Raw genomic sequence first — 72,089 nt, forward strand, 5'->3', positions numbered from 1 at the left:
CTTGGGAAACAGCCGCAGGCCGTGACCGGCCTGCTGACTCACCGGGCCGGTCGAGCCTACCTCTCACCAGGTACCCCGAGGAGGACTGGCCAAGCCTGCCCCGTGCCAGGTACCCCGAGGAGGACTGGCCAAGCCTGCCCCGTGCCAACTACCCCGAGGAGGAGCCGAGCCTGCCTTCTGCTACCTACCCAGAGGAGCCAATGCTGGTGGAGAGCACCGACGACACTAAGACGGCCCAGGTACCATACAAGGGGGAGTGTGGAAGTAGACCGGGGGTAGCCGACCCCAGTCTGGCTGCTGCCCTGCCAGAGCCGATGTCAGTGTGTTGCGGCCAGGATCCCCACTGACAGCAACGAGTTTCCGTCGCTGCTAAGGCCCCGGGCTGGGACGCAGTGGAGTGGGAGGGCCTGCGTCCCCCCTGCCACCCACTCCTTGGGTGGCAGACTCCCCCTGTTTCCCCTGGCCTAGAGAGGCCGGGTACCTGATTGACTATTTGCTTGCTGCCCCGCCCTGACCTAGGGCCTGGGCTGCCCCAAACTGACCCAGCCCCTGCTACAAGGCTTGGGCCACTGACAGACTAGTTGCTTGCTGCCCCACCCTAACTTAGGGCCTAGGCTGCTATAGACTTTGTCTCAGCCCTTGCTTAAGGGCCTGGGTTTCGGACCTCTTGACTCAGCCCCTGCTTATGGGCCTGAGCCCCTAACTGTGTGCCTGTTGTCCCAGACTGCCGCCAGACCAGAGCGAGGCGGTGGGACACCCCACAGCCCCGCTGAGGGCCGAACCTCGGCCCAAACCTACTACAGATGGGGATCAATATGAAAATTGAAAGATGGATAAGGAACTGGTTAAAGGGGACACTACAACAGGTCATACTTAAAGGTGAACTGTTAGGCTGGAGGGAGGTTACTAGTGGAGTTCCTCAGGGATTGGTTTTGGGACCAATCTTATTTAATCTTTTGATTACTGATCTTGGCACAAAAAGTGGGAATGTGCTAATAATGTTTGTGGATGACATAAAGCTGGGAGGTATTGCCAATACAGAGAACGACTGGGTTATCATACAGGAAGATCTGGATGACCTTGGGAACTGGAGTCATAGTAATAGGATGAAATTTAATAGTGAAAAGTGCAAGGTCATGCATTTAGGGATTAATAGCAAGAATTTTTGTTATAAGCTAGGGATGCATCAATTGGAAGTAACAGAGGAGGAGAAGGACCTCGGAGTATTGGTTGATCACAGGATGACTATGAACGGCCAATGTGATATGGCTGTGAAAAAAGCTAATGCGGTCTTGGGATGCATCTGGAATACTGTGTGCAGTTGTGGTCTCCCATGTTTAAGAAGGATGAATTCAAACTGGAACAGGTACAGAGAAGGGCTACTAGGATGATCCGAGGAATAGAAAACCTGTCTTATGAAAGGAGACTCAAAGAGTTCCTCTTGTTTAGCCTAACCAAAAGAAGGCTGAGGTGAGATATGATTGCTATCTATAAATATACCAGAGGGATAAATACCAGGGTGGGAGAGGAATTATTTAAACTCAGTACCAATGTGGACACAGGAACAAATGGATATAAACTGACCATCAGGAAGTTTAGACTTGAAATTAGATGAAGGTTTCTAACCATCAGAGGAGTGAAGTTCTGGATCAGCCTTCCAAGGGTGAACAGCCTTCCAAGGGGGCAAAAGACATATCTGGCTTCAAGACTAAGCTTGATAAGTTTATGGATGGTATGGTATGATGGGATAGCCTAATTTTGGCAATTAATTGATCTTTGACTATTAGCGGTAAATATGCCCAATGGCCTGTGATGGGATGTTAGATGGGGTGGGATCTGAGTTACTACAGAGAATTCTTTCCTGGGTGTCTGGCTGGTGAGTCTTGCCCACATGCTCAGGGTTTAGCTGATTACCATATTTGGGGTTGGGAAGGAATTTTCCTCCAGGGCAGATTGGCAGAGGCCCTGGGGGGTTTTCGCCTTCCTCTGCAGCATGGGGCATGAATCACTTGCTGGAGGATTCTCTGCACCTTGAAGTCTTTAAATCACGATTTGAGGACTTCAATAGTTCAGACCTAGGTTAGGGGTTTGATACAGAAGTGGGTGGGTGAGATTCTGTGGTCTGCGTTGTGCAGGAGGTCAGACTAGACCAGGGGCGGCTCTAGCTTTTTTGCCGCCCCAAGCACGGCAGGCAGGCTGCCTTCGGCTGCATGCCTGCGGGAGGTCCCCAGTCCCGCGGATTTGGCGGCATGCCTGCGGGAGGTCCCCGGTCAAGTGGGTTCGGCGTACCTGCCGCCGAATTCGCTGCCGAATCCGCGAGACTGGCGGACCTCTCGCAGGCAAGCCGCCGAAGGCTGTCTGACTGCCGCCCTCGCAGGGACCGGCAGGGTGCCCCTCCGGAGCTTGCCGCCCGAGGCACACGCTTGGAGCACTGGTGCCTGGAGTCGCCCCTGGACTAGACGATCATAATGGTCCCTTCTGACCTTAAAATCTATGTCATATGATTCTATGATCTTGCAAATGGATCTGCAGGGGTGGAATTTTGCTACAACATGGAACTTTGTTGAACTCATTGACACTTCACATGGGAGAAAATGTCCAACTACACAATTCCTATGGCAGAATCAGAATCTGAGTGTATAAACTCTGTGTTATGAGGTACCTAGCATTGTAAAAAAAAAAAAGTAACAACAACAACAACAAAACTAGATCCAAAAGAGGAAATGTTTTTGATACTCTGAGGAGCCTAATTTCATTTATTTCACTTCATATACAGTCTGGGTCTCAGATTTTTTCTTGCAATTCTACTGACTTCAATGTTCGCTGCATACAATGTTCGCTGCATAAATACCTTAGCATACAATTTTGCCATCCTGCCATATTTTTTTAAATTAAAACAGTATGGCCCAAATTTTCAAGGGTTTATTGATATTGGGTACCTCCATTTTTGAGACACTGAGACAGAGCCGGCCCACAACATTTTGGCACCTGAGGCGGGGAGCTCAAATGATGCCCCCATGTCCCCTTGCTTGGGCCAAAACTTTGAAAGGTCTCAATTCTGCTTTCTTCCTGTTCTACTCCTCTCATGGTTCTGCTCTGCTACCTACCCCAATAAAGGAGAACTAACAACTTAAAACACCTTGTTCAAAAGGTACAATATGATGGGGGCTAATTTATCTATAACAAATCAGAAAAAAGATCTTGGAGTCATCGTGGATAGTTCTCTGAAGATGTCCACGCAGTGTGCAGAGGCGGATAGAGAATAAGATGGAGAATATATTATTGCTTTTATATAAAAGTAAAAGATATATATAAATATATATATAAATCTTATATAAATCGATGGTATGCCCACATCTTGAATACTGTGTACAGATGTGGTCTCCTCATCTCAAAAAAGATATACTGGAACTAGAAAAGGTTCAGAGAAGGGCAACTAAAATGATTAGGGGTTTGGAACGTGTCCCATATGAGGAGAGATTCAAGAAGTTTGGAAAAGAGGAGGCTAAGGGGGGATATGATAGAGGTATATAAAATCATGAGTGATGTGAAGAAAGTAGATAAGGAAAAGTTATTTACTTATTCCTATAATACAAGAACTAGGGGTCACCAAATGAAATTAATAGGCAGCAGGTTTAAAACAAATAAAAGGAAGTTCTCCTTCACACAGCGCACAGTCAACTTGTGGAACTCCTTACCTGAGGAGGTTGTGAAGGCTAGGACTATAACAGCATTTAAAAGAGAACTGGATAAATTCATGGAGGTTAAGTCCATTAATGGCTATTAGCCAGGATGGGTAAGGAATGGTGTCCATAGACTCTGTTTGTCAGAGGGTGGAGATGGATGGCAGAAGAGAGGTCACTTGATCATTGCCTGTTGGTCCACTCCCTCTGGGGCACCTAGCATTGGCCACTGTCGGTAGACAGGATACTGGGCTAGATGGACCTTTGGTCTGACCCAGTACGGCCGTTCTTATGTTCTTATGTAAAAATTTTAAGTAACACTTAACTTTCAAATGCCTGAACAGCAAATGTAACTTTTCTTGTCTGCATAGTAAACACTGGCATTTTTATCTGTTTGAATAATCGGTGCTTTCTGTGCCTTCTTGGTTGCAAAGATTTGAACTGCTTTCTGAAGGCCCACAGTCTGGGCCAGCTCATGCTCTATTGAGATGGTTGCAAGGCCGACAAGCCTCTCCTGTGTCATTGTGAAGCGTAGATTTGTTTTTATTAACTTCAGCTTGGAGAAGCTGTGTTCTCCACTGGCAACTGATACAGGAAGTGTTAGAAGTATGTGCAGAGCAAAAAAGCATTTGGAAAGAGGGTGGTCCTCTTATTTGTGCACATATATTCCAGAACAGCCTTTGGAGTTGATCCTTCTGAAATGTATCTTGAAAGGGCTTTCAGTTCATCACCTAAATCACTCGCATTAATATCGCACATGTCATCATGTGTCAACACTGTCTCTAGTGCCCTGCATTGCTGGTGTAGGTCTTCTTCAGGTATAGTGAGGAGTTTTGGAACATCATACAACATCTCAAATATACTGCTGTGTTCCTTGAGCTGCATGAAACGTTCTTCAACTGACTGTATTGCACAATCTAGCACCCGGTTAAAGAATTCAACTTTGAATTGTTGTTTAGGATCTCTTATGGGATTATCCCGTGCCTTGTATTCAAAATGTCTTCTTCTTCAGTGACTCTTGTATTCTTGAATGGGTGGGAAAATAGCTTCAGTATGAAGTTCCTCTGCCAACTTCTGTGCACTCTTCAGAACATTTTGAAATCCCTAATCTGACTGGTAAGACTGTAGGTATGACTTTGCTTTGTCCAGTTGTTTCGTTGCTCCAGATATATCAAGGTGTTGACCTTTGAGTCTCTTGCTTACAACATTTATTTCAAACAGTATGTCATGCCACAACACTAAGCCACACAGAAATTTGAAGTTATGTATGTCTCTGGTGATTCCATTTCCCTCTGCCACTGTTCTCCCATGAACAGTTCCTGTCATAGCATTATGATCCATAATGGCAACTATGGCATCATCTATCTTCCCAATTTGGTGTTTGATAGGCTTTATTGCCTCCACTCGACTTTCCCATTGTGTGGCACTCAGTGGTTTCAGTATCAGAGAGGATGTTCCAAGATGTTGCTTCAAATTTTGCCATCGATGAGTTGATGCAGAAAAAAATACATAGATACTTTGAATTACATTAAAAAATTCAGCAGCCTTACTAGAAGCTGATGCTGCATCACTGACCACCAAGTTCAATGAATGAGAACTGCATGGGACAAAAAATGCTCAAGGGTTTAACTCTCGGATCCGTGTCTGCACTCCTCTGTTCTTTCCTTTCATGTTGGCACCATTATCGTAGCCCTAACCTCTCATGTCAGCTATCGCAATTCCCGTATCTTCCAGCTTTTTAAGAAGCACATTTGTCATACCAGCTCCTGTAGTATCATCAATGTCAATACATTCTAGAAAATGCTCTCTGACAGTCAACATTGCAGGGACATTTTCACTAGGTTCTGTTGTTGTTACACAACTCACCATTAAAGTCATTTGTTCCGTATGGCTGATGTCAGGTGTGCAGTCCAGAATAACAGAGTAATATGTTGCTGACTTCAGATCTGCCACAATCTTCTGTTTGACTTTTGTTGCCAGTAACTGTATGATCTCATTTTGAATTGTTTTTCCAAGGTAGTGGTATGTGTACATTTCTTGGGTGGTGACTCTTCTTAGATGCTCCTGGAGCACAGCATCAAACTCAGCCATCAGCTCCACAATTTTAAGGAAGTTTCCATTGTTTGGCACATACAGCTGATCTGAAGTGCCACACAGTGCTAGGTTTTGGGTAGCAAGCATTCTCACAATGGCAATGAGCCTTTTCAGAACCTTTTGCTAGTAAAGAGACTCTGATGCAATCTTCTCTTGATGCTGATCATCTATGGTGGCCTTTAACCTTAGTCTCATCTCAAGCTCTTTCCACCTATGGAATGCTCTCTGGTGATTTGCTGCCTTCTCATGGCATGCCAGATTTCTATCAAGATTTTTCCAACCTTAGTTCCTGTAGAACCCAATGTGGTTGAAACATTAGACTGGAAGAGTTTGCAACAAAAACAGTATGCAGCATTCTGGGTTTTTTTGAGTTCATAAGCCATGGCCTCTCCACTTTGTCACCATTGGGGATTTCACGCCAGTAATGTGTTGGATGGGAACTTTGATTTCACTGTCTTTGGGGAATATGAAGTTTTTCACTTGCTGTGGCCCATGCAGTACAAGGAACTCCCTCAGGCTACTGCTCAAGTGGGTCCACAGTCCTGAATCATCTAGACTTAAGGAACTAAACTCAGCAGCAGCTGTTTCTTGTGCCTCCACCACACTCTTCTCTGATCTACACTTTTCTTCAGGAATGTGCATGGTTACATTCATTTGAGATGGAGATATGGATGCTGCAGTAGCTGTCTGCACTCTGACTAACTGGAAGATCAGGCATCTCCTCACTACTCATCCTCACTGGGGCCGGCAGGCTCACCGTGAACATTTGTGTCTATGTATCTCAGGAGAGCTCCTTCCTGCTTAGATAGAAAAGCTTCCTTTGCTTTCTTTCTTTTTCTGAATGCTGCCCCAGAGGGGCGTTTTCTTCTTTCACTCATGACTGCTGTTCTGTGCCAGCTATAGTGGCTCTCAACACTTAATTGAAGGGGACAAATAAGCAGGCTGGTAGCAGGGCCTGAGTGAGGGAAGATATCAACGTCTTAAGGGCCTAACTGGCTCCTATTACTTCATTTGACTGCCTGTTCTCCTCAGGTGGGTTCATGGAAGCAGAAGGAAATACGAAGCTCCCTGAGAAGCTGGTGTTAATCAGTCCAGGCTCCTGGGGGGTGCTAGAGAGGTACATAAGAGGTTTCCTGTGGCTCATGCTGCTTTCTGGTATTCCCTCTCACCTTTTCTCCTGCCTGCTATGTCTCTTGTGCCCTCCTTCCTCCAGCACAGCACTCCACCATCTTTGTGCATCTAGAGCAGAGAGAATACATATGCACCAGCAGCAGACACAATTTTCTACACTCTGGGTCCTAGTGGCGCCTCCCCACAGTCTGGCACCTGAGGCAGCTGCCTCAGTTCACCTCATGGTAAGGCCAGCCCTGCTCTGAGACACAGTTTTCCATGGTCACGAAGCACCAGCACCTCTAAATGAAGTCAAACAGGAAAGTGAGGATCTAGATTGTCTCATTTGAGCACTCCAAAAATGGACACACCCAAGTCAGGCCAAAATTGTAAAAGTTGTTGCTATGTAGCTCTTGCACTCTATTTATACTGGAGCATACACTAAATATTCATGGTGTGTGTGCCTGCTATTACAAAACATTTGGTGTTGTCCTAGGACTGTATGGTGTGTGAGGGTCAGAAGGTTCAAGCTTTGATGTTGATCCACCAAATGCTGGTCACATGAGAGCTGATATGTCAACATCATAACCCATTGAATGGCAAGGACACCCCCCCACACACACACTCCCCAAACAGGGAAATGAAACCATGCAAAAAAAGATAGTAATTATTCATTCAGAGAATCCTAGCTGGAATTGCCAGCCTTCTGTAGAATCCTCTGTGGACTGTAGGCAGAACTGGCAAACAAAAAGGAAAAGAAAATGCTTTTCTGGCTGCTCACAAAATATAACCTGCATTAAAAAAAAATCAACTATGGAGCATGCCACACAGTAAACAATTAAATGGTTGTCTAACAGCTTCAGGAATAGTATTAGCTACCAACCAATCAAATGCTGTCATCAGGTTGTAAAAATCAAACAAAGGAAGATAAAAATCTCATGCTTCCCCCGTCCACCTAATTAACTTGCTTTTCTATGAGGTTGGGGGGGGGGGGGGAGGGGCGCTCGGGGTGAATTCCAAATAGATAAAAGCTGGGTAAACCACTCCAGTGGTGAGCCTCATGCTAAAGTACTTAACCAGAAACAAATGCTGCGGATGCTTTTGTTTTGGTCTTTTACTGGCACCTATCCTGGACCTCTGATGTGCCTCCTGTAGGTTGCTTCTGCCAGGTGACTATGCATGTGCTCCCAGAACCAACTGCTACTGCAACATTTTTTTAACATCAAATAAACCCTTAATTGCTTAAAACTTAACTTTTTAAAATACACACTAAATCTAAATAATGAAAAAGAGCCAGCAACACAATGAGCCAAAGGGCAGTGGAAGGGATTATTGTTCAAAAGCCTATTAAAAGGCTTGTTGCTTTAATTATTTATTTTTTGTAACAATGCACTTTCAAAGCCTTTAAAGAACAGGCTCCTCCTCCCTTAGTTGCCTGCCAAAATGATACTTAGTGAAGGGGGAGTAGCTGCCCTTTAAAAGATTAGGTAGCTATCAGAGAGAAAGAGTCAAACAGAAAGGCTTTCCCAAAAGTGGTTCCATCCTGAATGGTCCATGAAAAGAAACACAGATATGAGATGAGGATTAAATGGGCAGAAGATGGGTATGTTAAAAGTAGGGAGTACTGGGGAAGAGAGGAGGAATACTTTTAAAATCTTTTAAGCAAAAAGGTTTTGATATGGTCCTGATTACTAGTGATACTAGTATAATAGCCATGCCTTCCATTTAAGCATCTCAAAGCACTTTACAAAAAGTAATCCTCACAACATGCATATGAAGTAGGTAAGAGAAATATATACATACATATGTGTGCATGCACGCACACAGAGGGAACGAGTTAGGAAGTTAGATTCTGAGTTAGAATGGAAAAGCTTTTTAATGTCACACAGCATCATTCTGAAATTGATAGTCTCCCAAGTATTAAAAATAGAAATAACAATATTGTTCTCTCTTCCTTCCTTCTCATCCTATTGGAAAAATAATTTGATTAGCTTATAGGGGTTTGTATATGTGAGTGGGTGTCTATAGGAGTTTTTGAAGAGAAAGCTAAGTTGAATAAATGATTTTTGCATTTGATTCTGAACATGCTGACTCTGGTCATCCTTATCTCTTTTAGGAGGGAGTTCCATAATCGAGATTGAATTCCTGTGAAAATTCTGTCTCCTGCACTCACTAACCTCCTAATATTTGGGAACACTTTCATTGTTCCATTGGAACACTGTTGGAGGTCATAGTCATGGAAGCAAATCTCAGGTAACCAGGGCCAATCCCAGTTAAGGCTTTGAAAGTCAGGGGAAGAGACCTTGAACTGGATTCTGTCTTCATTGGAAAGCCAATGCAGACAGCAGAGCACCAGAGTGATATGTTTCAGAATAGCAGCCGAGTTAGTCTGTATCCGCAAAAAGAAGAACAGGAGTACTTATGGCATCTTAGAGACTAACAAATTTATTAGAGCATAAGCTTTCGTGGACTACAGCCCACTTCTTCGGATGCATATAGAATGGAACATATATTGAGGAGATATATATACACACATACAGAGAGCATAAACAGGTGGGAGTTGCCTTACCAATTCTGAGAGGCCAATTAATTAAGAGAAAAATAACTTTTGAAGTGATAATCAAGATAGCCCAGTACAGACAATTTGATAAGAAGTGTGAGCATACTTACAAGGGGAGATAGATTCAATGTTTGTGCTCTAATAAATTTGTTAGTCTCTAAGGTGCCACAAGTACTCCTGTTCTTCTTTTTCCAGAGTGATATGTTCACAGTGACCTGTAGGAGATGAACTGGTATTCTGTACCAGTTTGAGCCTCTCCAGAACATCTGGCTTTATTCCTAGATATGAGGAGGGCTTTGTGAACCTAAGGAGGGAGTGCAAAGGTAGCTCTAAACCCTACCTCCCCAGTCTTGAGGCCGCTTTTGCCAGTAATCACCAGGGTGTAAAGATGTCCTTGCCACATCCTCTTTGCCAGTAGTAGGGAAGGGGTTGGCTTAAAAGCCACTAAAATGTCTCTAAACCACTTCAGGTTCCTCCTGTATTGTGGGAGATCTTCCAGGGGCCAAATCTGCCAACTTCAGAGCTGCTTTGCACATATGCATTGGATAGGATGGGTGGTCACCTTCTGGCCAGTCACAATTGGAAGTTTTTTGCAGTATAGTTATTTGGGTATTCAAAAGCACCAAGGAGACCTAAAGGCCCACAAGGCTTTGGACCTATTTAATATTTCAAAGTAGATGCCCTTGACAGTAATGAATATTACCAAGGAGGCAAGTTCTTAAAAAAGCTTCCCTCTCTGTAACAATATCCTCTCAATCTTACCTGGGTTCAGCTTTGGCCAGCTTCTCAGGCATCAATTTTGGTTAGGCATGAAGAAAGCTGGGAAATAGTGCCCTTCTAGAGACCTCCCAAAGTATCACTCAGTGTCTAACTTAGTTTATTGAGACACAAGCAAAACAGTCTTCAATACCACATTGGCTGCCAGTATCTGGATCCCTCTTGATCAAGCTTCAGGCCAGGCAGGGCATGCTACAGAGATAGCATTTGTTGCTTTGGTGGGTGACCTCTTCCTCATCATAGACAAGAAAATGACATCCATACTCACCTTGTGGGACTTCTATTTGGGATCTGACACCACTGATCACCAAATATTGTTGTCCTGCCTCTAGGAAGCACTGAAGTGAATGGACATGGCCTAAATGGCTCAGGGTCATCCCTCCCAGATAAAACGGAGACAGTTATTATGGACAACTCTCCCTCGAGACCAGATCCCTTCCCTTGAGTCCCACAATGCTCAGTCTTGTCCCGCATGTTATTCAACATCTGAATGGTAAAACAATGACCGAAGTGTCAGAAGTATGCAGATGATACACAGCTCTATGTAAACAACATCATACCCACCAAGAAGCGGAAAAAAAAGAATACTGTGTCCAATTGAAAATACAGGGGAAATGTAAGCAGGCAAAACATATTCATCCTTGTAATGGGGCCAGGACACCAAGATTAATATCTCTGCTGTGGCAGATATGACAAACACAGGCCTATCTTGAGATTATTGCATTTTACATGGAAAGCATGAAAACTTCAAAGACCATTATATTGAGAAAGGGGCAGACAGTATGAGCCATAGAATATTCATAGCCCTTTGTGCTAATACATTTGATGTGTAATTGTGTGTTCCTGGCTCACTAGGGGGATTTTTCTGCAGAATCTGGGAGCACTAAGAGGTGATTAATGCAAAATCTCCATGCTGGTTATGCAGATACCCAGCCTTTAAGCTTGGCCTCCTATGGAAAAAGGGGCTCTGACTGGTTTTACCTGGTCTCTGGAGGCTGAGACACACACACAAAAATGACTTGGGGTTCAAATGGCCAGCTTGAACTAACACAGTGGTCTTTCTATTTCAACAAATGGACCCAACCTTTGATCCAAGGGGGTGGGGGGGGGGGGGAACCAACTTTGCTGAGGAGTTAGAAGGCTTGAATCTTCCAGGGTCTGGACTGATAGTTTACTTCTGGTATGTTTAATATGTGTCTAGATCTCTTATTCTTTTGTGTTTGCTCTGTATGCTTTGAAAGAGCTGTTTGAGTTTCTGGTACAACACTGTCATTATCCATGGAGGGTAGCGAAAGACCAGGGGGCTGGTCCTTGGTTACACCTTCTGGGGATAACCACATTAAAGAGCAGGGGTTGCAGCCTAAAACATGTGGTCAGAAGGGAGCAGGACATGGGTACCTGCCCAGATAGAGATGATGGCTAGATGTTTAAGACCTGGGAGCACTGCTTGAGCAAACCACAGAGGAGGGGTAAAAATGCAGAAACTGTGACACCTACTATTAAGAAAAGTAACAATTTCATGATCCTACATAATGAAGTCCTTTGTTTCACCACTCATTTTCAGGAGGGCATTTCCAGCAGCACAGTGCATGAGTACCCCCACTGGAGCAGAAGAAGAAGAGTGCCACACATTGTATCACTATCATCACTTTCAGCACCAGCAGTTAGATGTTCCTTGGAAGTTTCCCATTCAAGTACCAACCCGTCCCTATCCCTCCTTAGCTTGTAAGATCTTAACAGATCACAGCAGACTAGATGGTGGTTTGACTGCAATCAGAAAATTTGGAGGTTCACCCACCCCTCATTTCAAAAGTGTCATCTTTCATCTCAGGGTGAATTTTAATTCCTTCAATAGTATCTCAGTGTGCCCAACAATATGAGGATGTGGGCAACATTCTGGAATGCACCTAATTATTGTTTCCCTTTTCTTCATTTAGTATGCATGCAACTCTGCAGGGCATGTCAAATTATGTGCACAGGAAACGTTTTCATGTGACCAAGTTCCTTTTTTAATAAAATCAGGGATCCTAGACTTGTAAGGGTAGTGATGTAGATTACATATACTTATTATGATTCAATTAATACACTACATGGGGACTGAGATTTGAAGGATCTTTGTCATTAGCAAGAGAAAAAAAGGGATAATCCGAGGTAAACATATCTTACCAGGGTAAGCAGAGGGTAATTGAGGCTGAAAAGAGCAATAATTGACTCCTGGGATGTTTAAAAGAATCTTCTGGCTGGTCCACGTATTGCCCTGATGACTGTAATGTCGATTTCGTCTACTAAACAGGAATTCATCCACTCTCACCTGACAAGGCGCTTATCTGCCACCCAGTGGAATTTAGGTGGCATTGCATTATGGCAGCCCCTCCCAATTCTAAATAGAGCTGGCTTCCTATTGACAAATGGTGAAGGTTGGGTTGGAATTTAAAGAGCAGTTGTCTGGAAAAAATAGCAAAAATAGCATAATAGGCCTCATTGTTTATTGTGTCTCAGTGACTCCAGATCAAACATGTTCAATCTGGAAGTTAAAACATGTTTTTTTCCCCTAACTGCCAACTTGGCAAACTCGACCTGGGATCTTAAAGTCAAGCTGGCTCCAATATCACTGGAAATATTTTCTGCAGGACGGCTTAAATCCTCAGCATCACAAGTTGTTGAATCAACTTTCTAAATTCCTCCGAATCCAAATTCTGTGCTGATGTCCTCATTATACTGTATTTTTATTAGGTTGTACTGCACCTATTTTAAATATTTTGGACAATTTTATTATTCACAGCCTGACTTATGGTTTTTGTACAATTGGGGTGAGTAATACTGTAAGTCCATTTGAAAAAAATGGGAGCAGGGCAGGAAAAGACAAAGGAGAAGTACATTTGGGGACTGGGTGCTGGTAAGGTACAGCAAGGGTGTAGGGCATGATACCTGCTTTTACACGTTGTCATGGGTCCTGGAAATCTTGTGAGACAGACTCATCTCCAGTACAGAGTTCAAAAATTGCAAGGACAGAATTGCAAGCAGCAATTCCAAGAAAGAAAGAAAGACTTATACCTCCAAACTGGCCCTTACTAAGCTCTTAACCACTTACTGCAGTGGCTGCAGGTCATTCCTTCCGCAGAGCCTTCCCTTTAGTAACTCTTACGTTATGTCCTGAAGTTTTCCCAGCCTTCCCTGCTCTCAACATGACAGCACCATATGACACCCTGTCTACTCCTTTTTTTAAACATTCTTCTGCAGCTTTTAGAATAGCATTGCAAGTTTGTGCTTGGGCATAAGAACTAGAAAATGAAACTGACCAGAAACAAAAGTGAAAGTGACTAATCTGTCACCCAAACTGAGTGAAATGCAAGAAGTTGACAGTATTACCTGGAATGCTTAATTAGATTTTTTAAACTATCCACAACTAATGCAGAACATAGATCTGCACACATTTAAAAGTATTTTTCCCCAATATCTATATTCTCCTTCTTATAATTAAAAGGGTGTCTTATCATATATCTTAGGAATGGGAGAACAAACAACTGTGCAGAGTGCTTTGAGTACCTGCTAATTGACTGGAACCTAGGGTCCGTCTATACTGAGGTGTGACTGCAGCTTAGGTAGACATACTTGCACTAGCTTTACCCATGCTAGTATGACTAAAAATAGCAGGGTAGATGCTACATTGAGGGCTGTCCAAGCCCACCCCAGAACCTGGATTCTGACTCATGTTGCTAGCCATTGCTACTGCATCTACACTACTATTTTTAGTCATGTTAGTGTGGCTCTGCATACCTAAGCTGCAATCACATCTTGGATTGCAGTGTACACATACCACCAGTGAACAGTCCTGCAAGGTGTCAAGTGCCTCCCAAGTAAAGCTGAGTACCCTAAAGACCTCACAATATAGCACCTTTACTATACCATGGAACCTATCAAGAGCCTTTCCAAACTGCTTTCCTCTACTCCCACCTCTGGATCTTTACTAGCTATGGCCATTTTCACTCCTCTGGCTAGCTTCCTGCGGTGCTTGACCAATCCCAAGTTTCTAACTTCTGAAGATTTTTCACACATCAAGATAAGCCCACCACTATCAGGTCCTCCAGTGACTTCCAGTATTTGTATACCCACTTTGGACCATGTAAATCACTACACAAGGTACGAGAATCAGTGTAGACTCAAGCCCTGTGTACATGCCTGTGTATGGGAGAGAGGGAGTAGTGGAGGCAATGTATGTTGCTTAGTGAACAATAGAACAACCCCAAGCATTCAAAAAATGAGTCAGATGCCAAAAAGTGATCAGAAGTTTTGGGTTTTTTTTTTATTTGCCATCTTTTTTAAGCCTTTAGGGTCCTTCCTTTTTTTTAATTTTAGAAAAGATGAATTTCTCATATAATCATATAACTTCAGGAATTGGGACTGAATGAGAAATTAGCAGACAGAAAGCTCAGAGTTACCCTTGTTAAACTAAAGTACTATATTTAATTTAGAGGGATAGTAGAAAAGTTATGGAGTTCTTATTGTTTAATGTTCATCTAAAAGATGTATAATAATATATGGAGATATACCTATCTCATAGAACTGGAAGGGACCCTGAAAGGTCATTGAGTCCAGTCCCCTGCCTTCACTAGCAGGACCAAGTACTGATTTTGCCCCAGATCCCTAAATGGCCCCCTCGAGGATTGAACTCACAATCCTGGGTTTAGCAGGGCAATGCTCAAACTACTGAGCTATCCCCATTGTACCTACTGAATTGTACATAGGAAAGAACAAGTAAGATAAACATCCTGCAAACTGAACCTTGCTACAAGTTGAGAAGTCCGCATCAAAAGCCAAAAATAGAATCAATATTTTCACTCAAGCACAATACTTCAATAATTCTACCATGAATAAGCAAGTTCTGATATAATCCCTTCATGCCACAAGAGGGAGACACAGTTACATCATTTATTGAAAGGAAGACATGAAAGAAGTAAAATGATTCAAATCTGTTTGTACATGGCAACATCTATTAAGATAGACTTATTATATACTACCAGACTTCTACTAATATATGCTATATCAACTATTCTCGGTAGTTGATATAGTGCCAATACTGGAGCTGAGGGAATTGGTACAGAGGAACTCTTGCTAGTCATATCTGCTTTTGAAAATCATTGCCTCTCCACTGGTGGGTTAGGGGGAATGTAATTAAAATTTGGGGCTTTCATTCATGCTTTGGGGTGTGAACATATGCAAGAAAATCCTAAGCAACTAAGTAATACTTGCAAAATAATCAAAATACAAGTAGCACTCCAAAGTCTTCTCAAGATGCACTGGGATGTATTGTGCTCAAGAGACGATTCTGTGAAAAACGTGAGATGCTAATTCTTAAACAACATATGCATTTCAGTTATAATATGTCTACAACAGCACATCATATCATCTCACAGTTCTTCCATTCTGTTCAGCCTCTGAGTGATCACCCTCCAAATTGCTATATAGGATTATAAAAATCAGAGATGGAAAAGCCTAAGTAGATTATTAAATCCATCTTACTGTAAGCACAAGGTTCACTTATATAAAAGGTGTATCAGATATTGAGCTAGCACTACACTTGATCTTAGCCGTCATAATGAAAAAGAAATCCTAGAATTATAGGAAAATTCAAACTGTTGATGTTGTTTTATGCTAATATAGGCAATATAAATGTTAGAATAGGAAAATACAAGTTAACTCTGGGTCCCTAATTGTCTGGCACAGTGGTTCCACAAAAAGATTAACTACACTTGCATGAGCGTCTGTCACAAAAAAGATCCCTAAACTTTCAAGGCCAGAATCACTTGACATGCATTTGTTTTTAAAGCTGAAATGCCTTGACTCATTTTCTTTCAGCTCTACCTTGCTGTATTGCTCTTCTCAGATGTGCTGCTCTGTGGACTGCCAGGGAAGTGAAATTTACCATAATCTGCTCTCAAGCATTGCGTCATCACTGTCAATAATTCATTACTATACACAAAAGTTTGCTCGGTATCTCACAAAACAGATAGAGACACTTTCCTTGCCTCATAGAGCTTAAAAGCAAATAGCAGCCATGACAAAGGGGGGGGGGAACAAAACAGTAGGAAGGAGAACAGGGGCACTATCAGTAAGATATGTGATAAGTCATCTGGAGTTAGTATGTAGCATGGAGGGAAAAATCAAGAGGTTTCTTTTGCTTTTGAAAAAAATTGAGTATATTTCAGCTCAAACAATTACTAACACAGAACCAAGCAGAGAATGAAATGCACAAAATAGGAAGGAGGAGGATGGTGAAGAGAGAGTCAAACTAGCCTCAGAAGGGGAGAGACAACACAAAAGAGGGGGAAGAAGACACCAATACTGTCAAACATTCACAAATCATGAGTCAGTCCCTTCAAAATCACGAGATTGGCATATAAATCATGAGATTTTGTTAAAATAAATTATTCTTTTTATTTGCTCTTTATTCTTTTTGTTTTTTGTTTTGTTTTGAGCCTTTGGTCTTTTCAAGCTTTTTGAGTCATGAGGGTTAGATTTTTTTAAAATGAAAGCTGAGTGTCTCTCATAATCATATGACTCCAGGATCTAGGGCCGTAAGACAAAACAGCAGATATCATGAGAATCATGATAAAATCTTGAGAGTGGGTACCACTGAGACAGACAAGGTTTATTTTTTGTTAAAAAAAGGTTGTCTTTCTAACTCCACATTGGTATTGTGGATTAATGCATATTAAAAATACTGAAAAGCTGAGTCTTATATAAAGTTCTTGTTTGAAAAGAATAGAAAACAGGACACAATCCCTCCCCTTCCAGCATTTCCCGATGTTTCCACCAAAATGGAAAGCACAAGACAAATAATTATATAATAACTTTCAAATAATGTTATCTACTGCTGTGCTATAGTAAAAGTACTTGACATCCACCTGCTTCTTCAGCACACAGCAGTTGTTACCTCCACGGAAATCAAAACATAAGTAATATTGAGTCAGCAATATTGAGTTCACAGACATACTCACGCAGCAATAAACCTACCGTTTTAACATGTCAGAAAGCTACTCCATTGTCTATAGATACCTTAATATTTAAATTACAGGGATTCCCAAATTTTCTAACGGAGGGCTCCATTTCTATTAAGAAGCTAGAAGAACGGAGCTCCGAGAAATTAAAACTTTCATATGCTGTGTATGACTTGAACAAAAAACAATGTTTAGCCCTGAAACACAAAGCCCGGAAATATCCCACTTGTTCTGAAAAGGCCCTTGATGTAATAAATTACTCTGTCTCTCAAGTGTTTATTACCAATGAAAGAAATTATTCTTCCAAGAAGAACACTTGCAGATTTTCAGATGCTCCCATATCAGAATTTGGAACATGATAACAATGCAGCCCACGCAGGCAGATGCTTGCTGGAAGTTTGGAACTAAACTCTGCTCTACAGCTGGTTGGGAATTTTTTGACAAAACTTTTTTGCATCCAGAAATGCTGATTTGTCAAAACCAAAACTTTTCACAGGAAAGGGTCGATTTTGACAAACATTTTTCAACAGAAACAAGTTTTTAAAATGTTGCAACATTTCATTTCTGGCTCAAAATGGCTTTTCTTTTGAAATTTAAGCTATTTTATATATATAGATATAGATATAGATATAGATATAGATATAGATATAGATATAGATATGTATAGAGAGAGTAAAAATTTAAAATTAAATGTTTCAGTTGACCAGAACCATTTCCTCCCCCAGAATTTAAGTTAGAAAAAGACTCCCATTGACTTCAGTGGGAGTTGGATGGAGCCCAAAACGAATATCTGACAAAAGAATAAAGGAGGGGTGGAACATGAACCAAGTCCCCAGTTCTGTATATGCCCAAACTTTGGAACATGACCTTCATGGTTGTACTCTACCTCTATAATGGACGGAAACACATTCTTGGATCTGAGCACATCCAAGTCTGGGAAGAACACAGATCCAGATCTGGACTTAGCAGCTTGGGCCCAGCTGTAAAATGAAAGTCAACAAAATTATATGATTCTCTACTGCCACCTAAGATAATGTGCCATAGAAAATTAACATGGTAATAACAAGTCTATCTTTACTAAAGAACTATGACTACCTTAATAAAAGGACAAAGAATTCCCCAGCCAGACATTCTGACCAGATATTGGTTAAGAGAAAAGTTTACACTTTCAGAGATAGTTAGATGACATCCTATTTAGTTATTTATGCCATATATAATGGTATCTGAGCACCTGTCATTGTAGTACCTGAGCATCATCTCCCTGGTATCGCTCTCTCCTGATTTCCCCACATCCTTCTCCTTCTCTACTAGAGTCTCAGTGTCTTACATGATAGAGACATTCTGTTGTTACAGTAACAGAATCATAGAAACGTGGAGGTGGAAAGGACCTTGAGAAGTCATCAAGTCCAGCCCCTGGCTGTGGGGCAGGACCAATAAACCTAGACCATCCCTGACAGGTGTTTGTCCAACCCATTCTTAAAAACCTACAATGACGGCAGATTCTAAAGCCTCCCTTGGAGGCCTATTCCAGACTTTAATTACCCTTATAGTTAGAAAGCATACTTCCATATTACACAACACTATAAAGACCTGGATTCTTCATTCTATGCAAGCAAAGGGGCCATAGGAAGATAGCTGAAGCTCCCTGAATCAGCTCTGTCTGGCTCCAGTAAAAATTAGGATTGCATCTGTGCAGCCCGAAATTACAGCACATGCATAAAGTCCCTCTCTCATACCCTCTCCCTCTGCAATGAGGGTGGAGGGGACAGTTGAGCTACCTCTACCAGCTACCCTGGACAAGCAGGATTTTCCACTAGCATCATTGGCTAATACACAGAATTGCAAAGTGATCTTAGAGACTAACACATTTATTTGGGCTTCGTCAGCTCTCGTCCCCTAATGCCCCTACTCTACTTGCGCTACATTGATGACATCTTCTATCATCTGGACCCATGGAAAAGAAGCCCTTGAGGAATTCCACCATGATTTCAACAATTTCCATCCCACCATCAACCTCAGTCTGAACCAATCCACAGAAGAGATCCACTTCCTAGACACTACAGTGCTAAAAAGCGATGGCCACATAAACTCCACCCTATACCGGAAACCTACTGACCGCTATACTTACCTACATGCCTCCAGCTTGCATCCAGACCACATCACACGATCCATTGTTTACAGCCAAGCTCTAAGATACAACCGCATTTGCTCCAATCCCTCAGACAGAGACAAACACCTACATCTTTATCAAGCATTCTTAAAACTACAATACCCACCTGCTGAAGTGAAGAAACAGATTGACAGAGCCAGAAGAATACCCAGAAGTCACCTACTACAGGACAGGCCCAACAAAGAAAGTAACTGAACGCTACTAGCCGTCATCTTCAGCCCCCAACTAAAACCTCTCCAGCGCATCATCAAGGATCTACAACCTATCCTGAAGGATGATCCCTCACTCTCACAGATCTTGGGAGACAGGCCAGTCCTCGCTTACAGACAGCCCCCCAACCTCAAGCACATACTCACCAGCAACCACACGCCACACAACAAAAACACTAACCCAGGAACCTATCCTTGCAACAAAGCCCGTTGCCAACTCTGTCCACATATCTATTCAAGGGACACCATCATAGGACCTAATCACATCAGCCAAACCATTAGGGGCTCATTCACCTGCACATCTACCAATGTGATATATGCCATCATGTGCCAGCAATGCCCCTCTGTCATGTACATTGGCCAAACCGGACAGTCTCTACACAAAAGAATAAATAGACTCAAATCAGACGTCAAGAATTATAACATTCAAAAACCAGTCGGAGAACACTTCAACCTCCCTGGACACTCAATTACAGACCTAAAAGTCGCAATTCTTCAACAATTCTTCAAAAACAGACTCCAATGAGAAACTGCAGAACTGGAATTAATTTGCAAACTGGACGCCATTAAATTAGGCTTGAATAAAGACTAGGAGTGGTTGGGTCATTACACAAATTAAAAAACTATTTCCCCATGCTAATTTTTCCCCTACTGTTACTCACACCCTCTTGTTAACAGTTTGAAATGGGCCATCCTGACTATCACTACAAAAGTTTTTTTTCTCCTGCTGATAATATCCCACCTTAATTGATTAGTCTCGTTAGAGTTGGTATGGCAATCCCCATTTTTTCATGTTTTCTCTCTCTCTCTCTCTCTCTCTATCTATCTTCCTACTGTATTTTCCACTGCATGCATCTGATGAAGTGGGTTTTAGCCCACGAAAGCTTATGCCCAAATAAATGTGTTAGTCTCTAAGGTGCCATAAGTATTCATTGTTCTTTTTGCTGATACACACTAACAGGACTACCATTCTGAAAAGTGACCTTAGTGGACCAGAGAATCCAGCCATTATAAGACAGAAGATACTCATGCCGATGTATCTGCAGCAAACATGAATCCTTGACAAGGCGAGGACTATATTATAAAGCGATAACGAGTGTTGTATGCCATTGTAAAGGTGCTGAGGAACAGGTCAAACCCCTAAGGAGTGCTGAGAAGCCATATTAGGTGGAAGAGACCTGGGCAACATATTTTCACTGAATTAAAAAAAAAATGTTTCCACGGCTAACAATCAGAAAAACATCTTTAGTGTTTCTGTGATTGTTTTTTCCTGAAAACTACAGACATTTTTATCAGCTAAAAACTATTTGTGCATTGAGAGGGTATTGTGGAGGTGTATGAATACTTATTCAACAGTTAGCATGTTAAACACAGCATAGCATTCTTTCAGATAATACTGGAATTTAGTTTATTAAATAATCTATCACAATATCCTCTTCCTCTTTAATTTTCTTAGGTACTCAATAAATTAGTTGGTATGTAAGCAGGGCCGGCTCCAGGCACCAGCCGAGCAAGCTGGTGCTTGAGGCGGCAGATTGAACAGGGCGGCATTCTGCACAGCCGCTTTTTTTGTTGTTGTTGTTCCGCTCCGGCTGCCCTGTAGGGTGCGGCAGCGTGGAGGATGGGAGCGCCCTGCAGCAAGCCCGGCAGGGCAATCCTCGTCCTTCCCTCCACGCTGACCGGAGCAGAGCCCTCCCAGCAGGCGGCGCGGCGGGAGGGGCCGCGTGGCAGCACCCCGCTGTAGCCCTGGCCGCCCCCCTTCTCTCTCTCTCCCACCTGCTCCCTCCCCCCGCTAGCCAGTCCCCCTGCGCCCGCGCTCCGGCCGCGCCGCAGTTTTTTTTTTTTTTTGCTTTGCCGTTCTGGCCCCCCTGTTCTTTTTTGTTTGTATTTTTTGCTTGGGGCAGCCAAAAAGCCAGAGCTGGCCCTGTATGTAAGTGATCTATGTAGGTTTAGAGAAATTTTAAACTGAAGCCAAATCTCGGCTTCAGACTACGAAAGCTGTGGCCCGGAGGGAAATGTTATTTTACATACAACTTACATACGAACTAACATATGAGCATTCTGAGATATTGAGCTCATTTATTCAGTGATATATTAATATCTGTTGTCAACAAATGAGTTGTGTAGTTTAGCAGGAAATGTAGGAATGGGTCAACCTATAAGAGTTACAGTTTTGTGTACTTTTTAAAAACTGTTTTTGAGTTGGGCAAAATTATTCTAATGGGCCAACCTTTTTTTCCCCCTGAGTTGCAGTCCTCACAGTTCCTCATCTTCTGTCATACCACTTCCTGGTCTGACTGAACTGTGCTTGGTGCAGGACCAGAAAGGATGGAGAATGCATGGCCTATTCGTGAGCTCATGAAAAGTTCACTTTTAGATATGGACCTGCGTGTAAGCCTGCTTACTGGAGTCCCCCAATTACTAACTAGCACATGAGACAATCATAAAGGCATCTTGGAAACCAAATGATACACAAGTAAAATTTCTTTGGTTGTGAAGCATGTGACTGATGGAGGCAGAGTTGGGCTCTGTGCCTTCAGGGTCATGGATTTCACTCTGGTCATTAGCTACAGATCTATAAGTGAAATCAGAACATTTTACTGAGCAGGTGACATTTCTTCTTGAGACAACTAAGTCTCACAGTTAGCACCATGTCACTTCAAATTGTTTACATTAATATACAGCCAGCCACCTAAAGCTTCAGAGGATAAAGAATTGGGCCAAAAGCTGCAGCTGAACAGCAACATCAGAGAAATGTGGGCAATCTTCCTAAAGCCTGTCATGCTGGTGTCAAATTTACCTAAAAGCGTTTTACATGAAAATAGTACAATTTTCGGGGAGCTACACCTTCAAAGTGAAAACAGTGTTTCTGGGTGTGTGTATATATAGATTATATGATTACATAACACATAGGGAGACCACTCTCCTCACCATCAAAGAGATACAATTCATTGAATGATATGACTTATGTGAACCTGTGAACCTAATGCATAGCTTCCAGGCTATTCTCGCTTTTATGAATGTGCCTGTCTCTAGCATATCCCATTTTAGGTATCAGAGAATACTTTATAAGCAATATGCACAAGTTGTTCTGAGGCTTGGCAATAATTAAAAACAAGACAAGTTAGGGCTGGAATGTGTCAGCATTGACTTTGAATTTCATTTTTGGTCACGTAAAGCTTGGCTGTAGTCACTGATCTCACTTTTTAAATATGTGTGGGTCAGAATGAGTTCAAGAATAAGCTCAGGCTTTTCATTCCACCAACACCAAAACAATGTCTGTTTTCATTGTACCACCTAATAGTCCCCCATTTCATTTTCTTTTCTACCTGTCTGAAGAAGTAGGTCCCTTTCCACTTGCTGCTGGCATCAGATACATTCTCTTTCAGTTTCCTGCTCCAGAATCTACAGTGGTAAGGAGAGGCAGGGGAAGAGAGGCAGCATTTGCCTGAGGAAAGAGAACATCTAATGCAAAGAGAAGACCCACCTGGGCAGGGACAAGCACCTGCAGTCACCAGAGACTCATCAGTTTGCTTATGACGGAAAGGAATTGGGGCAGCATCCCTGGGGAGATCAGTGGTCAGCTTCACTCCCAAGAGCCATCTCAGAGTTGCTCAACTTTGAGGGCTAGTTTCTTGCTGCCTGCCTCTCTCCTCCCAACCATGCTACTGCCAGGCAGAGAGTAAACAGGGCTGAGGTCTTCTCTGTGTACCAACAAAAGATGCGCCTCCTGATCAGGGAACTGAATATACCACCTCAAAACAAAGGGGTCGGGAGTAAGAACTGGTGACCCATTAGTTCTCCCCACCCTCCAGCAGTACAAGGAGAGCAGAGAGCCAAGCAACTGCCAAGGGGTTACCTAAGGCCAAGATTGATCTTAAACTCAACCTTACCATCACACCTAAGATCAGTGGGCAAAACACACAGAGAAATGCTTGAAATGTTTGTGTGTTTGGATGCTTTTGTTTGAGGCCTGTGCTAATCTGATTGCATTTCAGTACTAGATGAGACTGCAGTTAGCAGTTAACAATGCCTTTTTACCTGTACTTTAGTCATAAGCTTCCTGTTTTGTACGGAAGACCCCATTTTTCTTCTTCCTCTTTCACGGGGTTTGGAGAAATTATTCCAGGTTCTCTTTAAAAGTCTTCCTTTCAAATCTGGTACTAAAAGGCAAAATACAGAATGAAATGTTTATATCATCCATCTCTTGACTAGGCCTCTTGTATGTACAGACAAAATGATGGGAACTTCAAGCTATTCTGTCAGGGCATTATGGGTCCAATCCTGCTCCCATGGAAACCAGCATCAAAATTCCATTTGAATTTAGAGGTATAGAATCAGGAAGGAGATGTGAGTCTCCCCCTATAAAGCTTGTGTCAGACAGGGAGCTAGAAATTCCATTCACCTCTGAGATTTTATCCCTGAATATGCAATCTTGTAATTAGAACAAGGAACCAGGATCAGGAATATTGGGTTCTCGCCTCTCTCTCTCTCTCCCACTGACTCCATGGGGGACTTTAGTCAGTGGTTCCCTTTGTGAACGAGGAGCCATAATTTATCCATCTGTGAAATAGGGATCCAACTTCTTAGCTATACATGTGTGTGTAATTCCCCTATCCTAGATGTATTTCTGGGGATTACTTTATATTCACAAATGCTTTCAGATCCTAACTGCCATATGTGTCTGATCCAGAGCCCTGTGGCATCAATGTGAGACTTTTCACTGACTTGAATGGGCTTTACATCAGGCCCTGACATTGCAAAGTATTATTTGCAGAGCATGACTTTCAAACCCACTGCAATTTTAAAAATGTGTAACCATAACATGAGAAAAGGTCCCAGACAACACAAATGTTTTGTATAGAGCTTGGCAGGAAACCATTTTCCATTCCACAAAAATTAGAAACTTAAAGAAAAGTTTCATGAACCGAAATGCTACCAATAAATAAATAAATCAATTCAGATCAAAATGTTTTGCTTCAATAATTGGAAAGTGTTTCATTTTGATTTTGTCCTGCTTTTTTTTATTTTACACTAGTCAAAACATTAATTGAAACCCATCATTTCCTGTGAAAAATTTTGATTTTGAGGCATCAGAATTTTCCAATGAAAAAATGTGTAGTTTGAAAATTTCCTGGCCAGCTCTTGTTTTGTATCATTTTGTCTACTGGTTGGACAAATACAACAGCTGTTACATCCATACAGGACTGTGTATCACATATGATATATGCCTGTCATGCCACCCTGCACCATTTAGCACCATTAAAAAAAATTACACTTACAGGTGTTCTCTTTATCCAAGATCACTAGACTGGAGTCTCCCTTTCACCATGCTAATCCATGTAGGGGGGCTACAGCCATATGATCATTGTGTTATCAGTAGGAAGGGATTTGACTACTTATTTCTCTTAATCACAAGCTTTACTCAGGAAATAAATTTCAGCTTGCTACGCAAGGGTATCTAAATAGTTGTGACCAATAAAGATCTTCATAATGGAAAATAGCTTTGCTCATATTGTCTCCTTATTTTTAAAAATAAGGTTTTGGACTTTGTGAACATTTTATTTTATTATCCCAGTTACTTTCTCCCATTTCAAATTAAACAGCGGATTTTACCCATAGAGAATCCAAAATGATATAAAACATATCCAGGACTGGAATAGTATGATTCAGTATTTTATAAATTGAATAATTCTGAAAGTCACACACTTCAAATAACACGTCCTACTTACTGATCAAGTCACAGCTCAGGGTATGAAAACCTTTACAAAAACTAGTTAATTCTCTCAACCCTCTGCTGTGGTCTGAAGGCAAGTATTCTGATCTGCATTTTCAGATGGGTAAACTGTGACAAAGATTAGATGAACTGACCTTCAATGGAGCTATTTTGCTTTACACCAACTGAGGATCTGGGCAAATGTTGATAGAAGAGTATAATGTATGCACCTAAAAATATTAGCACACTAGCAAATACCTGCATGACAGTGATATAGTGAAGTTTCCATTTGTGCATGCAGTTCATTTAGTTCTGTGTTTAATATAAATATTTCAGTTACCACAGAGTTATTTCCTGTTCTAAATATATATAGATACTCCTGTGTCTCAGATATTTGGTAGCCATTGCCAAATGATGACTTTTCAGTGGCAACCACTGTGACTCTTTTGTATTCACAAAGGCTATTTTCTGCAGGTGAAAGAGACTTATGTGCCTTTTGCAACTCTTCTTAGAAAAGTTGTCCAAAAATAAAACCAAAATAGAGTGAATACACTATTTTACACTAGTAAAAACATTAATTGAAAGCCTGTCATGGTGGTGAATCTAAAATACTGTGCTTCAAAGAAAGCATGTGTCCTCTATGAAACATGAAGAAAATATTATGACCTATGGCTTGTGCCATACTGGAAATGAATATGCACATTCACTAAAATCTCATAAAATACATATTGCTTCATGTGAATAAAGTTCTTATTGCATTCATTGTTAGTTGTTGGAACAGATGGCGAAAAAGTGGGTCCATTAAAGTAATGTATTATGCTGCCAAATGATTGTTCCCTCTAACAAGGGAGTCTTTAAACCATTTAAGGCTCAACAAAATTACAGGACATTTTCAATATGTCAATTGATTCACTAATGGCTCAACACATCAGGGTTCTTATGTGTGCATAAATACTGAATATATAAAGTTGGGCCTCGATTTACACCGTGGCTACATTCTTGAAAAAACACCATGCAAATAGAAATCATGCAAAAAGATACCAAGGGTCTATGGGAAATAAGGGTTTAGGTTCCAGGCTCACAAGATGACCTCCCTAATTTATCCAATACAGGTTTTATTAAAAAATTTTAATGAAATTTAAACTTGCTACTAACATTTACTGATGTTGAGGATGAACTTGATATGATGATAATGCTGATGTTGTTGAAGTCAGAACTCTGAAGGTTCATCTTGGGTGCCCAGGGAGTGTGGAGCAGTGGCGTAGCCAGGACAGAAACTTGAGTGGGCCCCGACTTCATGTAGGTGGACAATGACAGGAGTGGGGGAGGTGAGGCAGGAGGGATGGGGCAGGAGGGTTCAGGGCCGTCTCCCCTCACTGCCTCCAGCTGGCCTTGCAGGGGGTGATGGACACTCTGGCCAGGGGTCCCTCCGGCCCCAGGCGCACAACCGGGGAATAAGGTTGGGGCGCGAGGACTTGCCCCACTTTGCCTGCCCGGCACTCCTGCCGGGGAGCAGGGTTGGAGGCTCGCTCTGCTCTGCCTGCCTGGTGCTCCAGCGGGAGTGGGGTCGGGGCTTAGGGGCTTGCGCTGCTCCGCCCGCCCAGCACTCCTACCAGGGAGTGGGGTCGGGGGCTCGTCCTGCTCCACCTGGCGCTCCAGCTGGGGAGCGGGGTCGAGGGCTCCTGCCACTCCACCCAGCATTCCAGCCGGAGAGCGGGTAAGCCCCTGTGCCCTGACCATGCTCCTTGGGTTTACACATGGGGCCAGGGGAGAAGGGAGGCCTGGCCAGAGTGTCCATCACCCCTCGCAAGGCCGGCTGGAGGGGGTGAGGGAAGGCAGCCCCAATCCCTCCTGCCCCATCTCTTCTGTCTCCCCTCTCCTGCCCCCATCATTGCCTACTCACCTGAATTCAGGACCCACCCAAGTGTCCCATTCTAATTATGCCACTGATCTGCGCATCTTGGTGACCATGCTGCACCATGTAAAATACACCATACTGTGTACAAAAATAAAGGGTCACAATTAATTGACCATGCATAACTGAAACCATGCAAAAAAAATACTGTGTAAATCGAGGCCCGACTGTACTTCCATTAGTTAAAATGATATGGCCTGATGAGGGGCTGTGAAGTGAGGGAAGGCAACAGGTGACCTGCTTAGAGTGTTCCTCAATCTCTTTCTCCTAGGAGAATCAAAGCAGACCTGCTGGGCAAGAGGCTGGACATATGAAAGCCTCATCAGGAAGTAGCACCTTTGAGTGTGCTTTCTAGTTTTCTTTTGCTCTGGTTCTTTGTGGCAGCTTTAGCAAAGAGGCGAGTCTTGATGTGTGACCTGAAGAAGGCAAGAGCTGTATGCTTCCGCATCTCCTTTGGAAGAGTCCCAGAGCCTTACCCTGAGTGTTGAAAAGTCTCTCTCTCAATTCCAATTTCTTTTCATCAGTTCTTAATACTCTCCCTAAAGAGGTCAGAGAAAATCCAGTGCTTACGCTCTTCCAGATATGCTGAACGACTTTGCCTCTTTGCCTAAAACAGCTCCAAATAACCAGAGTGCAGGAGATGAGGCATGAGGGTGGGGATGGGCAACACGCACAAGGGCAAAAACCAAGATTAAACCAAGAAGTAAGACAGAACATTGATTGCCACTTTTGGTCTGTTAATACAGACTAGACACATACTAGACACAGTGATGTTTTAGAAAACATCCTTTAGAGGCATAATTATGTGAGTGTGCATATACAGTACACACACATATTAATATCATAGATACTGGGAATAACCATGTGATGAATTACATGCATGTGTAGGAGAGGACTCCCAAGAGCCCCTTGTTAATATTCTGTATTAAAATACAGGGAAAGCAGCATTTTTAAGATTGTAAAATGAATTAAGGGAGCAAATCAGATTATTTGTCCCTCCAGCCACCTAGTTTATGGCCACATTCAGGTAGTTAGAGATGCAAGTACAAAGATTTGCACTCATACTGGTGATGCAAAAGTGCAATTTTTGTGGGTAGAAAAAGGGAGGCCGACCCTTTTTAAACCTAACCCATCAAACACAATTTACTTTTTACAACTCCAATATGACTTGCAGAGCCATATCACTACTGCAGCTGTCACAAACCTTGGAACTGCATGTGCTTTGACTCAGTGTAATTTTGAGCTAACAGAATCTGACAGTGATTATACTTTGAGAAATAATTCCCAGTGAGCAAATTTGTTAGTGACAGTTATAGAGCCAGAGTTTGATGAAAGGGGGTAGGGCTCGATGCAAAAACAAAGGCCAAGGCATGGAATATGAACCTTTTTAAATCACTTAGCTGACCCCAATTACATCTTAAGACAAATGACAACCTTTAGTATAACACCTGGTGCCAAATATGGCCACTTCAAATTTCACCCACCCAGCAGCCTGCAATCATTTCAAAAAAGTCATTAATTTCCAGCCTTTTATTTGCTATACTGGGTTTTTCTGAAGTTGAGAGACTGGAAAGAGGCTTTGCTTTTTGAGCAAATTTTTAATTAAGGCATTTCTCCCAACTAGTACTGTGAAAAAAATGTAAACAAACACAATCTATCAACACACATCCATTGTTCATATTGTTTATATCAAAAACAAAACCTGTGGGATTGTCCCTTGGATGTATGCCTACACACCTACACACTTTTTAAACTTGTCCATAAAAGTAATTAGGGGGGATATTTCTGTAGGTAAAAAGTTCTTTTGGTGGAAGGACAAAGAAAAAGTTTCTGTGAAAGTGACAGAATACTTAACCAGGAGTAGCTCAATTGACTTTAATGGGACAATTTGCATGTAAGGTAGCACATGAATAAGTCTTTACAGGATCAGGCCATAAGTGTGACCATAAATAAGCATTATTCCATCACAGGGTTTTTGCCATTTTTTTTTTCAGACCAAATCTTGTGTAGAGTCAAAAATTACATTTTGCTAAGGTCCCAATTTTGCAAACACTTACGCACATGAGCAGTACTGTACCATTGAAGTCAATAGGACTACACAGATGCATAAAATTAAGCATGTGTATCAGTCTTTGTATGAAAAGGCCCTTAATTTGTAGTTTTTTGTAAAACTCTGTGACAAGTTTGTCAGGTAAGAACTGAGAGTTTTGCAAACTTCTTTCCCGACAAGCCAAGTGATATAGAGTTTACTATATGCTAGACACATATTAGCTAGTCCCAAACTAACAAAAATCACATTTCACAAAAGTCCTCATAGCCATGTCTGTATCTAGAAAGCTACTTTGAAAGATATCAGTGTTCCATGCAAAAATGGTAGGGATCATAAGTAAAAATTGTGTGCTATGTAGGGGCGCCCATCATGCAACCTTTGCTCATATGAGTAATCCAATGATGACATCAAAGGAACTATTCATACAAGGATAGGCCCATAGGCCCTAATTCAGCAAAGCATTTATGCACATTCTTAGGGATTAAGCACACATTTAAGTGCTTTGCTGAATAAGGGTGTACTGTTGAGTGGGGCCTTGCAGAACAGGGATTACTCATGCAACTAAAAGTTGTGGTATCAGACACAGTAGTATCCAGACATCATGTGATAACAGCTGACAGTGTAATGTTCAGAGGAAAATAACCCTTTATTTCTGACTAGGACTTTGGACTAACTGAAGTAGCAATCACTCCAAAGAATACAATCCAGGTTCTGAGACGACACAGAGCTTATTAAGAATTGTACTTAGTGGTATGTAGACATCCAGCTAGTGTGGGTTTGTTCAATCAATCTTCCAATTCTGTATACACCTCTACCTCGATATAACGCTGTCCTCGGGAGCCAAAAAATCTTACTGCATTATAGGTGAACCCGTGTTATATCGAACTTGCTTTAATTCACCGGAGTGCGCAGCCCCGCCCCCCCGGAGCACTGCTTTACCGCGTTATATCCAAATTCATGTTATATCAGGTCATGTTATATCGGGGTAGAGGTGGTCAGATATAATGCGACCCGATATAACATGAATTTGAATATAAGGTGGATTATGAAAGCTGTGGCTTTCATAGGATGTCATATCTACACTTAAATAGGATGTCATATCTATACTGAATTCTAGGCCAGAATTCAGTGTACATATTGGGTTCTGTGCGATAAATCAACTGAAATATCTTTAACTCCTGTCCTGTTAAACCTTGCAGGATTTGAGTAATTTCCCTCTGTCAGGTATAAAGACACAATATGTTCCTGTGTGATTAAAAGAAGTAAATCAGTTGATTTACTTATATTACATTTTATGTATGCAGTATCTTTGATCCAAAAATTACTGGGATTTCACAGAATACTTAAAAAACCATCAGTCAACATTATGTAACAGTCTGCAAAACACAGCCCCCTTTGTTTATAATTGTATTTATTATTGCATGCCACTAATTGTCAAAGCTAATGTCCTTTTCCCCCTGAAATGTCAATTCCTTGCTGGGACCTTTTTATGCCAAGACTCAGGGCAAATGTTTACAGCAACTGAAAATAAGAATTTATTATGGAATCTCAAATAGATGCTGAACCTTACAGGTGCTTCTAAAATGACTATTGTACTAGCATTATTTAGCTAATCAATAAGTGCAATTTCATTTTCTAACCTATTCTGCTGTGCATCTCAGCCTACATATGTGCCAGATATTCTTCTTTATGGGGGACTCTTTTCCAAGATACATTAATTGTATATTTGATTCATCTTGATGAGTTATTTAACATTTTATTGATTTCTGATATGAATGTCTCTAATTGATTCTTGATGCAATTAGTGGATTATGCCTCTTATGCTGCAAAGATATGTGGTTTGTGGATTGCATAAGTGAGCATCCCTCAGCTTGTGCTTTTAAAAACCATATTATATATAATATATATAATTTCAAATGTAAGTTTGCAATCATACTTGTGAACAAAATGTAGAGCCTGGTCCTGTAAACACTTAGGCCCAGATTCTCAGATTACAATAAGGCCCCTTAACATCTTTCTGGTAGTGTAAGGGGACTTCATAGTGGTTCCAAATTACCGTACATTTACACTCGCTTTTAAGATCCATACACTGACAGAGTGGTGTTAAGGGGCTTTTGTGTGACTGAGAGTGTGAGCTTTACTGTACTACAGAGTATAGTTCTTCCTAGAGTGGGTAGGATGGACTTAAATATTTTCAGGATCAAGCCCTTAGCTAGTACTACAAGAAAACACATAAAATATGTAACCAACCTATAACAAAATGCATAAATGTTTTTTGCCAAGTTTTTATTTGATGTTATGAATTTGCAGTGATCCCTTATCAATTTCATGCTGTACCATTTGGAGATGAAAAGCTGAAGGCTTTTCTTTGCCATAAAAAGGACTGGCTATTAAACTTTCAAATGTTATCATAAAGTAAAGATGACAATGTCCTATTTTTGCAGTGGAAATGAACTCAAAATTGCTATTGACAATTCTCCTTCCCCACTCCCTCCTACTACCAGTTTTCTTTTCTTTATTGAGAGTCACTTTTGGCTGCAAGGCTAGCAGCAGGAAGTATCATCTCTGGAGGCGTCTTTTTTAAAAGCTGTCGGCTTAAACCACAGTACTTGGGATTCTGATTCAATTGCTTACAGTCAGGTTCTTTTTTCTATCATGAGGCTGCAGCCTTAAAGAACCCCTCTGCCTGCCTAACGCATCCAGATCAAAACCTGGTATATTTTTGAACGCAGGCTCCATGGGTAGCCCATTAACAAACTGAATCACTGCACTGTAGCCTATGTATTTTTCATAAGGCGCTATAAATTAATTATAATTATGCTACTATGGTCTTTAAAAATGTGCATCAGTCCCCAGGAAAAAAATGCATTTGCTAATAAGGAAAAGTGTTTAATCGTCTTCTAATTACCCTCAAAAGCAGAGTGCCTCACAGATACCAGAGACTCTGTTATTACAGAAAATTAGGAAATGCAAACACAAACAAATGCGCAAAGATGGCAAAATTCTATTTGCTCTTCAAGAATGATTACCATAAATCATTTCCTTACTGAAAGGTATCCCTCATTTTAGGCAAATCCACAGTAAGGTCCCTATCTGCAAACACTTATGCACGTAAGTAGTTCCATTTACTCATCAGGACACAGCCACCAGCTGAGGCTCTGCTCAAACGGGCTGTACTTGTACAGAAAACTACTTATAGGTGTCCATAGGCTCAAGGCCTTAGATTTCAAGTACAAACCCATTTTCTAGAGCTTCTACTGTTTCTTTTCTTTGGGCGTTGGCAGAACTGCAGAAACTGGTAGGAGGAAATGTAATGAGCAGAGAGATGAATAGTAAAGAAAATAATGGGCTTTCTTTTTCTTTGGTTCTTCTTAGAAGGATAGTAGAATGCTTGCTTCTAGCAATGGGGAAGTATTATAGTGAGTGCATACAGCACCAGCTAAACTTAAGGTTGGGTTTCAACTTCAATTCAAATCCACATTTTTCAGCCAATCATAACTTTTCAAAGACATTTCTGGAGGACTATAATTTAGGAGCCTTCCTGATTCTGAATGTTTGGTTGTATTTGTTACCTAACAAATTTATTGGTAATTAAAATGCCCGTAGTATTTTGCCTTGCAGTTGAGAGTACCTTAAGACTTGGTCCAGAAATGTTTGCTTTCTACCCTGAAGTTACTGTGGTTGATAGCAGCCTTTATTCGTCATTCTTTCTCTCTTGACCACTGCTTTTCTGAATTGCAGTTCCTTGCAACTAGCCTTGACTGGGGCTTAACAAATATTCATTGCAAGAAGATTTAATAAAATCTCCTCATTTGAGTTCACAAGACTTCTACAATAAAAAATAAAAATAAAAAGAACTTTCACTATCTTCCGTAATTGAGTGCTTGTAATAATATTTATTTTAGATATAGGGCTTGATTTTTCAGAATCAAATACCAGAAAAAGAGACTCAGCAGTTGGTATTTTTGTCCTTGCTTGTTCATAGAGAGCCCACAAAATGCAGCCTTCTTCTTCTGAGAGAACTCACCAGGGCTTCTGCTGACTCACCTGACTTCACCAGAAGAAATTCTATGTAATGAAATTTAAACAAGCAAGCGTGAAACTAAGAAAAACACTATGATAAACTACCTGTAAATTTTCATGGATGAACAGTTTGTGCCAAAAGAAAAAAGTCATAATGTTGCTGATTATTCAGGAACCACAAATTCTAAAGAAGGCAAATTTGGACTAATCTTAATTCTGAGTTTCAGCTCACAGCTCTAACTTAAAGGTATAACATATGTATGACCCTTTTTATACAAGATTAAGTACCATGGTAACAAATGATTGGCCAATGATTTACCTAAATGATATATGGTGAGTTAATGGTTTCATTTGCCCTGCAAAATAACAAAAAAACAGTCATGTACTAGGGATGAAGAACTGTAAACAAAGAAACATTATATTATAGTTTTTCCACAGCGTATCCACAACAAACACATTTCGAGCGAGGGGTGGGAAAAACTAAAAATTCCATATTGAATTAGCCAACACATAAACATGTTGATTTTTCTTTTGTTGAATGGTTACTGTAATGGATTATTTTTCAATAAAATCTTAGTGCACAATAACCTCTCTAGTGTCGATTTTGTACTGCTGAAGGATTACAGCGCACACTTCACTATGCATGTCAGAATTCATGAGTTTAATGAAAGTTATAATGTGAACAAAGGGTATCCATTAAACAAGAAGAATTTGGCCCCGGCAAGTGATATTTGTATCAATGTGCTTAATTAGACCAGTACTTTTTAAACAATTTGTAAAGCCAGGATTAAAGGCCTGAATTTCAAGGATTTAGCAGAAGCCACAATCACTGTTTCAAGCAAATCATCTGCAAGGAACTGTACGCTGAAAATAATGTGGCATACAGAAAAAAATAATGGAAATCGTGGCTATCCTTGAAGTAGCCATGTAATTATATAGTTTGGCATGCACTGCAAACCCTCTGCCTTTGGTCCCTTCTCCCACAAGTAGGAAACCTTAGGATCTGTTGGTCTCAGTGAACTATCTCCATTATTTTGTTCACAATCAGACTTAAAGAAAAATTAACCCTAGGTTTAGGATGATGCCTTTTCACGCAGAAGTATTTTTCTTTTACTAAAAATATCCATGACTAAATTGTAGCCTTAGTCGTATGTCATGACGTGTGTGTGTGTTGTCTCCCTGTTCATGTGATGTTTCCTGGTTCCTGCTGTCTGAACTCTGTTCCTGTTCAAGGGGGGTCGGGGTGGGGGTCCATAGTGTTGGGTATGTGCTGTTGCTACAGATCTCCTGTTTGGACTGTTATGTTTTGTACAGACTGTTGCTGATCTAACGGTTCAGGGTTATTACATGTATTGATTGACAATCTACCTGGCATGTCTTGCTTTGTTTTTTTTTTTTTTGTAGTTTTAGATCGCTGTTCTGCAGTGCATAACATCATGTCACCACAAAGTGTTCTGGTCCACACACTTCAGCGAATAAGTTGCCACTTACAGAGATTTGGCTAAGATAAAGGCCATAGCTTTTTTTCCAGCTATTGCATCATAAAGGAGAAAACAGGAATGGGAGTGAGGTCAAAGGTTGAAAATCAGGGAACCAGAGGGGAACACCGCGCAGAGAGCCTCCAACAGCATCCACTGCTCCTCAAAGGTGTCTAAGGAGTCCAGAGGACCTTTGTTTTTAGACGTGATTAAATAAAGGATTGGAAATAGGCCCAGAGTCAAAAGCATCCGCCTGTCCAGCTTCCTCCTTCAGAAGTGATGGATGGCCATCTTGACCAGTGCCAGGAGGAGATTGATAAGGAAGTCCTGTGATTTTTGTGGGGCCCTGGATGGGGTATGCATAAATCAGGATGTGTGTGGAGAAGTACAGTGAGAGGTTCTGGAAGGGGTAGAAGAGGAGCTGCAAACTTACACCCCCTATGTAAATATGCACCAGGATCTTCCTCTCACTGCAAAAGGGACAGGTGTTGGGGGAGTTTGTGAACCATGCCATGTACATGCCCATGCTCACAGCTCCAAGAAGGATCTGCCAACTAATGTCCCCAGTGGGCCGTAGAACCAGAATGGAGTACAGACTGGCGCACCAAGGTTCCTTCCTCAGGTGGCAGCAGGTCCTGCCACTTGGTGTCGGGGCAGGAGACAAGGATGAGGAAACCGATGGTGTGAATCATGAGCACATACAGATGTTCTCTGGGCACGGTTCAGAGGCAGACCAGCTGAATGTCTTGCAGCTGGGTCAGGTGGTATTCAGGGGGAGGCTCATGAGGCAGGGGCTTGATGACAGAGGTGCTGGAACAATTTTTATAGTAGTGGTGCTAAGAGCCATTGAACTAAACTGTAAACCCTGTATATAATGGAAACCACTTCAAGCCAGTGCTGCCACACCCCCAGCACCCTTAGTTCCAGCACCTATGCTTGATGACAAGAGTCTGGGGTGCACCCTCCTGCACAAGGTTCCTATGTGTGTGTGTGTGGGGGGGGGGGTGGAATTCGCATTGAGGCTCTTCCCCATGCCTACCAGGAGCCCAGGGTGTCTTTCCCCTGCTGGTCTAATCTAGTGCCCCGGGGATGCTTGGGCTTCTTTAGAACACAGATAACACTGCCTATTTGGAATTCGGTTACATATTTTGAAAAAAAATAAATTATCTTTTTCCATAGATAAATAATCCTCTGATGCAGGCAACAGCCACCCTCCTTATTTTTATGTACACAAAGGGGATTTTTGTCCCCCAAAAGATGTAAAACAATAACCAGCAATACACAGATATGACTACTTCCAAATCTTATGTTACATGTAACTTTGTCAATCTAAAAGGATGAAACTTCAGTACTAAAAACACTGATGAGATGAAAGTTTAGCCATACAAAAAATCACATTACCAAAGGAAAAAAGATAGAAAAAGCAAAGATTTAAGAGAAGAACATGAAGTATACTTTGCAATCAAAACTTTTGGTGCTTTAGCACAGCCAGGATGCTAATTAAGACTAGGCTACTGAGGCAATGAAGATTAATATTTTTAAAAGCCATCTTCTGTTTCGAAAGCCAGGCACACCCATTTCACAATTCAGTGGTTTTACTCCATCTACTGTACGTGGATGCCATAAGAGCTTGTACAGTAGGTGCTGACAGTTCAGACTTGAATAAAGGTATTAGATGATGCTGCTGACCTCACAGATTTTGTATATAATTTGCTAAACAAATATCAAGGTATAACAACATTTCTCAGCTATATCAAGACTTGACTTTGATAAAAAGCACCATAGATGTAGGCAGCAATGCTAACTTGTTTCAAAAAATTAAATCTTAATGTATTTCGTTAGCATCCAAAAAATGCATTCTGTATTATGCAATGCATTCAAATGCAACACAGCTTTTTGATTTATATACCACATAACTTGAAATCTTTTGACTCTGCTTCCTTAGAGATTGCCACCACAGAATGTGACCTATCACGACAGGAATAATTCCAAGATGGCAGCTGGGATTTTAAAAAATAAGGCCCACATTCTCAAAGATATTTGGGTGCCTAATTCCCATTGAAATCAATGGGAGTTAGGCACCAAAAAAAAACTCTGAGGATCTGGGCCTAAGGTCCTGATGCTGCATTCAAGAACCTTTATTCCTGCACAGAAGTGTAGTAATTGATTGCAATGGGACACTGGTTGGGGAAGTAAAGGTTCTCATAGATTGATGTTTTTGCAGGGTTGAGGCCTAATGGAGCAGGCAAATCCCTGTGTAAACTCCATGGGATATTAATGCCTTTAAGGTGATGAAAATAAAAGCTGGTTGAACTGAGTTTTAGATACATATGATTCCATACCTAATAGACCATACAAGAGGGGATAAATGCAGAGAAATACATAGAAATCTTTGAGGTGGAGCAACCAGGGTAATAACAATTCATATAATATTTGGTTTTTCTCATTAAGTCTACTGTACGAGAAGTGATTTTTTCAAAGCGCTTGTTAAGGGGTGACTTGATGACAGTCTATAAGTACCGACATGAGGAACAAATACTTAATAATGGGCTCTTCAGTCTAGCAGAGAAAGGTATAACACGATCCAATGGCTGGAAGTTGAAGCTAGCCACATTCAGTTTGGAAATAAAGTGCAACATTTTAACAGTGAGGATAATTAACCATTGGAAAAAATTACCAAGATTTGTGGTGGATTCTTCAGCACAGGCAATTTTTAAATCAAGACTGGATGGTGTTTTTAAAAAAATCTACTCTATGAGTTATTTTGGGGAAGTTCTATTCAGGCTGGATGGTCACAATGGTCCCTTCTGGGCTTGGAATCTATGAAACATGTTTCATTTGACCTTAAATGGAAAAAAATCTATGAATCTATTTTTCAAGTGAAGGCAGATGGCAAACTAGAAAATAAACAGAAAAGATCAGTTATTAGGTACTACAGTGATGGACATTATAGAAAACCTTTAGATAGAAAGGCTTCTAATGGAGGGAAAGCAGAGAGCAAGTGTCAGTGTCTCCATTCAGGATATCTGTAGAGATACTAATTTGTAGCTGAACTTAACTTTTCAAGAACCTATACCAGAGGTGGGCAAACTACGGCCCATGGGCTACATCCGGCCCGCGGGACCGTCCTGCCCGACCCTTGAGCTCCTGGCCGGGAAGGCTAGCCCCTGGCTCCTCCCCCATTGTTCCCCCTTCCTCACGAACATGGTAGAGCTCTGGGAAGCAGGGTTGCGCGCTCCTGCCAAGCAGTACCGCAGCATGTCTGACTCCGGCCGGGTGGCGCGGCTGCCAGAAATGTTGCTCTGAGTGGCATGGTAAGGGAGCCGGGGCTGGGGGGGTTGGATAAGGGGCAGGGGATCCTGGGGGGCAGTCAGAGGATGGGGAGCAGGGGGGGTTGGATAGGCGTGGAGTCCTGGGGGGCCTGTCAAGGGACGGGGGTGTGGATAGGGTTCAGAGCAGTCAGGGTACTGGGAGCAGGGGGGTTGGATAGGGGGTGGGGTCCTGGGGACAGTTAGGGGTGGGAGGTTCCAGGAGGGGGCAGTTAGGGGACAAGGAGCAGAGGGGGTTGGATGGGTTGGGGGTTCTAAGCGGGGCAGTCGGGGGCAGGAAGATGGAGGGGTAGGATTGGGGGGCAGGCTGTTTGGGGATGCATTGTTCTGTGGGGGAGATTTTCATGGGGACAAAGGGGAAGCACTTAAAATTCCATTGAAAGGCAATGGAAGTTCAGGATTGTACTGCCCTTTGTGCCTATGAATCTCCCCCTGCAATCTACTTTGCTCTACTTTGACTCCATGTGGCCCTGTTTTGGTGAGTAGATTGAAATACCTGCCCTCCACATATTTCCATGGAAACACTGAACAACAGAGCATAAATATGATGAGCATAGACTGTACAAGACACACACTTAAAAGTACTGTAACTAAACCAGATTTTTAAATAGTTAGAAGTTTTATAACCCAAGAAACTGCCGAGTGGTGAGGGGATAAAAGTACACAGAGGGCTAATAGGATACAGAATATTTAATCTCTAGGTTGGAATTCTGATCAGGCAAGCATTAACTAGAAATGGGTTCTTCCTAGACATAAAGGGGCAGGTTTCTTTGGCAAAATGTCGGCCAGATTTTTGTCCTGCAAACCCCATATCAGAGGTTCCAGGTCCCATTGTATTTGAGCTTGAAGGCCCAGATTCTCTGGTCTGGCCAAAATGTGCTCACCACAAGATTGAGGGAAAATAGCTTAAAGCTACTTTTGTGTCCCCCTTGAATCCTGGGATAGGCCTGTCCCCTGCAGGGCCGCCCAGAGGATTCAGGGGGGCTGGGGTTTTCGGGGGCAGTAGGCCCCTGCTGCTGAATTGCCGCCGAAGACCCAGAACGGAAGAAGCTCCGGGGGCCCAGGCCCCCGCGAGAGTTTTCTGGGGCCCCCGGAGAGAGTGAAGGACCCTGCTCCAAGGGCGCCGAAAAACTGCGGGGCCCGGGGCCTGGGACAAATTGCCCCACTTGCCCCCTCCCCTGCCCCCGGGCGGCCCTGGTCCCCTGCTCTAACTTAAGAGAAAACTAATCTTACTCTAGGGATTGCCAGGGCTTTGGAAATCCAACCACAACCATATCCCCTCTCCCATGGTCACTAAGTATCATAAAATTATAGGAGACCTAGAATCTCTCCCATCTGAGCAAAATTCTAATGCAATACAATTTTGCACCAGCTGACTATATCAAATAAAGTGTCACATCTAACTCCATCCATGCTTTTATATTGTGATAATACAATTGACTATCCTAAATAGTCTCATTCCTATACTTATTGTCATCTGTATGAAATGATCCTTGAGAACGTTCTTGAAGTCTGATTAGTTTATGAGGATAGGATCTAGGAGAACACTCACAATAAATCCTCCAATCCTAAAGGATCATACACTGGAAGCTACATTTGCCCACAGTTTCTTTAGTCTATCATAAAAACACATTTCTGTTTCAAAAATATTCACAAACAAAATCAATATCCCAAGAGGGAAAGAACCCTTTTTTATTTTGTCAAGCCAGCTCAAAAACAAGGACAGCTTGGAAACAAAGATACAGTTCATCTTACTGGCAACTTCTTGTGGACGGTTGAGTATCATAGAAAAGCAACTTTGTGAAGCGAGTGTGATTCATTTAGCTTTTGGAAATCCTTTTTTTAATTTTTTTTTTAACATTTTCATTTCGGTAACTGGTTGTACATTCACTGTCTGAGCTGTTGCTCTAACTCCAAGCGAAAGGTTTTGCCAACACATGCACCTGCTCATCTGAGGGCAAACCAACTTCAAACTGCAACATTTTCTGAAGCAAAAACTAGTCGTACAGCTATCTCCCCAGTCATGCACAGGAGGCACATTACACTTTAAACACCATGGGTCATGAGCTCTCTATGCTCAAGTTATACTTGTATATAAGCTAAGAAAAAGAGCCCATACATTCATTCTGAAATGCATAACCTCTTCTCTGAAGATGTGCAATACCTACCCTCAGAATAAACTTTTAGTTATAGGTAAAGGGTGAAAGTCTGAAAACTGCTGCAAAAACAAATAAGGGAGTCAGGTGTGAGTAAGAAAAGAATTCGATAACCTCCACACAAGATCATTGGAATCCACTGACCCATTTTCATGTACGCCTTCTCTTCCTTTGACAGTGGTCTGACCTTTTCCTTTTAAAATACTGCAAAAAAACCAATTTGCTCCTGATGCTCTTTAAAGATGTTTTATTTTAAAAAAAAAAAGTCTTACTTGTTTGAAGTTTGAAAACCAGCTCCCAGGGTGTGGTGTTACTTTGCAGAAAGGAAGTTTATTCTGACAAACTTTTGAAGAAGTCTGATCTAAAAACTTCCCCCCCCACACACACACGTTTCCACAAACTTTGAAACCATATGATTAAGTTCATCCCCTGCGGCAGCTTCTCCTTTTTGTCTTGTGTGCTATTATTCAAAACTCTTTCACTCGAATGTACACAGATTTATTTATTGCATGCAGGTTACTTTGCATTTACTTCTTCTTTATGTAAGACTTATTTCAAAGTATGAACAATACTTTCTGTCATTTGCTTTCTGTCATTTACCTTCCTTTGGAATTAGAGCAATGTGCTTTCTCATCCTGGGGCCCAATACTGCAAACACTTATACACACAAATCCCTGGGGACTACATACATGAGACTTCCCACATGCATAGTTCCCATATAGGTGTTTGTAGAATCAGGTCCTGTGAGAGTAGAAGTGGTTTCAGGAATGTTGGTTTTATTACTTAATTTAAAGTTAAAAATGCATGTATTTCTATCTTACCCACAATATTCCTGAATTAATGTACTATCATTTTAAGGACCACTTTTGGCACTATTTCCTTTACACTATTTTAAATGTGGATTTTAAAGCACAAAAGTACATACAATCATATACAGCTAAATGGCAAACTATGATTCTGCAGTAATTATTTACAATGGCTCCTAAGACCTGTTAGTATTGCCTTACCTTTAATTTTTAAGATGCTTTAGAATTTCATCTATAATAAAATTAATAAATAATAATAATGGCAATAAATTGTCCACCTGCCATACAAATACTAGCTTTCTTTTTCTGGATAAATTATTAATCTTCCCCCCAAAATAAAATAAAAATAATCAATTTTTGTAACTTCAGAATTTGCAACATTGTTTTGACCTCACCTTACCTTATCACCTATCAAGTCTTTTGGCAATAACCACTTCAAAATTTGGGTGTTTGTCTGTTTGTGTGAGTGAGAGAGAACAATTCTTCCTGTGTCTGAACCAGTCTGTCAGTTCCTTGGCGCATGAAGCATGTTATCTTATACCTGTCTGGCACACATCATACTGTCAGTATTCAGTAAATTGTAACGCCTAGTCTATAATCTTATGTAATTGGAAAAAAAAATGTTTGCACATTCTTAGCTCACATATCACTGCATATGATTCTCCACATGAGTCTTTGAAGTTATAAGACTTCTATAGATATCAAACCACTGCCTATCCTGGCTTAGTTAATATAATATTTCATAATTTCTTCTGAGATTGCTGCCAAAGACACTGATTAGCCACAAACATTTTTAATTATTCCTCAGCTAGGGCATGATCTACAGACCACTGACGTCACCAGAAGTCTTTTCACTCACTTCAATGGACTTTCCATCAGTCCTCTAAAGAGGATATTACATATCTAAAAAACTTTCCCCTCTGCTATTTTTAAAAGAGAATGTTTTGAAATTTGGCCTAAACAAAGGTCACATAAAACTTCCCTGCCTTTTCATAGACAGTGCTTATCAAGAAGACACTCAGCTAAACTATTAATATGGCTTCCAAAGAATGCAAAAGGCCTAAGAAGAATTTAAGTAGTAATTTTGTATCCTTGAAACTGACAGACATGAGGATCAGAGACCTGATGTCTACTGCATTTCAAATGTTACAAAACGTACTCCTGTCCCTGCCAGTTTGTTTCCACCGCTGGAAAATTAGTCACACTGGACTCAGTAATCAAGCTGACTATCATCCCTGAATATGTTGTGTGTGCAGGTGATGTAAAGACAGCAGTAGTAATTGAAAAATGACCGATAAGGAATTTGGGACAAGTCTGGTGAAACTAATAGGTGATTTAAAAGCTTACTAGGTATAATATATAAAGCTTTTTCTATGGCTTCCTTTCAAATAGAAAAGAGATGGAAAATATTCTTCAAATTCTAAAACCAGACTTGCAGATCAATTCACAATAGGAAATTCTAGTCCCAGCTGTAATTTGGAAACTATTCTTTTATGCCATATCATGTAAACAATGAGTGAAAAATCCTCTCATAGTTCCCCCTGTATTGAGGGACAGCTGCAGGCAAGTGGCTACCAGTAACAAGAAGCCCCCAAAACAAAATATTTATTTGCTCATCTTAAACACAAGGTAACAGATGCTATCATGAGAGGGCCAGAGTTAGTGTCTTTTCATAGAATTCCTGAAAATGCCATAAGACTATCCCACAAGCACAGCTCAGAAAAGAATATCATGAAATTCCTCAATCACTGTGTCAGCTGAAAGAAGTTTGATCTGTCTAAGAATCACAAAAATGGTAAACAAGTCCTTTAATCTAATGTCGTCTATTTTCCTCCCAGACATAAAAGTCCTTATTTAAATATCTACAGCAATAGAGGCTCAGTAATAACCATGAAGGCCAAACTAGTTTGAAGAACATTTATTCAGTGCAGCTGTGTTGCCAAATACACACACCCATTGGCAAACCTCGGGCATGGGGAAATTAAGGAAGCTTCCCAGCCTTAGGCATCCAAACTCCTTTAAAAACTAAAGGGGAAACTCTGCCCTGTGATGAGTGGGTGTGTTTTGGAGGCAGGGGATAAGAGGACACAGGGAGCACTTTGCATAATGAGTTTAGTGAAATCTTCATCATTCTGAAATTTGGAAAGCAGCCTTGACTCCAAATGAAACAATAAGAATAGAGTAGGAAATTTACCCTACAATAGCCAAAGCATCTACCTGCCACAAAGAATATTTGCATGAAGAGTTTTGCATTGGTGATGATTACAAACCCACTGTTGGCTTCCACAAAGCTTGTTCACCTTTTTGGCTGCCTGGTTAATGTCACAGGATTAATATTATGACCAAGGGATCACTAACTTCATAGTCAGTGGAAATAACTAAAATACCCTGTGAGTAATGCCACCGGGAATGACTGACTTTGGCAGGATCTTACATGAGGAAGTCATCGGTGAAAAGGAACTAACATGATCATGTCTCTGCTGACCAATAAACAAATTTTGTTCAGACTTAAAGTCTGTGTCCCCACTAAAGAAGGTCAATGGCGCTGCATACTGTGTGTAAATCAGCACATAATTTGTTGCCAGACCAAACCCTTTGCAGTGATAAACAGAATCAAGATTAAAGAGGCCTTTGTTGTGTAATGAACACAACAGCTGAGAACCAGTGCATTAAAAATGATTAATTTAGGCAACAGTGAACAAAGGAGGATAAATTTAAACAAAAAGCCACAAAAACCTTAGCTTGTAATCGTTAACAGGTGCTCAGAAGCTACTGTGATGGTGTCCACAGAGGTGAATAGATAGAAGGAAAGGAACTGAAACTATGGAAAATGTACAAAAGAGGAAGACCAACGAGTGGTATAGAAAAGTAAAGAAAAGAAATGATTGCATAAGAGAGAAAAATAATAAAGAGAAAACACTGAGGATACATCTTAGTCTAAGGAAAGAAATGGAAAATGGGACGATAACCAAATGCAAGACAAAATAATTAAAGAAATTTATTACTTAAACATTTTTTCTGGCACTATAAAAATGTAATGAATGGATGGGTAGGAGAGCAGTGTAAATATGGTCCTAGAGCTAGGCATGATAAATGGCAACATGCACTACACTATAGTTGTGCACATTTCTGCATGTGCAAAGCTTATGTACATGGTGCATCCAGATTAGAGATTTTTGATGACCACTATAAAAACCTATACATTCAACCTCATTTTCCCAGTGAATACCTACCATTAGATATTTTAGAAAGACCTTTGTTTTCAAATGGTCAGACAAATGAAAAGTTTCTTTTAGTCTTCCATTCTCCCATGATATATACACATAACTCTCATTGGGTGGACTCAGAGATTTCTGTGAAAATGACTGCCAGCTTTTGAAATGTCTAAGCTGTTTTGGGAGTAGGAGAGAAAAGGAAATCATAGAATCATAGAAATGTCGGACTGGAAGGGACCTCAGTAGGTCTTCTAGTCCATTCCCCTGCACTGAGGCAGAACTAAGTGTTATCTAGAACATCACTGACAGGTGTTTATCTAACTGCTCTTAAATACCACCTGTAATGGGGATTTCACAAACTCCCTAGTAATTTGTTCCAGTGCTTAACCACCCTGACAAGTTAAAAAGTTTTCCCTAATGTCTAACCTAAATATTCCTTGCTGTATTTAAGCCCATTACTTCTTGTCCTGTCCTCAGCGTATAAGGAGAACAGTGTATGGCCTGTCCTCAGTGTATAAAGGAGAACAATGTATAACAACCTTTTATGTACTTGAAGACTGTCATCATGTCCCCCTCAGTCTTCTCTTTTCCAGACTAAACAAACCCAGCTTTTTCAATCCTTCATCATAGGTCATGTTTTCTAAGACCTTCAATCATTTTTGTTGCTCTCCTCTGGATTTTCTACATTTTTTCTTCCTATTTCTCAGAGTGTAGTGCCCAAAACTGGACACAGTACTCCAGTTGAGGAGTGCTTATCAGTGATGAATAAAGTGGAATAATTACTTCTTGTGTCTTGTTTACAACACTCCTGCTAATACATCCCAGAATGATTGCTTTTTTTGGAACAGTGTTACACTGTTGACTCATATTTAGTTTGTGATCCACTATAAGCCCCTGATCTTTTTCTGCAGTACTCCTTCCTAGGCAGTCATTTCCCATTTTGTATTTGTGCAATTAATTATTCTTCCCTAAGTGTAGTATTTTGCATTTGTCCTTATTGAATTTCATCCTATTTATTTCAGACCATTTTTCCAGTTTCTGAAGATCATTTTGAATTTTAATCCTGATCTTCAAAGCAACCCTTCCCAGCTTGGTATCATCCACTAACTTTATAAGTGTACTCTCTATGCCATTATTTAAATCATTTATGAAGATATTGAATAGAACTGGACTCAGAACAGACCCCTGCGTGACCCCACTCGATATGCCCTTCCACCATAACTATGAGCCATTGATAACTATCGGTACTTTCTGAATAGAGTTTTCCAACCAGTTGTGCACCCACCTTAGAATAGATTCATCTAGGCTATTTCCCTACTTTGTTTATGAGAAGGTCATGTGAGACCGTATCAAAAGCTTTACTAAGGTTGAGATATATCACATCTATTGCTTCCCCCCCCACCATCTACAAGGCTTGTTACCCTATCAGAGAAGGATATTACATTGGTTTGACCTAATTTGTTCTTGACAAATCCATGTTGATTGTTACTTACCACCTTATTATCTTTGATTATTATCTATAATTGATTGTTCACTCCACTATCTTTCCAGGTACTGAAGGCAAACTGACTGGTCTATACTTCTCTGTGTTGTCCTTTTACCCTTTTTATAGATAGGTACTATATTTGCCCTTTTTAAGTCCTGGGATCTCTCCTATCCTTCATTAATTCTCCAAGATAATTGCTAATTGCTCATAGATCTCTTTGGCCAGTTCCTTAAGTATTCTAGGATGTAGTTTGTCAAGCCCTGGCAACATGAAGACATCTAATTTGCCTACATAATTCTTAAATTCTTCTCTCTCTATTTAAGCCTTAGAAACTGCCACGTTTACACTGATGTTCATTATGTTAGTCACCCAGTCACTGCTAACCTTTTTGGTGAAAACTGAGACAAAAAAGTCATTGAACACTTAAGCTATTGTTGAGTTTTCTGTTATTGTCTTTCCCCCCAAATTGAGTAATGAGCTACCTAGGCCTTGGTCTTCCCCTTGATTCTGCTGTATTTGTAACATGTTTTCTTGTTACCTTTTACTTTCCTAGCTAGTTTAATCTCATTTTATGGCTTGGCCTTTCTAATTTTGTACCTACATGCTTGCGCTGGTTTTTTTTTTTTTTAATGGATCTATTCATCCTTCATAATTTGGCCTAGCTTCCACTTTCTTTGTATGACTCTTATTTGAGTTTCAAGTTGTTGAGGATCTGGTTATGCCAGTTTGGTCTCTTACCCTACTTCCTAGCTTTGCTATGCATTGGGATAGTTTGCTTTTGTGTCCTGAATAATGTCTCTCTAAAAACTGCCAACTCTCCTAAGCTTTTTTTTCCATTAAACTTGCTTTCTACGGGATCTTATCTATGAGTTTGCTAAAGTCTGTCCTCTTGAAGTCTATTGTATTCATTCTACTGTTTTCTCACTTCCATTCCTTGGAATCATGATCTCTATCATTTCACGATTACTTTCACCCAAGCTGCATTCCACCTTCAAACTCTCAATTCAATGTTTTAATCATCTCCTCTAGGCCTTCTCCATTCAGACCCCATTTCAGCAAAAAAACATGGAAAGGCTGTTCTTTATACAGTAGTACTGCTATCATGAGATCTGGAGGTTTAATTCTGCTCTCAAAAGTGTGTATATAACATTGGCACCATGCATCTGAAAAAGTCGGGGTTTTATCCACAAAAGCTTATGCCCAAATAAATCTATTAGTCTTTAAGGTACCACTGGACTCCTCATTGTTTTTGTAGATACAGTTAGTGACAACAAATTATATATATATATATTTCATAACAAGGTTTTCAGCCTGAACTGGTAGCTGGCTTTTCTCTTTAATAGACAGAACAAAGCTCCTAAATCAGAACATTTCTGAACATTGGGGTGTGGGAAGTCAAAATGCAGACTTAAATGTAGGTGTGTATTTTGCTGCTTGGCCCCAACTCTAGTTAGCAGCTGTTGCTAGCAAGAGATAAAATGGTATCCCTGCTCAGTAAAGTGTGTTTTTAACAGTTTTATAAAATCAAACTCTGGACCAATGTGTTGTAGAATTGTTTATTAACATGGCTCTTTTCTGTCAATACTGACCAGGGAAAATAGTATAGCACCTACTAGCAAGGGGTCCTAAAATTCCACTGGAGGCTTTCACACTGTATTTCTGCATATATATGAGTTAAAAACACCCAAATAAAAAGGGGCACTGGTCTATTTAAAAAAGTCTCTTTATTCTATACACCAATAAGGTAAATTCCAGGAGAAGTGGCACCAGCATCTTTTTTCTTCTCAACAGAAAGATGTTCACAGTCTGTTTCATACTGATGTCATACCCACACACTTATATCCTCACTAAACCTACAGATAATGTGATAAAACAACAAAGAGAAATGCCAGGTTGTTGGTTTTTTTTCATTAGAGCTTGTAAACAGCAGCTGTGTATGCAAAACTAGCGAGCCCCCACGGTTTGCATACAGGAACAAACAAAAGTTTTTTTCAAGAACAGGTACTTTGTATACAAGGGGCTGTGTGAAATGATATCTCGAAGAAAAAAATTCAGAACTTTTAAAATAAAGCTTACACTCTCCAAAGAGTATAAATGTGTTTATGCTATGTTATTAACTCCTTGATCCCTCCAGGCACAACACTTTTGGTGCGAAGTGCTAATACATTATGCGCTCTGAAGTGGTTATCAGTAAGGCTATCATTATGTCACAGAGGTCACAGAAGTCACGGAATCTGTGCCTTCCATTGAGCTCTGTGACATTTTCTGTCCTGGGGCTGGAGCTCCCAGCCAGCCCTGCCCCCACAGATCCCAGCCCCTGCCCTGGTGGGGGGACCCTGCAGCTGCCCGGCCGCCACAGGGGGTGGGAGATTTCCCGCCGCTGCGGCATACAGTGGGGACTCCCAGCAGCTGCCCAGCCGCAGTGGGAGGCCGGGGGACCCTGCAGCTGCCCAGCCCCACTGGCAGGGGGACCTCAGGGCTCCCATGCAGTGCAGCAGTGGGGGACCCGGGAGCCCCAGCAGCAGTGGGTGCTGAACCCCACCTACCCCTTTTGTCAGGGATATTTTTAGTGAAAGTCAGGGACAAGTCACAGGCTGCCGTGAATTTTTGTTTATTGCCCATGACCTGTCCGTCTTTTACTAAAAATATCTGTGACAAAAACTTAGCCTTAGTTATCAGATCAGGTGTGAGTTTAAAAAACATAAGTATCAGATATCAGAGGGGTAGCCGTGGTAGTCTGAATCTGTAAAAAGCAACAGATGGTCCTGTGGCACCTTTAAGACTAACAGATGTATTGGAGCATAAGCTTTCATGGGTGAATGCCCACTTCATCGACAGCAAGAGCTAAAATGTGACCCAAATCCTGACATCTTTTCTGATCCCATTTCTTTTTTGTGTTTTATTTTCTTTTAAAAAATGAAGAAAGTGAATGCTTCCTCCCACCTCACATCCACCATTGATGTGATGTAACATTACAGTAATATACAGGGTTTAAGCACAAAAAGTGCCAGGGAATACAAACATTACCTTATTTTCATTAACTCAGCCATGCCCCCAAACACATACAGCCACCCATACACAGAATTTTAAGAGCTGGGTCTGAACACTGGATATGTACTTTCGAGCTCTAGACTACCTTTACTGAGAAGCTACTTGATATCAGGGTGTTGTCACATACTGAAACAGTCTCTTTTTAAAGCTGATAGTACACTGATTTCAAAGCCTAGAGGAGAATGAGTGAGCAGAGCATGATTGAGATCTTCTGGCAATTCCTGGAAAACACTGATGAACATATTATTTATAGACTTATATAGGCTGTTTATATATAACAGTTGCTTGATTTCTTTTCTCCTTTTTCTTATTACTGATAGAATCCATTCTGAATGTGGCGATCATGTGGTTCATTTATTGAGTATGCCCCTCTTGATGTCATCTTGATGTCATCTGTCACATTTCAATTACCTACTATGAAGATTATGATGATGTTACAGAGAGATGAATGTGACTTCAAAGGAGGAATAATTAACAAGAGCACATGATTAAAAAAAAACAAAAACGAAAAACACTTCCTAGCTTGCATCACTAAAACTGACCTTAGACTAAAACTGAAAGAAATTTACAAATTTAACTACCTTTTCATTGTTTATTTACTTACCAAGGACTATGGTGGATTCTCCATCTTAAGTCAATTGGATGTTTTTCTAAAAGATCTGCTCTAGGAATTACTTTGGGGGAATTCCTCTGGCCTGTGTTACATAGGAGGTCAGACTAGATGATCATAGTGGTCTCTTCTGGCCTTGCAATCTATGAATCTATTCACTCAATTGTGCAATGGCCACTTGGGTGAACTTAGCGTTGCCAGCCCTCCAGGATTGTTTTGGAGTCTCCAGGAATTAAAAATTAACCTTTAATTAAAGACTCATGTCATGTGGATGAAACCTCCAGAAATACATCCAACCCAAATTGGCAACCTTAGAACACGTACATGCATGTATAATCCCACTGATGTCCCTGGTATTATCTCCATGAGTAAATCCTCAAAGTAAGTAAGGATTGCACAATGTAGCTCCTTTTGTATTTCCCTCAATTTGGGCAACAAATGGAGATTTTTCTCAGTTTAGATTAGTCAGTGTCACTTTTTATCCCAGTCAGCCACTAGCCAATTTCATTTCATGTGCTCAGGTTCTAATATCAGACTTTGAGGTGCAAATAACACAGAGGAATATTTATGCTTTAAACAAAACAATCATCCCCCCTTTCCCTTTGAATTCAATTACTGATGTGTTTTTCAGTATTTATCAACCCCTGCTAAACTAAACTAAAAAAATCAAACTCCCCAAAGTCATGAGATTGAACCAAAAACCATGAGATTAATAAACAAAAATTAGAATGAGTTTACTCTGTCTTCTGGTTTTTAAACTTTCCTTGCCCACTGCCAATGCATGTGTCAGAATTATGATGCCACCAAATTTTGCAAATATCTAGTACTCAAGACCATTTTGATCCCTGCTGCAGGAGTCCTGTTAGAGGATACAATCAAGATCAGTGCCCCATTGAGCTAGTCACAGCACAACACAAAGCAAGAGACAGTCCCTGTCCTTAAGAGCATACAACCTAGTGCAGAGCATGGTGGTGAGTTTGTAATGTCAGAGCTGGAAAAGAAACTCACCATGGTCATGTCACATAGGGGCTGTCAAACATCCATTAGATGGAAACAAATTGGAGAAACAAAGGTAAAATGCCCTATAGCAACGTCCTGATGCACCCAGTCCGCCATACAGAGGACGTTAGACTTACTGCTTATACTACACCTTTGAGAATGAAACTTGCTTTCTGGAAATAAAAATTTGTTAAATCAAGGTCTGACCTTTCTGTAGTTTACACAGTCTCGGTCTTCCAGTCTCTAGATACAGAGGCCCAATCGCCTCACACATTGCTCTCGATCTCAAACACATACAGTCTGCAATGCCTAGTTCTTACAGTTCTGTACCATTAACCAAATACAAATAATAAAAAAAGCAACAGTACAACAAATATTAGAACAAGATCCAACTTCACTTCTAAATACAATGTTTTGCAATATAAAAGTCATCCCAACAATTACTCCAGTGACCTCACAATATATTTTATGCATAAACTTACTTTTTTTTTTAGCCTGTCATCAGCAGAATTTGGACCCAACCCTTCAGACGCACAGCACTAACTTTTTCAACTTCGGTTTTAGGATTAAGTGCTATAGGAAAGCATACTGTTATTATCTATATGGACTAGCCCATACAGGCAGACAACACACACACATTACCAGTTGTGGGGTTACACAATCATTTGTGGGGCAGCAGTGGAATTTGGTTTCTATTCCTGGCTCTAAGAGCAGATTGTGGTCTATGGGTTATAGATAGCCTAACTGTAGCAACACCCATGTTTGGGTCATTTGTGGCGACTGATCCAAGGATTTCTGGATATAAAAACACTAGTCTTTCCCACTTGTGCTAAAGGACCAGATCTCACAGCACAGATATAGTAGCAGAGGCACAAACCTCTATGGCAGGGGTAGGCAACCTGTGGCACACGTGCCAAAGGTGGCACACGAGCTGATTTTCAGTGGCACTCACACTGCCCGGGTCTTGGCCACCGGTCTGGGGGAATCTGCATTTTAATTTAATTTTAAATGAAGCTTCTTAAACATTTTAAAAACCTTATTTACTTTACATACAACCGTAGTTTAGTTATATATTATAGACTTAAAGAAAGAGACCTTCTAAAAACATTAAAATGTATTACTGGCACGTGAAACCTTAAATTAGAGTGAATAAATGAAGACTCGGCACACCACTTCTGAAAGGTTGCTGACCCCTGTTCTATGGGTATGTCTATGGTGCAATCACAGGATGAGATTACAGCTGGAGAAGACGCACCCCAAGCTAGCTTTATTTTATCTAGCTCAAGTACTGGAGCAGTGAGGCTGCAGCAGCATGGGATTATTACTTGCAGAGCCAGTCCGGGCTGAAGCTCACGCTGCTGTGGCTTTGCTACTCCAGTACCGGAAGTAGTTAGAATAAAGCTAGCTTGGGTGTGTCTACTCGAGCAGTAATCATCCCCCATGATTGCAGTATAGACATTCCCTACATGTGATCTGGCTGCTAAGGGATGACACGGAACCTCATTGTGTTCATCTGGGTTACACAAGAAGCTAATTTGATAGGCTCTTGCCTCAAGGCTGTGTAGAAAAGTGGTTCTTTTATAGTTCTAATCCTGTAAATGAAAAAATGAAGGAGTGCAGGCTCAGGTGGTTTGGTCATGTAAAGTGTAGTCCTGACAACTACGTGAGTAAGAGAGTCCAACACATCAATTCTAGAGGGAAAAAGACAGATGGGCCAACCCAAGGAGAAGTGGTGGGAGGTCACAAAGGAAGAAATGTTAGCATGTGGTGTGACAGAGAATCTGACGTTGGACAGAGAACTTGGGAGGGGGAGGACTCAGAGGTGACTCTATTTAACGGGATTCAAAGGAGGAGGAAGAGGGAAGGAATTCTGCCCTCCCTCCCCCTAGCTCTGACATTCCTTTTCAAAGTGGCTATTCCCAACCATGGGAGTTCTGCTGTCCAGGAAACCACTGAACATTAGGAAAAACACCCTAATTGTCAAGTTGGTAAAGCACTGGAATAAGTTGCCTGTGGAGGTTGTGTAATCTCCATCATTGGAGATTTTTAAGAGCAGCTTAGACAAACACCTGTCATGGATGGTCTAGATCAGCGGTTCTCAACCTGCTGCAGTGGGTGGCATGCAGCCCAATTAGCACACAACTGCGGCCCAGCTGAGTGCTAAAAAAAAATTCAAAATTTGCCACTCTGGGTTGGCAGGGGGTGGGGCTGGCTGAGTGGGAGACCACGTCTAGCAGCCTGCTGGAGCGCTCCTGCCAGCAGGGGGCTGGTGAGTGCCACAGGGGGGCAGGGTGTGGGAGAGTGGATCTCTGGGCAGGTTTGGTGGAGGGCTCTGGGAAGTGAGGGGAGGGGGGTACTGGGAACTAGGGGTCAGGTTTTAGGTGGGGCTCTGCTCCTGGTTTGGCACTGGGGGTCCTGGCTGCCTGCCCGGCACGGCAGAGTCCGGGTCCCAGCTGCTGGCCCGCAGGGTCCGGCTGCTGGCTGCCCGGGCCTGGGCGGCAGGGTCCCAGGGTCCCGGTTGCCTGGCCCCGGAGTCTGTGGTTGTCAACCTGCAGCCTGCCGACCACAATGATAAATAGGTTGTGAGTCACTGGTCTAGATAACACTTAGTCCTGTCATGAGTGCAAGGGATTGGACTAGAAGAGATCTTGAGGTCCCTTCCAGTCCTACGATTCTATGATTTACTTACTCAAAGACAATAATTTATTGCCTCCCATGAGACAGATTCCGCTCTCTCTGCCCCATCTCTGTGGGGATTGAGATTTGGGGTCCCCTGAACAACTACACAGTATCTTGAGAGAATGTTCCTTTTTAAACCTTCCAGGAAGGTTTTTTTTAATCCCCTGTGTTCGTGGGCATTTCCTGTCCTATTATCCCTGAACAACTAGAGCAGGGTGAATATTTGATATTTCAGCTGTCCCAGCACACGCCTCCTCCAGCCCCTCAATAATCAGAAACAATAATCAGTTCTGTTCCAAAAAATTTCTGAATTTGTCAGCAAATCAGATTCAGACCAGCCAACTGTATGTGCATGTGTCCCTTTATAACTTTTAGTCCAGTGGTTAGACTGGCACTTACCTGGAATGTTGGAGACCCAGGTTTGAATAGTCACTCTGGAGCAGGGACATGAGCTCAAATCTCCCCTCTCCCAGCTGAGCATCCTAACCAACAGGCTATAATCGTGGATCAGTCTCAATCTCTCCTGCTGAAGCTGTTTCACTTGTATAAATGCTTAAAATGTTCAGTTAAAGGGACAAATTTAGATGTGGCATTTCAGCAACTTTCCCTAGGTCTGAATTTGTGCAACAGATTTGTGTGTAACCGATCTTTTTGATATGAGGGCTAAAATGGAACAGAACAATACAATTATGACAAGTATACAAAAATTACCATAAGATGATATTTAGGTCGTATAGTGTTCAGCCAATATACTGCATTTTAGCTTCATTCATTACAGCATAAATCACTGCATTTACTGAATGACATCCTGTGGTTTTAAAACACTTATGGGACTACCATATCATTAGAGCAGTAATGCCTGACAAATTAAATATGTATTAAACAAACCCTTAGGAGAAGAAAAAAGGGATGTATCCAACGTTAAAAAAAAACAAACACACATATTTAGCAACTGACTGTATGTAAAAGTGTTCCTTAAGGCTTGTCTATACAATTAGTTTGCGGGACCCCCGCACTAACCGGTTGTTGGACTAACTGTGTGTGTGGACCCCACTGAAGCACATTAACAAGTCATTAATGCACTTTGACCTATTCCTCATTGAGATGGGACTAGATCAAAGCTCATTAACAAGCTGTTAATGCATATCAGCAGGGTCCAGATGAACAGCTAGTCCGCAGCAGGCTAATGTATGGTAGAGTCACACTCCAGCGTGTTGCAAACTCAGTGTTTGTGTAGACAAGTTCTTAGCTGAATTTCAGAACAGCCACACATTATTAACCAGAAACTTTCGTTCAAGTAATAATGTACAGTTTGTATAACTAATAAGAAATAATTGGTCACAAGATAGTGACATTACAGTTTCTCTTGCGGGATGCAGTGTTGCCTAGTGGATAGTGCACTGGACTGTGTCTCAGTTTTCCCATCTCTAAAATGGCAATAATGTTACGCAACTCCTTTGTAAAGCATTTTGTGATCTACTGATAAAAAGTGCCATGTAAGAGTGAGGGGATAATTATTATTCAGAGGTTACTGGTAACACTATTTACTGTAATTAGCAACCTGTTGTTGTTAACACAAGGAACTCATATAAAAAGAAGACTTCTATTTACAGAATGGAACTTTCTACTATAAAGGATCTTTTGAGTCTTATTTACTGAGCAAAACCAAGAATTTAACACAGTTATTATAACACGAATGGGTTAATTGTTGTTTTTGCAGTCTTAGGCTGTATATAATGTAGTGATTTTTAGACAGCCAAACTTCAACACTATTGGAAGTTGAAAGTTATGGCCTAGCTTCTAAAATCTAAGGGTGAAATCCTGAGCCCATTGAAGTGAATGGCGAAACTTGCATTTGATTTCAGTGAGAACAGTATTTCACACTAGGTACCTTAACTTAGGCTTTAACCCATATGAGATTAGGAACCAGAATTAGGCAGCCAGTTGGGAAATTTTGGCTGAGCTATATCGCATTTCAAATGTAATCTCCTCAGAATAGGTAACTAATCAGGTGTCAGATTTTACCTTTTGCCACCACAAATCATCACTGATTTCATAAAGGTAATGTTAGAGGGAAACAAATATGCCGTTTGTGTACATTAGCAATAATTAAATTACAAGGATTCATTCCATAAACAGAATTCCATTAATTTCCATATATTTAATTTATTTATACTGAATTTACCTTTATCTCAGCCAAGTACCTCCACATACGGCCTCATATTTTGCTATTTTCTCTGTTCTTGTGACACCTTAATTAGAAGTTGTCTGCCTGAAACCTTTCAAATATCACAGTATTCAACTTCCTCCTAAACCTCACTAGAAAAGTTTGTGGCTACACAGCTGTTCATGAGATGGAAAGAACCCAGCTTTGTTTTCAAATCCCAAGCTAAAACAACAAAAAGCCCACCTTTTTGTTTACAAGCTGAGGATAGTTGATAGAGAAATCACAGAGACAAAATAAATATGGACCCTACAGAGGGCAGAACCTTGCTTTAAAATTGGCCCAAACAAAATATTAGGAAGTGTATTTTCAGCAACAATTTGCATATGCACTGAAATAGATTGGATGACATAGTTAGTTTCTAATTACTATAATTATACTACATGCCAGAAAACTATATTAAAAGAGCACTCAGGCTGCAAAGTCAAGCACTTATATCTTAGGAGATACCAGAATTTAGATTGCCTGTGCAACTTTAATTTGGCCTCCTTGTGTGTATGCATTATGGTGCTGTCTTTAATTTCATGATTACATACTAATTTTTCTACAGGACCCCTGCCTTTTTCTGTGCACAGGATAGACAGTGCTCACTGGGTAGCTGTTCATTAAATCTTTTTATCATCATTATTCAAGTGCGGACCAATGCCTTATTTACTGCACGCCATCCAAATACTGCACTGAATACAAAGTAATTAATTTCCTCATGGGTTTTTCTATGCTTCATAATTATTAATAAATTTATCTTCTCAACACCTCTGTGAGGAGTGTGGTGGTATAATCCCCATTTTATAAACTGGGAATAGAGGCACAGGGAGATTAAAGCCAAAACTGTCAAAATTTTCCACTAATTCTGCACTCCCAACCTGAAACTCCTAAGTTTTGATTTTTCAGAGGAACGACCATTTACATAGCACTTTAAATGGGGTCCCGTGGAAGAAATACAAGTGATCATGTAATTAAAAACTATATTGTAATATATATGTACAAAGGACAGAATTTCCTAATGTTTGAATGTTTGACTCTGCAACCTTAATTTTTTTTTTAACATTGAGTTGTTTTTTCTTTGTTTGTTTGTTTATGTAATTCAGTAAGTTTTTTAAGAAAGAAAATTGAAATAACAGAAATCCCATCATGTCGAACCATAGTCACCAGAGTTAGATCCACAGCACAGACTTCTATCACCTGCGTTTTCTGAGTAACTTGAGATATTTGCTAATAGTTGAGACATGTTGAGACCCATGAAGTCTGAGTTCAAGCTGAAGTTCTGGAGGGGAGCGTGTTTTAGTGGTTATAAAATCCTTCTGGCTCTGTCCTTCCAGCCTGTCCCCTTTCCCCATCTGCTCGTATTCATCCCTTTCCCCCCCCCCATTTCTGTATCTGCCTTCCCCAGTCCTATTCCCAAATCTTGTCTGTCTCCTCCCCTCTGCTCCTATCAGCACCCCTTGGCAGTTCCTGTCTTTGCCCCTTCCTTCATCCTGCCCCAGCTCTTTACCAATTTGCAATTGTGGCAAGTAGCTTCCTCCTTTGCCCCTTACTGCCTGGGTGCCAGCAGTAGGAGCGTTGAGACCCCAGGAGTAGGGTGACCAGACAGCAAATGTGAAAAATTGGGATGGGGTGGGGGGTAATAGGAGCCTATATAAGAAAAAGACCCAAAAATCGGGACTGTCCCTATAAAATCGGGACATCTGGTCACCCTACCCAGGAGAGAGAATCTCCCTTTGCTTTCAGTTCCTGTGTCCAGTGCCACAGTGGCCCTCAAGAGTCAGTAGGAAAAACTGCAAGGAATGTCCTGCTCAGCCCCTGACACCCTGGGCTGGAGCATGCTCAGTTCCTCTGTGAGAATGGAGTATGTGCCATCTGACTGACGCATAAGAGTTGTGGGAATGAGAGCATACTCAGTACAGATGGAATCTTCAGAAAATTAAGCTTCCAGCCTCTAACAAACCTGTACTGAGCATGTGCAAACTGAGATGATTCAGAAACCTATAGTTTTGCCATATTAGGATAGATTTTCACAGGAATAGCGAAAGGCTATCCCTGACATCAGAGCAATGCTCCAGCCAGATTTTGAGTCCCTGCTACAAAACACAGGGGTATCAGAGCTTCTCAACAAATAGATGTAAGATTTTCTTTAACAGGGACAAACAACTTTTTTTCCCCTAACCTTGTTCTGGGACATGGCCGAAGTGTTTTTGCTGAAGCTTTCTAGAAAAATTCTGCCTGAGGCAGAAATCCAGTGTAGAAAATGTCACCCCAAGCTATTGAAGTCCTGCAAAGTTATAAGTGAGACTAAGATTATGTCATGGAGGTCACGGAAGTAACAAAATCAAGTGACCTCTGTGACATTTTCCATGTCAGGCCCAGGGCAGCAGGGCTGCAGCTGTCAGCCAGCAGGAGCCCTGGAGCTCTGAACCACTGTGGACAGCAGGGGCCCCGGCAGCTCCTAGCTGCCATGGGGAGACCTGGAGCTCTGAGCCACCAAGGGGGGGGACCCAGAGCTCCAAACCATTACCCTGCAGCTCCATGGCATTCTGGGCAGTGGGGGAACTCTGCAGTTCTGAGCTGCCGGCCCCAAAGCATCAGGGGACTCCTAGAGCTCTTAGCTGCTGTGGGGGGCCCCAGAGCTCTGAGCTACCAGCCCTAGAGCTCCAAGCTGCTGGCCTGGGAGCTCCAAGCCCCCAGCGGGGGACCCAGAGCTCCAAGCCGCTGAAGGCAGCAGAGCCTCCCATAACTCTCAGTCAACGCAGGCTGTGTGGAGACCCGAAGCTCTGAGCCGCCGGTCCTGGAGCTCTGAGCTATCATGGGCGGCCCCCACAGATCCGAGACGCCGTGGGCAGCAACGGGACCCTACAGCTCCCTGCGCTGCTGGATCCCTCCACCACCCACCAATCCCTTCCCCCCTCCCCAACCCAATGCAGCAGGGCTGGGGCTCAGCCCCATTTTGTCACAGTTATTTTTAGTAAATGTCAGGGTCAGGCCATGGGCAATAAACAAAAATTCACGGAAGCCCGTGACCTGTCTCTGACTGTGACAAAATCTTAACCTTAGTTATAAGCAACTGAAAAGAGAATCTTATATTGAAAAGTGTCAGACAACCTTAACTGTAGGCACATCACTGCCAGTCGCGCCTGCAAGGAGATGATTCTATGTTAACGGTTACATATTTTCCTAGGATCTTTGTTGTTTGTAATATGAACAAATTTCAATGTTTTATTTTAGGATTTCCAAATTATTGCTGCTGTTTAGATCAGTGAACTACCTCAAGGAATAATTTCTGACATATTTATATTATACTTGGCATATGTAATTAATAGCCAGTTACACTAGTTATTATTTTTAGTCATGAACTATTAATACTGATGTTATGATTAGACACTGCAAATCAATAAAGGCTTCATGTTTACATTCCAATGTCCTATAGCAGTGGCTCTCAAACTTTTGTCCTGGTGACCCTTTTCACACAGCAAGCCTCTTAATGTAGCCCCCTTTATAAATTAAAAACACTTCTTTTATATTTAACACTATTATAAATGCTGGAGGAGAAGCAGGGTTTGTGGTGGAGGCTGACAGCTCGTGACCCCCCCCCATGTAATAACCTCCTGACCCCCAGTTTGAGAAGCCCTGTCCTATAGAGTTCAGGCTATACTGAGTTTGTGTTGGAAGTATGGTGGCTAGTGCATGGAACTTGCCAGAGGCAGCAAACCTCAATTCGCTCCCCAACACTAACTTCCTGTATGGTTTTTGGTAAGTCATTCACCTCTTTGCCCCCCCAGTGACCTCATTTGTAAAATGAGGATAATAATGCTTACCCAAATTTTAGGAGATATATGTAAGAAAATAGCTACATAACTGCTAAGTATCACTATTACATCTGCCTACTGGACCACATTTTTCTATTTAACTGTGCACAGCTATACACAGGGTAATGGTACATAATAGGGATAGTCCGAGTACATTCCTGACTGAGTTACTCAATAGGATAATTTGATGCAATGTGGACTGTAGCTACCTAGAGTTAGGTTTACTGCACACATTTCTATTTCTCTAATTAGTTTGCTTTTGTTCAGAGAAAGAACTTGTATAACTTCCTTGTTTAGGCAAATTTCTCTTTCTATCCACCATTGCCTGCCCAATCCACTGCTGTGAGATAACAAATGGTTTAGTAAGTTATGTATTAATTTATTTATCTAATGCTAGGTGTACCCAGCACATACGTTCAGACTGGCTGACTATACCAGACATACCCTTTGTTGCTTTTAATTTGAATAGACTGACACTGCTGAACTGACTGATTGATTGATTCATGTTGTGGTGTTTTATTTTACTTTTCTTTCTTGTAGCTAATTTTATTTTCTCTCTCCAGCTCCCAGTCAGAGTCCCAATTTTTTTTTCCTAAAAAGGGTGGTCCTAGCGACATTAACTGGGAAACACAGTAGCCTTCCTCTCAGATATTTGCCTGCTATCTACTTTCCTATGTGCAAAGGCACTGTCCCCATCTCACAACTAAGAAAAGCCAGGAATGAATACCTTATTAGTAGGCTGCTGGGAATAGGCTGCTAGATGCATGGCTGGAAACTTAAAGGGGGTGGGGGATGGGCAAATGTGTAGTAGGTGGGGAAGGGGGTTCTTTCAAATAACTGCAATCCCTAGATCCTAAGTGCATTTTGAAAATTAATCTCCAGGCTCACTGGACTTTCTGAGACTTCCCTTCTTCTTTCTCATGGACAATGGGTTATCACATCACCTTGTTTAAATTGAAGTGAGACTCATGATTGGCCTCGTATGCTCTTTTCCAGTGATAAATCCAGGACTATGAATAGGGTTGTTTGATTAATTAAACAAGCCAGAGCCACACAGGCAGTGCGTTAGCAGTGATATCAGCAAGTAACATATAAACTTCAACTCAGGATGCTTACTGTATATATAAAGCAGCCTACTTTTCACATGGTCAATTATCTGTTTCAACAAAAAGACCCATGTGATTCAAGCTAGGTGATCACACCCAATGTACTCCCTGTGGAGGATTTGTGACAGTTATAAAGGATAATGCAGAAGGTCATTATGTCATACACAATTCTAGCACATCTGTCCTGGATTTCTCCCCATCTCTGTGAATATCCATCTGAACTGACAAAAGCAAGATCCTGTTTACACTGAGTAAAACACTTCTAAGTTCAATTATGTTTGTTTTTCCCTCCACAAATAAAGCAATTTTGAGGCAACCCACTAGAGGGAGTTCTTACCATAGTTATAAACAATATTAAGGGAAAACGCCACATTTAGTGATTTTACACACTGAACTTCGGAGATGTGAGCACAAATCAAACGAACACTGAATTACCAATACAGAAAATACAGAATCAGTTTCAACAATACATCTGAAGCCAGATTTTTTTCAGGCCTTTGGAAGAAAGTGCAGGGGGGTGCAAGAAATCTCTCCCCCACAGTCCCCTGCATTCTCTTGAGAACAGGGACTGTCCCTTGCTATTATTTCTTGGGGCACAAGCTGGCCTGCTAATGAAAAGAGATTTCACTGCATCTCCTGCTGTGGTGCAACAGGAGCAACTCCTCTGACACACTGTGGAGTTCTGTGAATCATAAATCCTGCTTGTCTACACTGGAAACTCTTTGGCAACTGGAGAACTAGTGAAACTAGCTCATCATAAGAGTCAAGAAAGTGAAAGTTGAGCAACACACACACTGAGACTCTGAAGGGGTCATCTACAACAGCTAAAGAAAACAAACACCCCCCCCCCCCAAAAAAATGGCATTCCTGCTATTTCTAAGGTAAAAAAATAAAACAAGCAGAAATTTTTTGTTTTGTTTTACTAAAGTAGAAGAAAATGCTCAGGCCTTCTTCATACAGTGTAAATGATAAAAAGGCTACAAGCCCATTTTTAAAAAAAGCATGTGGGTTACTTTTATGGTTCAAGGATAATCTAGGGCTGGGCACTGGGTTTATTCTAAACAGTGCTGATCTCTAAAGCTGTATACACAAGATTTATGTCATCTTGAATGGTAGAAATACCCTGAGACCTGATGTCCAAAATCTCTAATGTGAAATATATACACAACCCTTACTCACCATTCACAATTTTTTTGTTCTTAAAGTAAAGTTACCCCACTTAGGCCTTCTTTATACATCAGGAAGAAGAAAAAAGTACACAATCTATTTTTTTTTCTCTACAGGCCATTTTAAACACTGAATCCTATCAAGAACTTAATCCAGACACCTCCCCTTTTCCCCATCTCTATATAAAATGCCTTTGATAGGGTAATAGTAGCTTGTTTGATTATATTTTCTCTCTCTCTCATTTACTTTAAATCACCTGTTCCCTGTGATATTCCAACCTCTCATGTAGGATTCCTGGAAGAGACTTTTCTTCTACATCTGGTTCTACATGCCTGTTTTTGCTTGTAGATCTGGTTCTACATGGCTATTCCTGTGACTTTTAGCTTGTGATTGTAGAAATCTTGTGAGGACATCTCTTTTCACTGCCACTATTCAAGATGGCAAAAATCTCATAAGAACAGCTGAGATTTTTGATACTGTTGAGTCCAAACCAGAAGTATTGTTCTGAATCAGCCTCAAACCTGACTCCCAAACACTACCCTGAACTGAATCCACAGTTGCATGCCACATCTTTGTCCCATTTCTATCAAAATCAAAGACTAATCAGAACAATTCCTCACCTGTGTTACTTCTGTTTCAGGCCGGGGTAAGGGCTTATGGAATTTCTATGGATTTTGAAATTTCATGTTGTGTATATGGTGGTTTGTGTATTGTACTTCTGGACTATGATGATATTAGCCCAGGAGGAAAAAAAACCCTTCTGCAGAAGAAATTCCAAAATAGGTTTGGAGACTACTACCAGGATCCATGATGTTTACTGAAATATTGTCCTTATTACTTTTTTCAATTATTAGTGGGATCAGCAATGGATTTGGAGGCATCTGGAGTAAGGATTTCATTTTTTAATTTAGAGAATGGTAAACAAGGGGATGATAAACAGCTATCCAGGAGAACAGGGTAAAAATGTTTTCGCCATTCTTGGCGCTAGTTCTAGTGCTGCCGATATACAGAATAGGGGCTGAGAGGAGAGGGGGAATCAGACAACAATCAGCAAGCAACAGACGGAATAAACAGCAGCAGGACATTTTAAGCATTTTAGAAGATGATTTACAAAAGTCAAGTGGCCTGTAGAGTACTGCTAGGGGAGAGAAGATGGCGGAGGGAACCAGTAGTCTTACTTTGAAATTGTTAAGCAGGTGGCTAATGCTATTCAATGAACATGACATGAAAATTACTGAACTAGAGGGAAGTCTTCTGTGTGTCTGGGAGGAATTATTGCCAAAGCAGCCTCTGTGGCACATTCTCTTCACCCTCGCGTGTTCCAGCAACAATTTTAATCCATTTATTAAAGTGGAGCTTCCCAAATTATGCCAGTTACAACCGGCCATGCCGGAGGTGCAGATTTCATGTTCATATACAGGATGCTGCTTAATTACAGATATTTAAACTGGTTAAAGATAGATACAATAAAGGAATAAAAAGATATCTCTACAGCTGTGTAAATACTGTTGATATTTGTCACTTTATATGCCCATGAGTTGCATGCCCTTGAGCACAAACTGCTTGCAAACAAGCTGTCGAGCTTAACTCCTGTTAGATATGCTATCAAAATCCTTTTAATAACTGTACATATTGTTTTTTTCTCTAAAGAAGTCTTTATCGAAGGAAAATAAATTCTTGTATTTCCATATGAAAATCTTCATTGATCCTCTCAAACACTGTTCTCATCAAAAAAGTTGAAGAATATACAGAATATACAAATGGGAAAACGTGACAGGAATGTATATGAATTAAATGACAACTTAAGTTCTTTAAATATGAAATACACTGCATTACCCCCATTTAAGTAGCATTCACTTAATGGGACCTTGTCAAGCAGATTTCAATAGTTTTTAAATAGAGCCTAAGCTACAGAGTTTCCTAAAGTTTCAGGTGTTTTCACTTCTGCTCCTCTCCCCCTTTTTTATTTGTGTTCTTAGTTATTTCTAAAAAAAAAAAAATGAAGACATTTGAAATCTCATTACTTTTTAGAAATGGACCACTATCTGAACCCCATGTCTGATTCCTCCCCAACCATTACCATCTACCCTGAACGTGGACAGTCTGAATAAAAGTGGATGTGCCATGATGAATAACATGGAACGTACAGCTCTGAGAGTTATAAATCTCTCCATACCAATACCAGAGTTAAAGTTCTGTTGGCTGCTTCAGAATAGCTGGTGGAGATTAATTCTTCCATTTCATAATTCAGAGCTTGGCAAACAATACAAATGATTGTGTGTAGTGAATGATGAATTAGTATAAAATATTCCAGGACTTTTAAAGATGGATCTAAGCTTCAGTATGGTGACCTCTACATTTCTCCCAATTCTTCAAGTAATGTTAAATATGCTGTACTTTGCCAATATGAAAAACAAATGTTGAACCATGCAGAGCTTTTAAAAAAAAGATTTTGAACCCCAAATCCCATCAACTGTCAAAGTGTCTAAATCCAACCTGAAGCTGAAAAATCAGATGGGTGTTGCAATGCTGAATGCAGCAATGCCTAAAGAACTTTAAAAATCTAGACGCTTGAGACAATCTTACTTGTATAGGAGCATCAAGACACTTGAGTCAGAAGTCTTCAAGGACAAGGTAAAACATATTTCATACCTAAAAGAAAGCTTCACCTTCAAACTCTTTGTTTATAAGTGAAAGAAGTGTAATTTTAACAATTTCTGCTTATATCTGGAATGAAGTTAATATTATTGGTCTATTTCACTCAAAGTGAGTAAGCTCTGTTTTGTGAAAGAGTAAAATATTCAAAAGTTCTTAAGTGACTTGGACACCTAAGTCCCAGGTGACTTAGGAGTTTGAAGAAGCAAAGGGTGCCCTGAAAAAATGTCATTACAATATATGGTCTTTCACTGGGTACAGTCCTTCTGCTCAGGTTCTGTCTCTCTGTCTCTTCTATCATCCAGGCTCCCTGATTCAGGCCTACCTTCCTTCCAGGGAGGCTGTGACAGGCAGCAGTCTAGCTTAGCTTCTGGTCTCCAGCCAGGCTTCTCTCACCCACTGAGAGCTGGAGATGAACTCCCCGTTCCCAGTCAGCCACCAACTGATCTGGGCTCTCCCCTTTTTGTTCCACCCTCCAGGCCTGACACCTACTGCTGGTGTAGCAAGGAAGGACTGATTGAACCTACAGGCTCTAGTTAATCCTTTCTTGGCCAGTGTGAGGTCCAAGCACCCCATCACCCAAGTATGATAAACAGTTTGATTTTAGGAAAAGAGATAACAGAAGCTAAAATGAACAAATATGAATTAGTGGCAAACTGGTAATACAATAAAATATTAGCTGGATTTGCTTAGGATAGGATTTGCTTAGGATAGGAATTGCATACAAAATTATAAAAACAACAAGGAGTCTGGTGGCACCTTAAAGACTAACAGATTTATTTGGGCATAAGCTTTCGTGAGTAAAAACCTCACTTCTTCGGATGCATAGAGTTCATTCCTATGCATCCGAAGAAGTGAGGTTTTTACTCACGAAAGCTTATGCCCAAATAAATCTGTTAGTCTTTAAGGTGTCACCAGACTCCTTGTTGTTTTTGTAGATACAGACTAACACGGCTACCCCCTGATACTTGATACAAAATTATGAGTGCCCCTCTCCAAAACATAATATCTAAGATCGCTGTTGGAATAGTAATATCACAAAAGGATATAAACAAAATTGTAATAATTCATATCAAATTTGTTCAACCTGGTGCCATCTGTGCAACAAGGAATCAATCAATAAAAAAAGGTTTTGCAGTGGAATGTCTCATTGTTATAATTATTTAAAAGTGTTGTTTAAAAATATAAATATCTATTTTTAAGTTCTACATCCTTGTGAAATGTGCTGTATTACAATCAAGAAGGTTTTTTTTCCCCTGAAAGAATTCTTATTGCTAAGCGATGAGACACACAGTTCTGAGCCGTGGACTGTGATATGTTACAGCTATGGCTGAGAATTCCCATCAGTTAACCAGGTCAATCAGCTTCTGCTATTTTAGAATTCTTTTGGCTGACCGAATAAGCACACAGGATGTCAAAGATGTTCTTTCTTGCTTAGTGTCAAGTACATGACTATGTCAGGCATTTGGAATTTTTCAAGACACAAAAACAAATCCTTGGGAATTGGAATATCCTAGTGAAATGTGCTGCATTAAAGTCAGTGTTCTCAGAATTCTTAAGTGGTAAGATGAAAATTCAGAGCCATGTACTGTTCTGCGTTATCACCATGACTTGGAATTCTCTTCAGCCAATAAAGTCACTCCTATCAAGTCTCCTATCTATTTTGGAATTATTTTGGCTGACTGAATAAGTGCACTTGCTGTCAAAGATATTCTCTTTTGCTTAGTGTCTAGTGCAGAAAATATGAGCAGCCTGGAATTCTTGCAAATGTAAAAATAAATTCTTAAGAAATATGGGAAAGGTGGAGGAGTCTAGGTATACTGGCTATATAATGCACTTAATATAGGGATGCTTCATATTTCATCTGCCTTCCCTTATTAGCCATGTCTTTAACATGATCTTCAAATCTTCAACACAGAGTAGGTACTCCCTTTGGTATGAAAGTTAAGAAGGGAAACAACTTGACTCACCAGCTTTGTAAGTAGAACAGGAGTACTTGTGGCACCTTAGAGACTAACAAAAGGTGCCACAAGTACTCCTGTTCTTTTTACGGATACAGACTAACAAGGCTGCTACTCTGAAACCAGCTTTGTAAGTGTGACAAGTTCTTTTAGTAAAATTGCCAGAGAAGGGTGACCTTACCCACTGTAATAACTGGAGAGGAATCATATTACTCTCGGTTCCTTGGAAAATCATGTGGAACCTCATCCTGCAAAACCTCTAGAAACAAATAGATCCCCAATTAAGGAACAAGCTGTTTTTAGACAATTTTGATCACGTGCAGGCCATACTATGGTTCTCAGAAACATTAGAGAAAGTGTGGAGTGACAAGGACCTCTTGTGATAAATTTTATAACTTTCCAGAAGGCTTTTGAGAGCCTACACAGTCTTTGGACAATCATGGCATATAATAGGATACCAGCAAATATAATTCAAATAATCAAGAATCTATATGATAATGCAGTCAGAATGTGCAGTCAGAGATGGTGACATCAGCCAGTGGTTTGCAGTGACAACTGCAGTGAGGAAAGAATGTATTATGTCCCCACTATCATTTGCACTGATCATTGACTATGTCATGAGGAAAATAACCACAACTGAGGAATTTTATGGACAAATGATAAACCACAATTGGATGACCTTATTGTTGCTTATGACACTGCCACACTTTGTCAAACATATGATGACATATTTAGGACACTCTTTATAGATGCCACCAACATAACTTCCATATCAAGTGACAACGTAGGCACCACTTGGAAGGAGAAAAAAAGAGTGATTTAGAGAAACATTATTCAGAACAATAGAGAGAGAAACCAGATTCATCAACATGACAGTCAGAAGTCTTAACAACTCAGCACATGACAAAAATAAATGGGAGAAACTGGTGGACACCTTATACATGTGATGCTGCAGGAGGATTAAAAAAAGAAAGAATATGTGAAGCCATAATCTTGCAGGAATCAAGTGACAGACAAGTAGCATAATCTAGAATTTTTCTTCTGATGATCACTTTCGTATTAATGGAATGGAAGTACAGAGTTTGGGAAATGCCTCCCATCCTTACAGCACCTAGGTAAGGGACCCTCAGCAATAGGCAGGAAGTAGAGTCTGCAGATGTGCTAATTTCTGGCAGCCAACCAGAAAAACTAGACTTGTAGAAGCAGGTTAGAGAAGGGAGCAGAAATCCCAAGCCCCTGGTCCAAACATGGATTTAGGGAAGTTGTCTATGAATACTGCTCCTTTTCAGTGATAAGTCTGAACAATGAAAGACTCTCTCCTGCTTAGAGCAGTTTACTTTGCCATATAGTGCTCACAGCCTGTCAATCAACCGCATTCAACAGGTGACACCTATATATTCCTTTTCTCATTAGTTCACTCTGTGCAATGCTTTTTACCTCTACAAAGGTGACAGCTGTGTATGGTGTAGTCAGCGTTAAAAGAAGCAAGCTTTGTTCATGTGCTGGTTTATATGAGATACCAATAATATTATTTAGCAACTAGAACAGGTTGTCATTTTTATGCAGTACTGTCACTTGTCCACGAGATGTCACACTGCTACAAAAATGACAACTCTATGGCTGTGGAAAAAGGACAACAGAAACAGCAAAATATTTTTTACAACTTTAATTTAGGGTAAAAAGGATGAATTTCAATATCAGAAATCAGACTGATTTCTTTTTCTGCTCTATTTCAACTTTTTCTTAGTTAAGTCCTGAATTATCAGTTTAATTTCATTTTAAGTTGTTAGCAGAACATATACATAATTTGATCACTCAGGTAAAACTGTGGTCAGGATCTTCACTGGTGTAAGTCATCAGAGCTCAATGGAAGTTGATGGAACTACATCAGTTTACCCAGTTGGAGACTTTAAATCTCTAAGTGTTCTATGTTTTTACACCACTGGTAACATGAGGTTCTCATAAATACACCTCAAACAAGGAAGCATGACTGAAATTCTAAAATATCCCATCATGTGTGAATGTAATAAAGTATAATCAGGGGAAGCCAGCAACATAACTGAATCAAATTGCATCACATGCAAAGGGTTCATAGAGTTTTCCCTGTAATCTATTTTGGTTTGTTGCATTTATTTTATTGTATATGCAAGCAGGGGGAGGGGGGGTTAGATAGGTGCATTTTAAAAATAAAGAAACAAAACTGGTAGATTTATTTGGATGAGAAAACATAAATATTGCATCCAGATTCTCAGGAATTTCCATTTCAGTGGAAACTACTCTAATCAACACAAATGGCTGCAGTTTTATTTAGGAGTGACTAAATAGATTAAAACCAATAATCAGGGCCGGCTCCAGGCACCAGCTGAGCAAGCAGGTGCTTGGGGCAGCCAAGGGGAAGGGGCGGCACGTCGGGCTCTTCGGCAGCAATTCGGCAGAGGATCCCTGTCCCTCTCAGAGGGAAGGACCTGCTGCTGAATTGCCGCCGAAGAAGAAAGAAGAGCGGTGGAGCTGCCGCCGATCGCACCTTTTTTTTTCCCCCCCCTACCTCTTGGGGCGGCAAAAACCCTGGAGCCGGCCCTGCCAATAATTAAACATAAATTCCATATGAACTGCAATATAATTATTTCATCTAATAGTCACTCCTTTTCTGACCTAACTGTAATCTCCTAAGAGGTGATACACGCTCACCAATATAAGCAAGTCCTTTTAATAGCTCTTTCACATCTCCATCTACCTAAACACATTTTCAGCAGCAGATGGGTACTTGCATTTCATAACAGTCACCAATCCAAACACTAACTGTCTTAAGCTGTTCCTCGGCCCGCGCCGCTTCCTGCAGCCCCCATTGGCCTGGAGCGGCAAACCGCGGCCAGTGGGAGCCATGATCGGCCGAACCTGCAAACGCAGCAGGTAAACAAACCGGCCCAGCCCGCCAGGGACCTTCCCTGAACAAGCAGCGGCCCAAGTTTGAGAACCACTGCTCGAACCAACACAATTGGCTGCAGTTTTATATAGGAGTGTCTAAATAGAATATTAAAATCAATAATTAAACATAAATTCCATATGAATACAATTATTTCATCTAATAGTCACTTCTTTTCTGACCTAACTGTAATCTCCTAAGAGGTGATACACGCTCACCAATATAAGCCAGTCCTTTTAATAGCTCTTTTGCATCTCCATCTACCTAAACGTATTTTCAGCTGCAGCAACAGATTGGTACTTGCATTTCATAACAGTCATCAATCCAAACACTAACTGTCTTAAGCTAAGCGTACGAGACTCATGTAATGTTGTTTTAAAGTTCAGACCAACTTCATGCTAAGTTGGGAGTTCCTGGAAATATAAAGAGGGCAGAGAAGGAATACAAGCAAAACAGTTAATCCTGAACTCTGAAAAGGTCACTTTGCAGTCAAATGGGTAGCCAGCATCTCTATTCTCATGGTATTTTTGCGCATGTTTCTTCTCTAAGCAACATTTCAACATTGTTGAAAGTGTCTCTTTTCACAATCTATAAAGGAATTTCTAATAGTAAGATTGTGGAGAAATAGACAGCGTGATGAAAACATGCAAGACTGAGCAGCTGATACAAGTGGGTTGGTGTGACAGTGGAAGGAAAACAATGATATTGGAGGGTATAAATGGCTGGATACCATAGAAGTTTATTTCTGTGCCTTATTCTTGTGTAATTGAGGTTATTTTTGAATGAGCTTTTAATTGGTTCATGTTTGGAGTGAGTGTCTACATTCTTTCAACCTTACCTATCTTTGAACCAAGTTTTTTGTTTGGGAACTTTCCAGGTAGGCTAATGTGCAAATGTGCGTTGTTGGTGTAGGATATTGTAATTATAGACAAAAGGAGAAGAATTTAATGTAGATTCAAAACAGTGCTAGGAAAAGTTTTAATGATTAAAACTGAAGGTAAAATAAGGAGAAGACACTGAAATTTTAAATTGACATTTAACTTTAAAAGAGACAAGGTGTGTGAGGTGATCTCTTTTCTTGGACCAACTTCTGTAAACTTGGTCCAATAAAAAATATTGCCTCACCCATCTTGTCTCTTTCATATGAGACCAGCATGGTTACAACAGCACTGCAAACATTTAACTTTTGAGAGATGACTAGTGTAGTTGAGGTTTCAATAAAGTCAACTGATAGAGAAGGCAAGAAACCATGAAGTAACATAAAATCCCACTTGTCCAGGGGAAAAAATAAATGTGTTTTTTTGGAAAATTCCTTCCTGATTGGAAGATACAGCCAGGGATTTCCCTAGACACCCCCCCCCCCCCCCCCACACGGGGGGGTGTACACCTCCTCTGAATTTCCCCAATGCCCCCGCCCCATCATGCCCCCAGTTACATACAGTGTTGCCAATTTAGTCATTGGTTGGAAATTTGAATTGAAATTGAAATATTAATACACACTTTAAAAGCATATACACCATATTGCTTCTATTGCAGCTACATCCTCTGCACAGTACAAATGTTTGCAATCTAGAACATCAAGTAAATCTTAGCCTTTGAGAAAAATCTGTATGAGACTACCTGGGTTCTCTTTCAAAAAGATATATTAATATTACCCCTCCTTTAAAATCAAGATCAGTATCTACATGGTGGATCATTAGGAGGTCTGTTGAAGGATATGCAATTACTGCTAATACTGGCACAAGCAGAAGTCAGTATCTGTCAGTTACTATAGGCCATATGCTCAATATCTCTCTTCTAGAAACATTTCAAATGACAAACAGACAATGAGAAGTCATGTCACACCTTACCACAACCAACCCAATTGGTTAGATGGGTATCCAAAAATTACAAAATGATTCATTCAAATGTTTTAGCAATTGCTTCCTTTAGACAGTAACCTTCAAAACTAAGTCTACAGATCCTCAGGGGGACAAAAACTGTGCACACATACATGCATACCACACGCACAAAATTTGAACATATTTTTTCAAACAGACCACACTTTCTAATGGGGTAGCCTCACAGCATGTGATTGGTTGAACACTAGTGATGACAAAACATTTATAAATGTAAACTATAATAAAGTTGTTAAACATAGCACTCTGTTATATTTCATGGCCTGAGTTATCCAACAGGTATCATGACCCGGAGGCATTGGTATATTTTTAAAATGAAACTTATTAGAACACTCAAATGCAGACAAGAAAAAACTGTTTTACAAATTTTAATGTATTTAATTCAGTTCTAAATATGATGTTCATAGCTGAAATACTATAAATGATTTATCTTTCTACAGAGAGTTGCTACCTGCTGCATGTATTCTTCACTCATCACATCTACTGTCGACTTAATAAAGAACTTCTGGCAATGTACATGTGGTTGTGTCCAGTGTTTTCCCCAGGAATTGAAATTAAGGGGGGGTGTTGGAATATTCGGGGGGGGGGGGAGGGAAGTGGGGATGAGAGCCGATGAGGGTTGAGACCATGAGGGCAAAGGTGGGCTGTATGGCACCATGGTAAAAACTGAAAAATGTTTCACAACCATTTTATTAGATTTAACTCATGTTTTAAAATCATCACAAAAATTAAAGTTGGCTATACAAGCATACTTTGAAGCACAACATCTACGTCCGTCTTGGTTTCTTGTTGTAATTTTGCACTCTTTGGTGTCTTCTTCTGTGTCCGTTACTTCCAGTCCTTCATGATATGCTCATGATCAGGCAGAAGGCAACTTCTTTCAGAACACAAAATTCAACTCTATGAGGAAAAAGAAGGCTCAATGGTAGCTGTTGTGACTGGGAGTAGCAAGAGATGAATTCCTACTTCTTTCATCCCAGGAAACATATCACAAAGATTGGGTCGAACCACTAGTGACGATAAAGAAATTTAAGTTAAATCTTCATTCGTTCGTCGTCTGATATTCCACTCTGTGTTCAAAATTCTCTATTCTGTTCCGATCACATAGCAGCTCTATCGCTGGTAGTGCCTCACTCCACTCAACTATAGATGTTTTATATGACAGGCATCTGTAAAAGCTACATGGAGGTGGAGTAGAATATAGAAATCACAATTTTAGATTTGTAAGAATCAAGTCTGTG

This window comes from Chrysemys picta, chromosome 2, assembly GCF_011386835.1.
Source record: "Chrysemys picta bellii isolate R12L10 chromosome 2, ASM1138683v2, whole genome shotgun sequence".
Classification (NCBI taxonomy): Eukaryota; Metazoa; Chordata; order Testudines; family Emydidae; genus Chrysemys; species Chrysemys picta.